At 37.5% G+C, this 68,277-nt stretch overlaps 1 protein-coding gene across 1 annotated transcript; it reads right to left on the bottom strand.

Annotated features, from left to right (window-relative positions):
• Positions 1-19,421: 19,421 nt before the first annotated feature.
• Positions 19,422-59,773, bottom strand: SPTLC1 (serine palmitoyltransferase long chain base subunit 1). The gene is made up of 20 exons (XM_029285370.1): positions 59,705-59,773; positions 57,304-57,411; positions 56,025-56,119; positions 51,646-51,739; positions 50,058-50,130; positions 44,659-44,791; positions 43,094-43,223; positions 42,012-42,105; positions 41,657-41,664; positions 38,445-38,540; positions 36,428-36,524; positions 34,129-34,183; positions 31,960-32,119; positions 31,212-31,307; positions 29,196-29,292; positions 26,909-26,963; positions 23,239-23,356; positions 22,341-22,414; positions 20,101-20,965; positions 19,422-19,672 (listed from the first exon to the last, which is right to left on the bottom strand). Exons 1-19 carry the CDS (start codon positions 59,771-59,773, stop codon positions 20,872-20,874), a joined length of 1,746 nt encoding a protein of 581 aa, XP_029141203.1. The 3' UTR covers positions 19,422-19,672; positions 20,101-20,871.
• Between the last annotated feature and the right edge of the window lie 8,504 nt (positions 59,774-68,277).

Genomic DNA, 68,277 nt, shown 5'->3' with positions numbered 1-68,277 from the left:
TATGAAATGAGGGACATGCAATTAAAAAGAAATCAGGAATATACATATATTTTATAATTGAATATTCCTTGCAAGTTTAAATAAACCAATTCATTTACTATGGCCATCGGGTTATCTGTTGCACTCTTAATGGGATTCACAGCCTCACCACTAAATAAAAATAATTAAAAAATGTTTAAATTGACAACATATTGTGAACTTGGATAGACTCAGGCAAGATTACGAAGACCTGTGTCAACTGATTTTTAAAAACACAAGAATAATGGCTATGATCTGCAGCCCCCTGATGCAGGATTCTCCTGGTTTTTTAATATAAAAGCTTATGTTAACCATAATGAAAATATAAGGTGAATTTAAAATAGTGGGCTGCCACTTTTAAAGGACCAAAAATGGGTAGAATAACCTACCATAAAGAGGACTGAGTTTCCATCTGTTGGACTACAATTTGAAATAGTTTGTCCAGGCCAAGCCTGGTTAAAGATAGAGATGCCTAAGAAAGCAGGGCCTCTGAAGCAGCCCATCAAGCACTGAGCTTCAGAAATCCAGATAATGAGCTGAAATACTGAAAGCAGCAAACTCTTATAGATATTGCTGTTATCATTACCATCCATTCTTTACACTATGAAGAACTGAAGATTATAGCTAGTTCAACTTTTGTCTAGTTTTTACATCTTGACACAGGATGAAGGTTTTTTTATGGCAAGATAGCTATCAGGCTTTCATTTTTCCAACTGAAAATAACAACTTTAGAGATTTCTTTGAAAAAAAAAATTGAGAGCCAGACTGTTATTTCCTTAAAGTGCAAACAGAAAAGAATTTCTCACATAGCAGGCAGCTGCTGCAAATACACTGTGATAATTGTAAATTGTCTAGATTGATAAGATATAAACATTGTCTGCACATCACAGTTAATTAACTAAAAGCAAAACAGACTTGCAGAGGATTCCTATAGAATTGCTTAAAAAGTACATGCAAATATATTTTACACTTTAGAGCAGGGGTGTCAAACTGGCAGTCCACAGGCCAGATGCGTCATGTGCAGGCCACGCCCACCCTGGCTCCACAAAGGCAAAAAAGTCACAATACGTCACAATACATCATGTGACGCGATCGAGTTTGACACCCATGCTTTAGAAGCTGGTAGGAAGGTGGATAGACAGGCAGGTAATGAGATAGATAGATGATAGATAGACAGACAGAGAGACAGGCAGGCAGGCAGACAGATAGGCAGGCAGGCAGATAGGCAGATAACCTGTTTCTCATATGGATGGTTTGATGGAATCACCTCATGATGTCACCACATAGTCCTCTCATAAATCTTTACATGCTCTTGGTCATCTAGATAGGTAACAGTGTGTTGTGATTTGGTGCATCAAATTGAAGTAGATGATGATGGTGGGGTTGACAGGTGTCTGTAGAGTAGGTTCAAGATATCAAGATGACAGCCAAAATGGTGTGATCTAAGCATTATCTCCTACTACCAAAGGTCTTTAAAAAGAAAACAAAAAGAAAAGAAACACCAGAATTTTATAATTTTCCTGTTTCTTCGTTATGCAGAGCAACTCGACAGAAGCCTGACTACCTTCACCCAGTTAAAAGTAAAAAAAGAAATACCATTACATCATTGAAACTGTTATAAGAAAGACAAAAATATCAATGTCCTGAAAACATGTTCAGTATTCAGCCAGCATTTCACTATACCACTAATGAATCTGTAAAACCAAAACCACAGGTCTGGCCTTTCATGGTGTTAGTCTGGTTCAAATGACCGTTGAAGGCAGAGAAGTAGGAAAAGGGGGAGTGTACCTTCCAGAGCACACTGGAATGGAGGCATTTGTACAAGACTGAATCCAATAATACAGGTAGATTAGAGTGCACTGTCCTACTCTTGTCAAAAGAAAAGGGAAAATGCTACTTTTGATGTATGGCAGAACATTCAGATGAAGAGGGTCTTGTCAGCATGCTATCAGTGGGCTGACAAGAACGTTCTCTCCTTCTGCCCTCCTAAAATAATAAGTAGTATAACCCATCCATGCACTGAGACAGGGGAAATGAATCCTAAGGTTGCTTCTGTCTTTAATAACAACTTTGTTTAGTCAACTAGAGGAACTTTATATGTCACCAACTAGAGACAGAACTCAAAAAGCCTTAATATTCTATTATGAAAGTGCCTATATTATTGAACCAATGGTATTACATAAATACCATTGTGTCAAAATAGCATATTGTACTGAGAAGATGGAGCAATAGATATTTTACTTGGCTAGATTTAATATCAAAAGACTAAGCTAGTTCCATATTAACATTTGATAGATACACTTTTAGTTTCTATAAATGTCATTCGCTTATTGATTATTCTATTTTTCCTGGTTTTATTAGCACTGCACTTATCGTATCTTCTGATTGTTATATTTACACAGAGAAAAAGAGAGAGAAAAAGAGTATAATAAAAAGAAATAAGAAACGCAAAAATCACTTTGCTGCAAAATTTTGTGCATAAGCAATAAGGGTATGCCATGATGAAATCATTGCCATAGGATAGTACTGATTAGTACATACATAGATCCATATGCACGCACCTATGCATACACATACACACCAAACTATAGAGATGTCTGTGAGATACTCTGCTGATTGCACCTAAGGATCATTTTACCATAATTGCAATCTATGATTATAATAAAACTTGGTCACAAGACCTCCCCATCACAAGACCACCTCACCTGACATGACCCACACCTGACCCATCACTAGACCAATCACAAGAACCTCACCTCACATGACCCTCCCATTGCAAGACCTTCTGATCACATGAAGCCCTTATAAGCAGAAGAACTTTGATATTTCCTAAATTCCGCTGAAGATGTTACCTAGCTTGGTAATGAAATGTTTGGAAACTAACCCACAAGCTCAGAGAATGAACCTTTATCCTCATCCTATAACCGAGCTACAGATATTCGCCAGGTGGCAGGATGACAGGGAAACCAGAAAACAAAGTAAAACCAGCAAAATGCATAAGGTAAAATCGAACAAAAGGTGAAGGCAGAATGAGGTTGAAAAACAGAAGCCTTTTCTGCAGGGGAAAAAAAAATATCTTTTGACAAATTGGAGTAAAGATTTCAACACAATAACACTCCTGCTGCACATGATAAAATCTGCCTAGAGAGAGCTGATGGTGCTTTGCATCAGTGCTGCGATATTGTTTGCTGCAGTATGTCAGGCAGACATGCCAACATATGTGTTTGCAGCAAGACTGCCAGTTGGGAAGGAAGATTTAAGCTGACCAAGTAATTGAGCTGAAGTTCCTGGAACCCTTGAGAAATCTCATTAATTTCAATGAGAATTACATAAATATATCCAGAAAAGAATATATTCCACCCACCCCCACTCCCCACTCCCCCAGCCCAATTATAGTGAAAAATCAAGAAGAAGTTTTAAAGGCAGAGATTTGAATCTATGTTAAGCAATGACTGTCCAAGGATTTTGATTTGATCCTCCGCTCTGTGGGGTTCCGTCGGTTATTTAAACCATGTGTTCTCGGCCTGGTATTTAGGTCCAGTCCTGTTGCTGTCAGCATTTATTTTAAAATCTGATGCAATATATTAACTTGATTTGAAGAATAACAAGTAGAATTTGTTGGTGTAGGAGGAGGGGAGATTTGAAACAAAGAGCTGAATAAGATGCAAAGCTTATGGAAATAATAAAATCTCCAATGCTAGAAAAAGAAATGGACTCTTCCCAGGAAAGCAAGTTTACAACCTTCTTGGCAAGTTGTAATCAGACGCATGTAACAAAAGTACATAACCAGCTTCTATATAAACAACAAGCTTACATACCTTCCATTTCCAACAAAAGGATTACATTTTAACGTTACCATATTTTTCACAATTACCATATATAGAAATACGAACCACAACTCTTTGGCCCTGAGTTTGAAGCAAGAATTATCCACAGTTGAAAGAGCGGTTTATAAGGCTTTTTCCTCAGGACATCATTTACCGAATTGTTATTTCATGCTGAAGAGGAATATCCTCATCATATTAACATTTATAAGGCAATTCTATCGCTTTCTCCACATAAGAAATCTCATGGAGACTTTTGTCTTTCTAAAGTCCTTAGAGAGACAAAGCCTACTGTATATTGTTGGTGGTAGAGTCTTAATACAAAGCTCCAGTGCCAATAAAAGTTTGTGACAAATACCTGTTTATAATTCTCTGACAGATATCTTGATAGCTCTGCTAGGATATCGAAGAAGAAAAAGAGGTACTTGCAGACAGAAGGTTTCTAACCCTACTGATCAGAGATATCATGCATCTTCACCCTGGGTTTCACTTAAATTTTAGTCCTGTGCGTCCTATAATGAACCTAAAGCTTATATACTTTGGATACATAATGAAAAGGCATAAGTTATTGCAGAAGTCAAAGGCAATAAAAAAAAGAGGCCAGCAGAAGACAAAATGGCTCAACACATGCCCGGATGAAATAAGCATGAGCTTACAGGAATTCAAAGAAGCAATTTCTGACAGACCATCATGGCAAAATAATGTCCATCAGGTCTCAAAGAGTTGGAAACAACCGAACAAGTGAACAGCATCAACAAAAGTAGCCACCTGGGTTTTTGCAGCCCAGATCTGGAAGGCGCAATGTATGTATACACATGTCTGCATCCCCCAACTCCAAAGTGGGTACCAGATGTGGCTTTTGGACCTAAATGTCTACTTTAAACAATTATTTCAACCAGACAAAACATAAACAACAAAAATCAGTAACCATTTAAGTCATGTTGGCACTCAACAATCCTTGGCCTTAGTTTAAGGCTTGCAATGCCAGCAAACAAACAATTGCATGAACTCAAGAACTGCCATAAATCACACAATTATGCCAACACTGGACTGCTTTTCATATACTTCTATTAACAGCTAATCTTATCATATATTGCCTATGTATGCTTTGTGCTTTGTCAAGCCATATTTTATTGCAATTTATTAAAATGTTTTCTTGGCAGCTTTTGTATAAATGTCTCCTTCGCTAAATTTTTTTTTAAAAAAGACTAATTTTATGCTCTATCATTTCTCATTATAGTGCTGGATTAAAGGTCAAGGGGCTGTTTGTTGGGCTAGGTTGTAAAGATTCATACTTTTTTGATCTTTATTTGTTCAAGTAAAAGCAGCCACTGACAAAATGGACTTGGTTACATACAGTACAGTATATTCCCTCAATTTCTGGGCATTTTCTAAACAAACCTCATTGTCACTCATTTGTCGTGCTGCTATTTTGTGAATTATGTCAGCTAGTAGATGAGCTGAGCAAGTGAGATACTTTTATGCAACTCTGAAACAAGTCCTTATATTTTGACCTTACTCCACTATAATGTTTCATTAAATTCAGGAAGGGGCACTGTGATTCCTTACAAATGGCTGTTCATTTTGCACAAAAGGTCCCAATGTTTCTGTTTGAATTTGACAAGATGTGGACCATTATTGATACATGTTTGCTCATGGTTGGTCTCCCAAACAATATCATGAGCAGTATTTTAACATACCAGTCAAAAGAACAAAACTCAATTCAACCAATTTTTATAACCTTTATACCATATTTTTTTTCTCAACCATAATGCCTGGTTGGTAAATTTCATACCATTCTGCTTCATTTAGAACAAGTTAGCTCTGAAGCCACACAGACTGGGTTGGGCCAGGTCCAGAATTCTGGATTAGATTTTTAAAATGGATTGTGTAATCTCACCATTGCCATGTCCAATACCTACAGACACCGATGATGAAGTTGCAGACAGAATGTGTATACAACTGTTAATTTCTAAACTCAGCTGAAAAGCTTCTCACACTGCTGTCCTAGATAACCCTCAGCTAGAAAAGAGTTTTCAGGTCATATACAGAGTTGATTGTAGAAAAGAGAACCTATGGTGTATGGCAGGGGTAGGCAACCTTGGCTCTTTTATGACTCGTGGACTTCAACTCCCAGAATTCCTGAGCCAGCCATGCTGGCTCAGGAATTCTGGGAGTTGAAGTCCACGAGTCATAAAAGAGCCAAGGTTGCCTACCCCTGGTGTATGGATATGGCACTACATGTCTTCACAATGACATTAAACCATTTACTTATTATTTACTGAATTTTACTTTTCCCTGGAATTTCTTTGTATTTCTCATATATTATAACCCACATAACATCTGTCTTGCCTGTCTCACCACTGACTAAAATAGGCAAACAAATAATACTTGGATATTCTTTATACATTCACCAAAACTATTATTATTTATCTTCATATTGGATTGGAAATAAACTAAGAGTCAAGGTGAGCCATTATCACACATTAAGACATTTCAGCACAGACCATGATTTCTTCTTGTTTTAAATTTATTGCAAGTCATTTGCATTAATATATTAATGTGATTTAATTAAAATTCTGATAATGATGATGCAAATTCATTCTTGGGTTTGAGCTAACTTTTACCCTCTACTTGTAATTTTCAGAAAGCTTTCCTGCCATGTTGTTTCTATTTTATTTTGGATGAATCACTTTCTGAGAAAGAAAAAAACAGTTTGACAAATAACAGCCCAAATCTGGACTTACTTGCTTTCTCAGAGTCTTCCAAGGAGAACTTTAATGAGGAAAGATATGAATTCTTCATTTGTCTCCCTGCTGAAGAGAAAAGAGGAAATGCTTCAAATTTGCAGAATTACTTATGTGCTCTATTTGTTTTAGGTGTGCATTTATGAGTATGCATGTTTTGCTTGTTCCAAGGGCATCACAGAAGTCAGGATGCTGGCCACAACTATGAGATCAAAGTCCTGTCCCTTTTTTATGATGTAATACATGCAAAAATGGGTGAAGCATTGATTGTATGGTTGTGGCCTCCATTCTGTCATTTCATGCCCCCTCCTTGTAGACAGTTCTCTTGTGGGACATTTGCCTTTCACTCAGTTATTGATTTCTCAGCCTTTCCCCCCTGCGAAGGCAAAGAACAGAGAAGAGCAACAAAGATGATTAGGGGACCGGGGGCTAAAACATAAAAAACAGTCCCTGGAAGTGGGTATGTCTAGTTTAATAAAGAGAAGGACAAGGGATGACATGATAGTAATGTTCCAATATCTCAGGGGTTGCCACGAAGAAGAGGGAGTCAAGCTATTCTCCAAAGCACCTGAAGGCAGGACAAGAAGCAATGGATGGAAACTAATCAAAGAGAGAGGCAACCTAGAACTAAGGAGAAATTTCCTGATAGAACAAGAAATGACTTGCCTCCAGAAGTTGTGGATACTCCAACACTGGAAGATTTTAAGAAGAGATTGGACAACCGTTTGTCTTAAATAGTTTAGGATTTCCTGCCTGAGGAGGGGTTTGAACTAAAAGACCTCCAAGGTCCCTTCCAACTCTGTTATTCTGTTAATCTGCTATCCACACTTCCCTGAGTCAGCAGAAAACTATACTGGCAGGAAATTTATTGTCCACCTTGCCATTCCTATCATGCCCTAATTGGCTTTGTTTCAAATCACTGAAGTTACCTAACATCCTTCCAAGTCTCACCAGTTTTGCACAGCTTTAGGATCCCTTTGGAATAAGGGAAGAAACAGCACTTTAAGGATAACTTAAGGTTGTCTCATCTATGGACTGGGGATAAAATAGACAAGACAAGTGTTATGTGGACATAGCATGGGAAAAAAGTGTTTCCAGAACATGTTTTTACTTTGCAGCAGCATCTTTATTCTGCGAATAAATTTTGAAGCAGAAAAGTGTTTATTCTCTATTTTGTCCCTTTGGATCTCTGAGCTTTTTAGAATTGTTTCCCCAGGAAGAGGTGTCTATGAGTAGCCATGTAATCCATAATAGTATCTTTGTATTTACAATAACAGCTATTTTCAATATGTGCCTATCATCCCCCAAAGGTTGAAATCCCCTTTTATCTCCTATTTTGGATACAAAATGTCAAAATGAAATTTACTCATGTGGAGGGAATCTCACTCCATGGTTATTTATCCTCCTGTTAAACCTCCACATGGATCTGAATTATCAGACATGATGGACTATGTGGATATTCTTTTTTTTAATTCATTAAGCGAATAGTACAGGTAATTCTTGGGTTATGACAGCGATTGTGACTAGGGTTGTCATCACTAAGCAATGCGGTTGTAAACTGTGAATGTCACAAGGTCGCATCGTTTAATGACAGCAATCCAGGCAGTCCAAGTTGCTCCAAGTAACCCCAAGACATATGAGAGGTTAAATGGAAAGGAACAGGGCTCAAAGGAATGGGGGAGGCCTTGAGAGGGCCAGCTCAGTTGGGGGAGGCAGTGCTGTGTGCAGTGGCAGGGCAGGGACGCTAAGAGAAAGAGGCACAGGTTTAGGTGAATACAGAGAGAACGAGGAAAGGAGGTTATGGCCCGGTGCACAGGAAGGTCACTGGGGGGGATACTTACCAAAGTGACTTGCAATCTTTCCTGCTCGCTCCCCCATTGACTTTGCTTGTGAGAAGCCTGCAAGGAAGGTGACAAATGATGATCGTGTGACCACAGAATGCTACAACCATCATAAGTGTGTTCTGGTTGCAAAGCATCTGAATCATGATCACTTGACTGAGGAGGTACTGCGATAGCCAGCACTTCAAGGATTGGTTGTAAATATCACCCACTAAGTGCTATTACAAATCTGAACAGCTGCTGAACAAGGGATCAGTAAGCAAGGGGTACCTGTAATGTGGGACACAAAAGGCACACAAAGTGCTGCCTTTTGTTATTGTGATTGGAACTGTGGCTTGATTCCATTCTACAATGAAATCTCTGATCATCTGATGGTATATAGGTTTTCAAAACCATACTCTGTCAACTTATGAGGAGGATCCAATCAGCTTAATTTGAATGCTGCTGCATTTAAGATGTTCCATGGGAACCCTTTTTCCAAGTACTAATTGAATATGCTTACCTCTGGGGCAAAACTCCCCCAGAGTCACTGAACGGGCTTTTGAATGCCTGGAGCAAAGCATCTGCAATCTTTTTCTGGAATAAAAATTTCGCTCTGCATTTTAAACCAGCTCATTTAGAAACAGCGTATGTAATTTCAGCTGAGGAAAAAAAATGATACAGTAACTATAACTAAAGCTCACTTGCTCCCCAAAAGTTTGCATTAATTCATGTTCAACAGGAATACATGCAAGCTCCATAGTATAACGACAATAATATGCCTTGTGGGTCATTCCGTGCCAAACCTTTTGTGTGAGCTTTCCTACTAGACATCAGGGAAGGAAAACCACTAATTTTATAGCTAAAAAAGGCACCTCCCATACACAAGAGTGGGGCATCACCAAGCTTGGAGGGAATCCCAAGATTTGCATAAGTGCCTCCCAAAAACTGGCCAATGTAAATTAAGCATTTCCAGTGGCTCTGCAGAGACAGCTGATGCTAGAACAGGAAATGAAAAACCATGGAAGTAGAGGAGTAGAATAGAGTGCTTCTCCAACATTAGGACATCCCAGGCTACAATATTATTTTAAAGTCAACTTTATTATAAAATAACCTTTCATTCCTAAACTTTAAAAGGACCCAGTGAAGTCTCCTGGACCTATTGTAATGCACTCAAAATATGCTTGCCCAAAATTCCTGAAAGACAAGTATAAAAAAGAGAGAAATGGAGAAGGAGAAAAGGAAGCACAAAGTAATGCTTGTCAATTGAATTGGGGTTTATATAGCTAATTACGTTTAGTTTTTATATCACAAGCAAAACTTTTTTAAACAAATTTTTAAGCAAGTTTTCAGATTTTAAATCTTATCTATCTTATATAAATATATGTAATATGATCAGCAAGAAGGATGAGATGTACTCATCTGAAACACTAGTTTGGGGTAAAAATAATGGCCTTTGGACAACTGTTTCTTATTTTCATTTTTGTTTTGTTTTCAACTGACTTAAGAACATACATTTAAGTACAGGGCTTTTGTGCTTTGTTCTCTCTGGGTAGAAATGTGTTCTGTATTAAAGTTCCTGGATAAACTTGAACAGTCCCAAATCTCAACCTTCAGCTTTATAAAACACAAGAGACTAGGGAAGATAGTGAATGTGGGTTTATGACCAACAGATGGTGTAATTGGTGTCAGAGATGTTTTTATGTTAAGGGGTCGTAGGTTCAGCTTCCATCTGGAACCTTCTTAGTTCTACTGTATATCTAAATGATTAAAGCTGCTCCAGGTACAAAAAGGTCAAAATATCATCACCTGCCTAGAGGAGGGAAGCATTATTTTAAATGTGACCATTAATTACTGTGCTCCTAACTTGTGAGAGTAGACCTTTTAGGGATTCTAGTACTAGATCTTGGTAGGAAAGAGAATCTTCTGTTCAAATTACTTAATCTCTTCTGTGTGGGGCATTTAGATTCATCAGAAATGTATACCTGAAGGATTTACATCTAGCAGTTCTAAGACCATATTATCTTCCCATGAAGTGGGAGTAAACAAAGGATTTGCCAGGCAAGGCTGGGAATAATTTGTTATAAAGAACTGGTCAAGCTCTATGTGATCCAAGAAATGGATACCAATGCCTCATCAGACATGACATATATAAACCCTTCTAGGATAAGTAGCATTCTACAAAACACAATAAAAAAAGTGAAAAACACTATGCAATATAAGGCAGGGCATTAGACAGAAGACAGGGAAATCTAAACAAGCCTACTTAACACAAACACTACTCACTATACTGTTTCATATCTTTGTGACCTTGCAACCTTGTGGTTGAGATGGGTGACAAATAAATGTAATAAATAAATAAATAAACTATCACTACTTCATCTTGTCTGTATACTCTGTATTGTCATTTGATATTACACTTCTTTTCTTTTAGCAGTTCTCGTCCACCCAACTACAATTTTCCTGGTCTTTCCCTTCCTTGTGACCCATTCATCTTCTTTCCTATTTACTTTGAGATTTGATTCTCATTGTCTCACTCTGCGTCAATAAACATCTAATTGTACTTTCTTCATAGTATTTAATTCAATTTGCACTCAATCCACATTCATTTCTATTCATTCATAACCCTAACTTGTTTTACTACATATACCTTTTTAGAAAATACCCCACAAAGGACAGGCTGCACAGGTTTATTTAATTGCTATAAGCTTTTTGCCATGCGTGTGTGCTTACTCCATTTTTCTATCAAATGCAATTACTTTGGTCTTGACACTAATTTTTAAATATATCATGATTTCATCATACAATGCAGTTCATACTCGCTGAAAATCATTGAGGCTTTCGAGCAGTAACACATCCTGCGTACAGAGATACAATTTCACATTCTCAATGAACATAGCACTCCCCATAAATAATAATATCAAACTATAGATATATATCCTTGTCTTATTCCCTGCTTTATGTTGAACCATGCACTAGCCTTCCATTTATTTTTATGCAAGCTGTACTTCCACCATTTAACTCTCATCACATTTAGCAACCAACTTTCAGCTTCATATTTGCACAAAACATCCTTAATTCAAACCACATTCTGTAAATCAATAATTAAACAACTCTTCAGATCATATAAAACAATTAAACACTTTCTCATATTCCTATATTTCTTGATGAATTGCTAAAGAGCAAAAACAAACCCTGGTCCACATAAGCTCTGCACATCATAAAATTACAGTGTTCTTCTTAAATTTTGCTAATTGCCATTTCTCATATCATTTCAATCAGAGGAAACAATCTTTAATGCGTTGAACAGCATCAGGTCTAGAAAGGAGCTATGTAGTACTCCATTTAACACTTTCCTCCAATTTGATAAAGAGGTATTGATGCACACTCAACTTTATCTTGTAGCTCAATCAAATGTTGCCTGTGCAACTGCCTCCTTCCATTTTTTTTCTTGTTGAAATGGTGTGCAAGTGCACATACAGTATCTTATTTCTGAGAAATTGCCATATAACCTGTTTCACATTTTCACTGAGTTTTTTTCCTATCGGTTAAGGACAGGTCAAAGGAACTGACTCCCTTATGTCTTCTTCAGTCCTCTGGAAAATGAAACAAACTACACCCCCAACTGACAGGGCAAGCTACAGTATATAAACACCATTCTCTTCTAGCACTGAAGATGTTACCTAGTAGGGTAATGAAACAGCTGCAAGCAAACAACAAAGCTCAAAGAGCACCAAGTCCTCCACAATAAAACAATTGGCAAGTCCACTGAGGAATTATGGGGCCCTTCAAATCTTGGCCAAGTTGATTCTAAACTGTATTGCATTTTCACTATGTGTCTCTTCTCTGAAAGTTCTGTAATTTGGTTCAGGAAGGTATTATTCAGTTTTTATTACTGCTTGGCTGTTTCTTTCATTCACACATTGTTTTGTCTCCTTTGCACTCTCACTCAAATGCTCTCAACTGCATTCTTAGGCTCAGATTCCTACAACTCCATATATTTATCTAGTTTCGTCCACGCAGCACTGTGCAGGTTTCTGGAACTCTAAAATGGCCGTGCATGTTGATTTTTAGTCTCTATTGAACCTTGGATTGTCCTTGCATAATATGTTCTGCTTCGAAGAGGAGAAGTACTGGAATAAGAAGTAAGAGAGAACAAAGGAGAGGAAATGCACTTTTTAAATTATAAAATTGTCTGAAGTTGTGTGTGAAAGCTCTTTCCTGACCATTATAAATCCCTTTCCACCTCCAATTTACCAAAGATTTGTTTCAGAGAATGTGGAGATACATAATTTTACATCCAAAAGGTGGCCCAGCTGCAAAAACACAGAATATGCAGAGCATAAGAAAAGGAGCTGCAAGCTAGCTCAATGTTGCCTGCTATATTTCCGTTCCAGATATTACCAATACTTGCAACTGAAGCTCATTTAAACAATGGCAAAGGGATATTTCCAGGTTCACACAGCAAGGGGGGGGGGGAAAACCCCCAAGAATTAGATACAAACTATTGCAAGATGCTAAGGGAAGAGGGGGTTTGGGTCTACCAGATTTGAAATTGTACTTTGACGCTTGCTGTCTGACTTAGCTGAAAGAGTGGGTGAACATTCAGAACAAGAGACTACTTGATTTGGAAGGTCATGAATTAAGGTTTGGATGGCACGGTTATCTATGGTATGATAAAGTTAAAGTCAATGTGGATTTTAACAATGCCATACTAAGAGTTTGGAATAAATATAAAACAATATTCTCTACAAAGTTGCCTCTTTGGGTGTCCTCACAGGAAGGGGTTTCTTTTAGAAAATAAATGGTTGAGAAGCGGGACTGGTGGACTGGTAAAATGATACTTTTCAACTGATTCGTATTTATGATGGTCATGAGATCACCTTTTGTGACCATGACTTCTGGCCATTTTCCCCACTTACGACCTTTGTAGCATCCCTATGGTCATGTGATCAAAATTCAAATGCTTGTCAAGTGGCTCATACTTATGACTGTTGCTGTGTCCCAAGGTCCTGTGATCACTTTTTCCAACCTTTTCACAAATAAAGTCAATGGGGAAGCTATGTTCGTTTAATAACCGTGTTACTAATTTATCAACCTCAGTGATTCACTTAACAATTGTGGCAAAAAAGTCGTAAAATGGGACAAAACTCACTTAACAAACGTCTCACTTAACAACAGAAATTTTGGGCTCAGTCATAAATCGAGGACTACCTGTACTTTGCTCCTTTGAGTTGTTTCAAGTCTGGGAAGTGAAGAAAGTTTTGCAGATGACAGGTGATGAATTCTGTTGCCGTACAACTGTATATACTAGATCTGTTCTTTTTAATTTACACAACTGTCGTTCTTTGTCCATGCTGGGAGGAGGGGTGTCTGTTGGGGGAGGGGCACTCAGGTAAGGCAAGATGACAGCCATGACTGCACACTCAAATCTCTACAACTTGTTAATATGCATCACATGTAAAAAAAAGGGGGGGTCAGAGTTTCAATCACGGTACAGCAGCTGCCATCTTGAGGTCTTTTTAAATTTTGTGTCTCCTCCTTCCTGGAGTATGCCTTTTGTTGGATTGTAGCAGTCCTGATCTTGGGGTTTATGAAAAAGAGCCTCAACTTGGCTGTTTCTCCACAGTCTCCAGACTCCTGCCTTAGAGTCATATGTTGCTTGTAGAGAGAAATGCTCTGTATATATATACATAGATGCCTGACATAGAAGAAAAAAGATTTTTGAGAAAGTTAGTGTTTAATTTCACTGTGACGAGGTGTAATTTAACATGTCAGCCTTTTGGCTGAAAGAGAGAGCCAGCAAGCTTATTCCAAGCTTCAGAAAAATATTTTAGGTCTTAGGCCAAGAGGAGAATGAAATTGTTAAGTTTGTTTCCTCACAAAACACACTGCAGGAGGGAGGGAATCTCTGACACAGCTCAACCGAAATATAAGCAGACTGGCTGCTAAAACAGCATGAAAATAGTTTTCCCTTGAACAATTTTCTGTAATCTATTTTGGGTTAGAAAATAGCACCTGTGCACTTCTGACCAAATGAACGTAGTTAACCTACCGCCAGTGATTTCAATTATATTTGGTAAAGCCGTAGGGCAGATTGTTTCTGTTTCCTGTGCTCCTGAATGTGCTAAATGTTATTTAAATACATTCCAGAATTGCACATTGCAAGAACAAACCCCCTGGAAAGGGCTGAAGTGAGGAGAAGACATGGCCAAGAGACAGATTATTCCATGGAGCTCTGGAACTAATGTTCCAGCAGGACAGAATATGTGCATGCGATCTCTTCCCAAAGAGAAGAGGACCTACTTCACCAGAGCTGAACTGATTTCAAGGAAGCGTGTCAGTAAATTCATGCCCCAACTGTGGGCATGTGATTCCTGACACATTTTATTAAGCCAGGCTTGCTTAGCCATAGCTTATTGAATAACCCACTGCTGGCTCAGTTCATAAGCATTAAAACATAAATCCTTGTTTACTATCCAAAGGATTGGATAAACGTAGCCTACTAAGCCAACACTGAACAAGCCATAGGAAGGCTTATCACAGTACTAGGTCCCATCAGGTATGTGTAGATGCGGATACACACATACATACACATTTCCACTCAACATTTGGTATAGGGGTACCAGATCAAGGTTGCAAAAATCTGAATGATCACACAATGGCATAACAAATTAGAATGTTCTGTCTTATCATGGTCATCTGCTTTTTGCAGTCCAGGTCAGAATCTTTGTACAAAAAAGCAAAAGCTGCTTTACAGCATACGCAAAGAATTGTGTGTAAACTGCCCATGATAGCTTCCTATACTGCAGTGGAGAAGCCGGCAGCAATTGTAGACTGTTCTGAGGTGAGAAGGGCAATGTCCAACATTGTGATAAAAATAATTCAATTGAACTAAGTTAAAACATTGTCAGCATAATTATGCCATGGGGAAAGAGGGGGGGGATGTCATGGGTAAGAGATGACACCAAATGTCACTGGGATGCAGCAAGGAGGAGCTTAAGAAACAAAGGATGAAAGGGTTGCACTTCTCCAGGATCACAAGAAAGAGTACAGAAAGAGGAAAGAAGAAAAGAGGGCAGAGGAAAGGGAAGACCAACTCAAGGTGGCAAATACTAATTATTCCCTGTGAAAGCAAAAGATATTTTAACTGAATATATTACCATTCCTCAGTTTCTGATAATCCAAATTCACTTGCTGAAATGTAAAGGATGTAAAAACTTGATTGGCAATAAGCTGATCTAAAATACTAATACTGTTACTCGCTCATACTGTAAATTCCAAAAGAAGGCTTTACAGCAATTATGACACTGGGATTTCCACACTATATATTGTTCACATGAAGACATACTTCCATCCTTTCAACTATGCCTTGCAGCTCTTTATCTTGGAAATACAGCTGAATTTTTAAATAATTCGGTGAGAAAAGTATCTAATTGTGTGCTCTGGATGGTTTCTGAACCTGATCACTTGGATTTAATCCGAAAATAAAATGTAAGGTCAGGAAAATTAAAGTCCACATAATCCTATCGTAGCCATATTTGAGTAAAAGAAATCTTTCAACAAAGAAAATATAGGGGGATAGCCTAGATCAGAGATGTCAAACTCACATGACGTCGCGCAGCGTATCGGGACGATTTTGCCATTGCTGGCAATGGGGTGGGCGCGGCTTCTGGATGACGTGTCCGGCCCGTGGGCCGGCAGTTTGACACCTCTGGCCTAGACTGTAGGGCAATATCCTTTCCATTAAAAAAAAACTTAATAATTAAATAATCTATTTGAAATACCTTCCAGATATTAACATCCATTTCAACCAATCTTGGAAAATAATGAGCCTCTCTAAATCAATTAGTAATGTTTTTTTTTGTCTCCAAATTCATGGAAGCCTAATCCTAATCCAAGTGGACTTCCATTACAATAGGAATTATTTTTCATGTATTTATCCAGTCAATGAAAACAAGGGGGGATTGAAACGAAAGAGCTTTCCTATTAATAATAAATGATTAATATCAATATTTACTATTCTTAATAGATGGTGAAAATCTCTAGCGAGTTTATGGGATCAGATTAATCTTAGATGAAAGATTTAATATCTATTAATATTAAGAATAGTAAATATTGATATTAATCATTTATTATTAATAGTAATGTATGGTAGTATAAAATACACAGTTTGATAGACTTACAGTACATTTTTACAATTGACAAATGGAGAGCTCTTCCCTGGAGTAATTATTCTAGGATATTTACAAAAAAATCGAACTTTCTCAGAACTGTGAGTGAGCAGTTGGTTTATGATATTCTTCATTCTCAGGTTGGACCAAGATAAAGGCAATGTCAGGGGGTATGGCAAAAATGCTATCATGATATTCTAGGGCCATGGGTAGGGGTAAGTGAGGAAAGGCCCATTAGTTCATATTTCTCCATGTTGTGCAAAAACAAAACATGTACCACATATGTGCATATACTCACCTGAATAGACATCTCCATTTTCTGTTGCAATGAAAGCATTACATTCATATGTGCTGAAGGCATACGCAGGATATTTCTTTTGCTGCTGTAGTACATTTTATAAATCTTCTAAAGATGCAACCTTGGTGTGCAGTAGCAGCCAGATATCAGCAAATGCCAACACTCCACAGGTCGTTTTGAAGTAATAAACTCCAGATGGAATGGAGGGGTGGGAGGGAAGAACAATAAAGACAGTCCACCATTCATCACAGTGAACAGGATCACATTTCAAAAGTGAAAAAAAGAGAAATATACTTAGTATACTTCAACTTCTCATGTATTTTTATGAGTTGAGAAAGATAGATTTCAACTCTAAGAATCACACATTGTTTTCCAAATGTTTCCATTAGTTTAGTTTTCAGTCTTCGAGATGGTAAAGATATGGAAGTAATTGCATACTATCTATTTGCATAAAGACTGTTTTAGCACCAGCTCGTCTCAGCAGAACAGCACTACTTCAAACATTTTCCCTGTAGTTTCCCTGTTGCAAGCACATAATTCAAGCACAAAATAGTGAATCTGTGGACATATTTACCTCCAGGTATCCTTTTTGAAGGCAGGTGGTCACACTTAAGACACTTTCAAACAAAGCCCTGTTATTTTCTCAGAACGCCATTGGAGCTAAAGAGCCTAAAGGCAATCTTTTGAAATAAAGATAATGCTAGAGGTTGGGAATGTCTTTTCAACCTACCAGCTGCACACTATTTACCTTTGAAATAAACTATTAAAATATTAATGTATATTATTATTTCAGTCCAGATAGGATAAGAACATCAGGAGAAGCTGTAGAGCAGGGGTAGTCAACCTTGGCTCTTTTATGACTCGTGGACTTCAACTCCCAGAATTCCTGAGCCAGCTCGTGGACTTCTGGGAATTGAAGTCCACGAGTCATAAAAGAGCCAAGGTTGACTACCCCTGCTGTAGAGGGTGACTGCGATACCACATTGTTTATCCCTACACTGGGCAAACTCATATAAACATAACACTATGTGGAAATATGGCAGTATCTATCTTGATTCCACTTGAACTGAGGCTTTGTAAAGGGTAGTAGCAATAATCCTGAGGAGCAACCAAGACAATGGTCAGACAAATTTGAGTCCAAGGCAGAAACATAATTTGAGAAACCTCACAAGACTTGACTCTCCCTAGGTCTCTTGAAGATACTGTAAAGGGAGGAGGGAGGTGCATTCAGATTTTCAGGATTGATTGCAACCTTTTTAGGTACACCAGACTGGGAAACCCATGTTATGAATCTTGATGCTACTTTTATTAAAAGATTACATACAGGATTTTACACATCCCACCCTTTATCTTCAACAGAACTAAGGAGAGGGTGCTCTTACTCCAGATATATTCTCTGTCATTTCTCAATATATGCTGAAAAATTCTATTTAGGAATGTTGCCTTTGTTTTTCCCACTTTCTCTTTAAAATTCTTTTGATATCTAGATATGTCTTCATTGCTATGAAAAGGGAATCTCCCATTACAATCTTCCCCGCATGCAAACCTGAACATTACACAGCTACTCTTATGGTTCAGGATTCGCAAATTCTGCATTTCAGGGTTTTGAGCAAGATGACTAAAAAACACCTTTTTTCTTAGCACTGGGGTGCTTTATTCTAAATAGCTTTGGAGTATTTCCTTTACAATTTTAAGTATTTCAACAATCCTTTCCCCTCAGGTGTGTATTCTATTTCATTCCATTCCATCACATAAAACATTACAGTTTCTGTTATTAAAACCCTTCATCACCCTGCCCAGAAGGCTGATAAATGCAATTCAGATTCATAAATATAAGTAATATTGACATAAAATGTTTGATTTCCCTGAACTGGATGGATACAGATGGTTTGTGTGTCACAATGAAGATTGTTAGAGCTGGTTACAATTGCAGCCTCAAAATATGCTCCCATAATTCTATAACATTCATCTCTAAACTATGGTTTACACCCCAAACATTTCAAGAGAACATATGCAGATGGTATACTAGTGGCTCAAAGATACTAGGAACACCAGTTCAGGTGCTGCACACTCAGGTGTGATTACATAAAAATTCTGCTCATTTTCTATATTGCCAAATAATGCCTGGAGATTGTGATGTGGTCCATGTTAGTGTATTCAATTTGCATATCATAAATTTGTCTTCATATTTGTCAAATTTGTCCAAATCTGAAGAACACTCTGTATTGTAATTATTTATCTTTATAACTTATTTATTAGCTTACTGAAGATAATAGGAATTAGGGGTCAAATACCACATATTTTGATATTTGGGGGGATAATTTGGAGAGGGTTTGACAGTATCATCTAATTATGTAACAAAATGTAAATCAACTATTAATTTAAAATAACTGTCAAAACGATACTTAAAATTTGTGGCAGAAAGTGCTCCAAATCAGATTCAGTTATTTTTAATTAGAAATTATTGTTGTAATTGATGCACACAATTAGGTACAACATAACAAAGAATTCAGAAATAACTCAAATACTGGATCAAATATATGTTTTTATTAAAAAAATACTTCCAAATATAGCACTGGAATCCATTTAGCAGCAACCAAAGAAGGCACAAGGGTAAAGAATCCAACCTGAACATATTAGAAGATCTTAAACATAGTCTTTGGAACCCTACTTGTGGCAATTCACATTACAATTATCTCAACATCTCAGCTACCTTGAAGGTTACAAGAATATTGGCATATTGTAACTTCTGAGGTATAACAGACTGTTGCTTTACGCAGGGGTAGTCAACCTTGGCTCTTTAATGACTCGTGGACTTCAATTCCCAGAATTCCTGAGCCAGCTAAGCTGGCTCAGGAATTCTGGGAGTTGAAGTCCACGAGTCATAAAAGAGCCAAGGTTGACTACCCCTGCTTTACTGTAATGTTCTGCAAATCTATGCCAAAGACTTTAATTCTGATCTCAAGCAATTACATTCTAGGTATAAAGTTTGGAAATACTTTAGTACAGATGATATGAACTCCATGCAATGACATGTAGAAATTTCTAATTAGTTAAATTTTTTAGCAGTAAGTATATATAACATAAGATACCTTTACTAAACCAATTTATCCACTGATTAAAGCACCTATCAAATTACTGTTGTATTGTCTTTGTGTCCAATTTTTATTCTTGCTGCCAGGTACTGGCATTCAAACTCTATTTCATGAAGACATCAACCTTGCATAATACTCTTTTAATATACAAACTGCATATTCCACATGAAGTGTAAATAGGTAACTTTATGTCCATATTATGGCTTTAAATGACTGTACATTATCAGTAGTTGGGGCACTGGTGTAAAAGTTCAGTACATAGTAAATAAAGGTAAATGGCAACTCATAATGGTACTGGAATGATATGAGATATGCAATTTAAATTCAACAAAGATTTTAAAAAAGCTAATGTTTTCAAGAAATTCAGAGGTGGAATGAGCTAAACAAAAATTCACATACAAGGGTAATAAAAGCTCCTTAAATACTTAATTCCATAGGATCCCATGTTAAGTATCTATTTTGACAACAGGGTTTCTTTTTTTGAAAAATGCTCAAAACTGTATTTTATTAAGAATGATTAAATTAAGAATATTCTGTAAACATTCATATTCTTTCATGTACTTTAACATATTTCAAAAAAAATGTTATGCATTTAGAAAACTAGGGAAAGACTTTTGAGAACAGAGACATCTTGCTCAAGTGAAATATTAGAGAAACAATGATTCCCAATTTAAACTATCTAAAAATAGAGCTAAACCTTTATACATATAGTGTATGTTCAGTGTTCCAGTATTTGTATATCTGTTTTTGTGTGTGAAATGACCCAATAAAGTCCACCTTTCAGTTCCATCAAATGATAATCCAAATAATTTAAATCTCTGAAGTGCAAGTCATTACACTGTGAAAACACCAGCACCCTAGTGTTGTGTGAGACAGAAATCCAAGCAATCCAGCCTCAGGTTAGTATAGATTCTGCAGCTTCTCTGATAAGGGAGGCGGCTTTTTCCAATTCCTGTTCTGTTTGTTCTACCGTCACCACAACCCGTATGCTGGAAGGGACAAAAACAGTCAATTGACATTTATTTGCTGTAGAGTAAAAAAAGAAAAGAAAAATGGCCTTACAATATCTAGAGATTAGTATAGGTAGACCTGTACATACTGAATGAAGTTAAAAACTGTACTTAGATTTATTATATCAATTGTGATGGCTACTTTCTTTCCTAATGCAATCAATAGTTTGGTTATTTTCCAAGCCCCACAAGTTATTTGAGAGATTATATTTGTCTGTACCCTCAAACCCATGCAAATCTGCATGTCTTTTTAAAATCCATCCTTAGCATATCTTAATTCTACCAAGACCTTCTTGGATTAGCAACAAATGACAGAGTCTAGCCTAAGAACGTAGATTGTTTTCCCATTGAGGTTCTATTTCCAGTTTAAGATCTCTCCCTTTTAATAGCTTGTGTTTTTGTACTGTTATAGATATTGATGTTTAAAGGTTGGACAACCCTTTGTCTGAGATGATATTCCTGCCTTGGGCAAGGGATTGGACTAGAAGGCCTTCCAACCCTATGATTCTATGACAGAATGGATGGGTTTCTTTTATTTGTACCATTTTGTCCCAAAGGTGCTTTTTTCACAAGGCAACCGGACTTTGTTTTTCTTTGATTCACACCCATTTGCACTACTCAGGTGACCCTGAGGACACAGATAAGCCTCCAGGGGCTTCAACAACTTGCTAAAAGAATGCAAATGACCAGCTGTCTGCAAGGAGTATAAATCCTGCCATTCCCCATCACCCAGTCAGAGCTGAAGCTTCTTGGATGAGAAGCAAATGTCTTCAAAGAAAAACAAGAAAGTCCAGTTGCCTCGTGAAAAAAGCACCTTTGAGACAACCATGACCTGGATGACTGAGAATCTCCATAGACATTTGTACCCTTTGTAGTTATTCTACTTATAATTATAATAATGCAAATTGTTGTCATTGTTACTATGTTCATGGACTATGCAAGTTGCTTTGCCTGCTTCTATTGGGAGAAAGGTAGATTTAAAAATGGATAAATAAAAATACACACAAACAGGACAGTCAATCTGCGAAGGAGGACTGTTACTCCAAACAGATAATACTGGGATTGATTGGCTGTTAGAGAGTATCAACCATAGCTTAACATGTTTCATGATTCCATCAAGTTTGAGGGAGCTTCATATAAAAATTCTTGTTTCTTATTTCTACATTCCATTGTTCAGCCACTGAATAAAAAAAAATTCTGTAATTGTCTTAATTTCTATTTAATGGCAATCCAGAAACATAGTAGAAATATTTAAATATTTAAAATTCGTAAGTTCCAGTTCAATCTGCCATAACTATACTATGTAACTGGGCCCAAAAAGTTTTATTGTTAATAGAATGAAGTAGTTACTAACCTGGGTGGAGGGAGATATTTTTCTTCTTTTTCCAAATAGCGAGCCTGAGTTAAAGCAATACCTCTGTTCATACACTGGGAAAAAGACATAGAACCAGTTATATAACTAATATATAATAACTGCCAGTTAATGTTTTTATTATGAAGTACTGCTAACATATAATAGGAATTTTCTTTGGTCCTAGTTTTTATCCACGTTTCTGCTGTTGCCATTTTCTCTTCCCTTAAACACATCCCTTCCCATAATGCACTTCTCTTCTATCAGTTCTCACTACTATTCCTTTCTTCTAATTCAGTGTTTCTCAACCTTGACAATTTTAAGGCATGTGGACTTCAACTCCCAGAATTCCACAGCCAGCATTGCTGGCTGTGGAATTCTGGGAGTTGAAGTCCACATGCCTTAAAATTGTCAAGGTTGAGAAACACTGTTCTAATTAGTAAAAACACTGTTGCCATCTGTGCATAGCTTGTTGTCTGCTTCTATCCATGATTATTTATTTATGGATTAACATAATGCATAAATCCAGCTACTCTGATTCATTTAAAAATTATGGATTCATGTTATATATAAACTCAGCCAAAATGTTAAGGTGCTGACTCCAACCTCACTTCTGTACTGCATCCTGAAGCATACAGAACCTTTTGCGGCTACTAACAACTCTGGTTTCATGCCATAGCTCAATTAATAATAAAGCACAGTTAATGTAAAATGAAGTTTATTGAAACAAGCCACTGTTGTGATAATCTAGGTCTGCTGTCCTCTCTTTGCAACTATACCAGCAGTAATAGAAGACAGATGCAATTTAGTTTAAGACTCATGACAAAGCACGGAACTATTGGGCCATGTTTCTTAACAAGTCCAGTTTTGAAGGATTCAACATTTGTAAAAGAAATCTTACATATTCTACAATTTCTTTCAGTAGTCTCATGTCACTTTCTCGAGATCCAGTACTTTCTTCTAACTGGAGATGTAATGCTGGGGAAAATGACTGTCCCACTAGTCGTAGACCAGGAATCCTACAAGAAGTAACCATGTTAAATCAAACACAAGGTGATAAATGTCACTGAAAAAAAACCTCAAGTGTGAAATTATTAACAATTTTACTGCAACACTGAAATGAATATAACACACTGCTTGGTTTTGTGCTAGGCTGCAAAGCAGGAATTACATAATCAAGTCCACACTTCACCTCAAGGCAGATGACCTAATCACTAAGATCACTACCCACAATCTTTCATAAGAGTAGAAACAAACAGCATGTGATAAAGGAGGTTGTTAGGGTTAGCTAACCATGAATAGTTCTTCTATCTAGCCTGCCTGATCTACTTTTCTGCTCCTGTTCAGGTCAGCTATATCAGTATTTTTCTATATGTACTTGTTAAGCATCAAAAGAAAAACATTCCCGGATTAGATGAATGGTAATATTCCTGGGATACCATCTAATTTTAGATATTCCAAGGGGCATAACCATGCTACTTTTGGACATGCTCCATGGAAGCAGTATGATTAGGCATTGTTCCTGCAATTATCTCTTTTCCCACTGCTACACAAGCTATTGCTCTATGACTGACAAGTTGAAAGTCATGACGGCACTGAGCCACTTAAGAGTTGTATATGCCAAAAATATACTTCTAAATCTAAGATGAACAGAAAAAAGGCATTTCCTAAAATGTATTTTTGCTGCTACCAATTATTCACAAAAGCATTGCCAACACAGAACTGCTAATCTAATTAACTGAATTAAATAAACAAAATCAAAATTGAGAGTAAAGGGACAATGTCCTAAATGGTTTATTTAAACTCAATGCAAAGATGTGCATGAAGACTCTTAAGCCCATTATTTTAGAAAGGGACTGGGGTTACTTGTAGAAAATCTTAATTCCAAAAGATAACAGAATAAAAATGCTACCAATGTATATTTACTGTGATTTTGCAATATAGCAGTCATTTGTTATGAAAGTTGTTTATTAACAGAAAGCCATTATCAAGAGACAATCAGCACCTACATTAAGATCACAATGTAAGATCACAATGTAAGCATGTAATATTATCTAAAACATAGGCAATTTTGAGCCTAAAATATATTTTATTATTCAGATTTTTATACAAGATAAATTTCTTGATTATTTACATGTTACAATAGTATACAAAAGTGCACTATTTAAAGAAGAATAATTCAATAGCAACATGGAATCCAAGAGGCTCGTGATAAATATGCAATCAATTGAGATCGGTTTGTAATCATGTGGGAACTTACAATCCCAATGGAGTGCTGTTGGTAATTATAGAAATTATTACAAACATTGCCAAATTGTCACTTGGTTCAATAAATATGATTTTTTAACATATATATATATAATGAGAAAGCAGCAGGTCCAGAATTAAAATAACATATACGTTTAATTACTAATAGACAAAATACTATTTTATTATGGGCCACTGTTACTGGTAAACAGCAAGATGAAAATTGTGAAATCAATATACAATATTCTCCAAAGCATGCTGATTGTTGAATTCAGTCAGACATTTCTAACCAAACAATCTGTTAAAATATTTCAGAAACTAAAATAATGGGTGTAAAAGGAATAGCTGGAGTAATGTGAGAAGACACCTTTGAACCTTCGCCAAATCAAAGCTTTGACGTTTTCAGGTTTTGGCCAAACAACACTCTGTAATAAACATAGTCTGAATTTCTAGAGGCTGCTATACAAACCTCAAGTTGATTTCTATGTTACTTTCGTCAGTTACTTAAAATAAACTGTCATCTGACTCAAGTACACATCTCGTCAGAAAAGAATAAGCAAAGCAAAGAGACAGACACCGGCCCTTTCAGACAAAAGGTCAATCAACTAGAGTGTGTGAGAGAACAGCAGTTAGCTTTTATAAGCAAGCTGATCATATTCTAATGCAGCAGTTCTCAAAGTGTGGTCTGGAAACCCCGGGGATCCCTGAGAGCCTTTCAGGGGGTCAAAAAGTCAGATACATATTTTATCATTTCTCAGTTTTAATTTCTAATATAGTATATATCGATAGATGTAATCCACATAAATCAAAACTCTTTGGGTCCTCAATCATTTTTAAGAATTTTAAGAAAGGGGTCCTGAGGCCAAAATGTTTGAGAGCCACTGTTCACCAGGAACACAGTGGAAATCCACACAACTTTTACCCAATGAAAACATACTGTACGTGAGAAAAAAAATGTATCAAAATATTGGGGTTAAAACAGAAATATGCCAAATGATTTATGCCCAAATTGTTCTGTGCAGGGTACAGCTAGTTTGGGGTGATTGATGCTCAAACATGCGTATTTAGTCTGGATGTGAAAACAAAGCAAGAACGTTTTGTTTTGGATATAAACTTCACCCCCCCCCCTAATTCCAGGAAAATGTGTCTGGAGGAAAGTAAAAGTGAGAAAAGCAAGAATATTTGGTAATTGAGAAGAGGCAGGATAGCACAAAAGAAAAAGCTAGGTTGGGAAGTTCAAGGTGCAGGAGGAATGATGAGTTATATCAGGCTGGAACATCAGTGCCTGATGAGAAACATGGAAGGGGAAAATGTACATAAGGGAAATATTTGGGAAGATGTAGGACATGGCCATTTAGTAAGATATGTTGGAACATATAACTGGGGGAAGAGAGAGCTCCACTACCCCATAAAAATCATGACAACATCCTTCCAGGTATGATTTCAAACAAAATTGGTAGCAAAAATAATTCTAGGTTTTGTTGTTCCTGCTGAACTATGGCTGATCCAGTATAGTTCTGCAGAACATCTGGAATATGACATTTTGGTTTTAGGTCTGAAACAAAATATTTTCCATTTTGTTTTAGAGCTTTAAAGGAGAAACCAAGTACAGATTGATGGATAAGAACTGCAAAAGCCCTAATCAAGACTCAGAGGACTGTAACCTGACATCTCTTGTTCAAAATATCCTGGGATACACAGGCATGATTTTCACACAAGAGAGGTTCAAATAACTGCACCTCAGATCTGGTCAATAGTCTCTGCATTAATACAGGAGCTAAGCCTCCTTAATTCAAATGGGATATTTTTCAATAAGATAGTAAGTTTCTTAGTAGTAAGAAACCTGTTTTTTACACTAACTATATCTTAATTGTGTCCCAACTTTCGTTTAAGATCTATTGCATTTCTGTTATTAATGTTGTATTTTCTGGTAATAATGCAACTTCCAAGGGAAAACTAGCTGTGGTTGCCTAAAAACTACTTTTTATATATGTTTATTATGCATTACAATTTATAATACATGTCTAGAGTATCACCAAAATACCTGCAATACTTATTTTTTGAAAATTTCTAAATTTCTATAGTAAGAAAGTATAGCCTACACTGTACTACAATAAACTGTTTTCAACTCAAAAATATTTTGAGTTGAGTTTTTTTAACTACACCATTCTAGGCTATAGCTACAGTAAAAAGCAGTTGTTCTTACTAAAGTAGCTTAAATGTAGAGCTTAAAACAGTAAATGTTTCCATTATTGTAGTCTCTTCAAAAGGCATTTTTCATGTTAAAGTCAAATATTAAATGAGATGACAATGAATTTACTTACCCTTGTAAAGCTTTGTATATTTGCTTACATTTTTGTCTTAAAACCAGAAAAATACCTAAACAAAAAATAAACAAAAAAATCCTTGAATATCAGTTTAATTGGTTAAACACGACATACCAATTTAAATAGCTATTTAAGACTAGATTGCAATTTGTTCATTCTTCCTGTCTTTTACCTTTCCAGTGTCATAAGAGAAAATATACAAATACATCTCTTCTCTGCCCTTGTGTCTGCCCTATGAAACATTCTTCCCTCTGAAACTAGATCAGCCCCATCCCTTTTGGATATTCTGAAAAGCCCTCTGTACTATGACTTGTTTAGGCGGCTCTGCTGTTGAGGAATATGATGAATCCCACAACTGGAATACAGGAAGTGAAGGATACTATTTGTTTGAAAGGAATAGAAGCAGTAGAACAGAGAAAAGGCTGAGCAGTATATTAATGATATCCATTCCTCAAATATCTAAATCAATGAATTTGCTAATGTTATAAGTTAAAATAAGTGCAGGAACGAGTTAAGCAATACTGTTGTTTGTGTCTATTATTCACCTTCCTAAAAAGGAGGAGCCATGAATGAAGTTTTATGAAAGCAAACTGTAGAACTTGCAAAGAGGTAATGAATTTGTAGTAATGATATTTTTAATTTCCCTGAGAGAGCACAATCCATCCAGGAAATTCCCGACTTGCCTTGCTGACAACATTCTCCCTCAAAAGTCTAAGAAGGTAGAAAATGATTAGCTATCCTTAACTGTATACCAATCAAGAGAGAAAGCTTAATGGAGAAAATGGAAGTGGCAGAAACATTGGAGGAAAATAACCATACAATCCTGATTTTAAAGGAAAATAAAAACTACTCAAAAATAAGATGAATGTTCAAAAAAGTGGATGTTGGTAAGTTCAGAGCAATGCTAAGTACTATCCTGTGACAGGAGAAAAACCCATCCAGTTAATTAGAAAAATAGCCTAGGGCGGTGTTTCTCAAGCTTGGCCACTTGATGATGTGTGGACTTCAACTCCCAGAATTCCTCAGCCAACCAGCCGTGTTAAAGGAGATACCAAAAATCAAAACTGCAAAGAAATCCAGAAAGGAGGAAAGCATAGGATAGATAGCAAAAGAAGCTACATAAAAAGCTTCAGAAAAAAAAAGATCTATATAAGAAATGAAAAGAGGGTTGGAAAGCCTTCAAAAAGGAAGACTACAAATAGGTTACCTATTGTAGATTTGGGGAGATGGCACTGGGAAAGTCAAATTCCATAATGAGTCAAAGATAGTGGAAGATATCAAAAAAAAATTAAAAGAAAGAATGTAGATATTTTCAAAATAAAAGGATAGAAAAGAATACAACTTGGCCAATAGAGGCAAAATGAAGAAAAGTAGATCCATTTAAAAAATGTGGTCAGGGAATATGTCTTTACTTTGAACTATGCCAAAATTTTGGTGTAATTCATCTGATTCTGGAGATTTAAACAAAATCTCCAGAATCAGATGAATTACACCAAAATGTTGGCATAATCAGGTGAAAGTCAGGGTAAACTCACGTATATTACTTATGGAGAATCCTGGAGAACTGATGAAGTGCCAGATGAATTAAGAAAAACAAATGCTATTCCTATCGCCAAAAAAGGAGAAAAAGTTCAATTTTGGGCTTCGTCAACTAAGTATAATTTCTAAATTATGGGAAGTCATCGTCCACTTTCCTTTGGTTGATCTCGCTTTGTCTATTGTGAACAGTTTTGAGTACCACCTTTTAATAAGGATTCAGAGAAAATGGTCCAAGTTTAAAGAAAGGGTGTTGCAGATGTTCATGGAACTAAAAATTAACCTCTATGAAGAAAGACAAAGGATTTAGGTATATTTTAGTCTTGGCAAATTACTGAGTGGAAGACATAATAGTATTTTTCAAATGTTCTCTCTTCTATGGTTGCAGTGCATGAAATGAAACTCTTTGAACATTTCTTACAGTCAGTTAAACTGCTAAGAAGATTTTTTTTATATAAACATGTATCATCTGCAAACTCTGTTATAACGTTATGCATTCCTCACTGCAATTAAGATTGACACAAGTGAATATAAGTACGTGTGTATGAAATATAGACATCATTCTGAAGACTTTCAGTTCAAGTCGAATATGAACTGCAATCCAACGTTACCTTACAGGCAACTGTGACTAACAGTCAAAACCACCCACTAAATCCATGCCAAGGTATGAATGTGTATCTCTCAAAGCTCAAGTACTTTTCAAAACATGGCTTGATTCTCTAAAATTACTAACTTCTAGAAAAATTACCTGGATTTTCTTGCATGATATTGAGAGCTTCAATGGCGGCGGCCGCTAGAAGAGGAGGCAGAGAGGCTGAAAAGCAATAGCCTTGGCCGGACAGCCTCTGAGAACAAAAGTCATAATATTAAAGGAGCAAAACTCCCAGTATTATTTATACGCAGAACCTACCGGTAAATATACAACTCTTTGTTTAATCGAAAGGAAGAAAAATCTGAATTTAAGAACATTTTATCCAAAAGGACAGCAATGAGTTAGTTATGTATTTTATCTAATTTGGCTCTTGCTAGCTTTAAGCAACATATACATTGCAATCATAAATAAGTATGCTTTTTTCCCCCTTCGTTCAATCATGTCTGATTCTCAGCGATTGCCAGGACAAGTCCCTATAGTTGCCTTGACAAGTTTTTTCACAAGTGTTTTGTCACTGCCTTCTTCCTAAAGCCGAAAGAGAGTGACTAGTCCAGGGGTAGGCAACCATGCTGGCTCAGGAATTCTGGGAGCTGAAGTCCACGAGTCATAAAAGAGCCAAGGTTGCCTACTCCTGGTCTACTCCAAGATCACCCAGCTGGATTTATGCCTAAAGGGAGACTAGAACTCACAGTCTCCCGGTTTCCAGCCTGAACCACTACACTAAACTGGCTCTTATATATCTGTATTAACACTTATTAAATCTATCTTAATTTTTCTATTTCAAAAGTATTTGAGAAATACAATAATATTTATCTCTGTAAATACAACAGTTAATATATATAGCTGCATCTACATTTTTATTGGAAACATCCATATTTAAAGGTCCTGGTTTGATTGATTCAAAACTGTATATTTGCCAACACTGCCAAAAGCTACATACATAGCATAGATCACTTTCAAACATGCCCCAAAAATCTCAATGTGCAATACTTAAAAATGTTAGGCAGTTACAACCATCTTCTACACAGACAACCTCCATGTCCCTGCAAAGGGAATATTACAGGCCTAATATCGATGATAATTGAGGTCATTAGATCAGAAAAGGAACAGAACAATTATCTGTTATTGTAATATCCTTCTAGTTATCTCTTCTCCCCACATGTCACATGTCAGCTACAACATGTCAAGGCAGTTCGTTCTTGGCAAGGACGGTGCATTAATTCTTCAGTACCAAATAAAAGCTACTTCTCAGCATCTGATATTAATACAGTTTTCCCCCAAAGTTCAGTGCCTGCCAACAATGGATATAATTCTGAATTGACAACATGCAGAGCAAGCAATTTGTAGCAAATAGGTACAAGACTGAGAGGATGTATATTCATGTTCACCCTAAAACTTCTAACAGAAATAAGCCTCCCCAAAAAAGATCCTGTTAGGAGAAAACAGTTAATAGTTTCTCATTTCTATGAAGTACAGGTGGTCCTTGACTTCGTTTAGTGACAGTCCCAAATTACAATGGCACTGAAAAAGGCTTATAACCGTTTTTCACACTTATGCAACATCCCCCTGGACATGTGATCAAAATTCAGCCACTTGGCAACTGGCCTGCATTTGTGATGGCTGCAAGGTCATAAATGGAAAAGTTGGGCTCAACTGTAGTCCTAAGTTGAGGACTACCTGCAAAGGAGTTCAAACTGAATGATGCTGCTTTTCAACGGAGCCCACTGGGGCAGCCTTTTAGTAGACAGGCCACCTTCCCGATTTAATTCATGAAAACGTTAAAAACTGCTATTTCATGGAGTGCTTAAAATGCAGAATCAGCCATAAGGCATATATGTGGCTCAACATGACCATATTGTGTTTCCTGCTCTCTGATGTCTGATTGTTCTTATGGGTTTTTAAATTGATTATATGTGTTTTTATTTAGACTTATTATAGCCCAGTTATTCTTTATACATCTTGTGAATCACCAAGGGTCTTATCTGATTGCAATGGGATATAATTGTAACAATCAATCGATACATAAGCATACAAATAAATACCTACATTGGCTACAGAGCTCCACAAAGAGATAACTCTGACACAGTTTGTCTTTCAAGGTCTTTCACATACCTGGTGGTCAATAACAAAGGATCGTCCACAGCAAAATCCTCCAATAGAAGCCAGGGAATTTTCCATATTTGCACTTATAAGATCAATGTCATCAATCTAACACAAAAATGTCAATTGCTTAATGTTAAAAAGTGAAAGCATGGTTTCAGTCATACAGTTGGTAAGAATGAGTTTAGTCATGTACAGCTAAATAATACTAAAAATACTTAATGAATGACAGTACGTTACAAGAAAGAAAAATACAGTTCACATTTCTATTACCGCATGTATCCATTTGAAGTTTCTTATTCTACCCATCAAGATCTAAAATAGCTCAATGTAGTTGAGACAGTTCTAAATTTATTTTCCTCTCTCCTTTAAAACAGAATATTATATATAGAAAAATCAGATGCTATGATACTTCTTTAGTACAAGAAAGGGAAAAAATTCACAAGTCTGGAGTTTTTATGCTGTCCCACAATTGTGCTACATGTGTTTTATGAACTGTTTAAATACAGCTTATATTGTAAACCATGGGTTCCACAATTTCAGTTAAAGAGCATGAAATAACAGGATTTTCTGGTAGAGTGTACAGTGCCATTCCTTGACTACTGCATAGAATAGAATAATTTAAAGTTATCTGTCGGTTCAGGGTGCAGTATACTGACAATGCCAGCTTTATAGCTGAACTCCACATTGCTCAGGTGAGGTTGTTGGTTGTTGACCCAATGTCTGGAGACTGTTCAGGTCTGAATGGGGTGGAACAGACTTTGACTAAAACCTGGCAAGACTGAGCAGCTGTGGCTGTTTGACTCCTTGGATTGGGGACATTTTCATCATCGTCTTGCGTGGCATAGCATTTCCCCATTTGAGGCTGGTTCTCAACTTTCAGATCCTTCTGAAATGTTGTCCCCTGAGGTTTTTCCTCTCTGTGCATGGAAGGGAAGCTGAAATCCTTCAGTGGGGAATGTTTGAGAGCAAAAGAGCTTCAGCTCCTTCACTCTGTACACACTTCCGGACCGCGGCCCCTCGCCGCAGGGAGACGGAACCGCCTAGATGGTTCCGTCCCAGGCGCCTGATGGACCCAGAGGGGTTTCTGACGGAGCTTGGGCCATATCCTGTGGAGCTAGGTCACGACTCGGCGGAACATCAGGCTGCGGCCTGGGATGTGGCCGCAGCCGCAGCACTGGACCGAGTCGTGCCGCTGCGNATCAACTAGAGTGTGTGAGAGAACAGCAGTTAGCTTTTATAAGCAAGCTGATCATATTCTAATGCAGCAGTTCTCAAAGTGTGGTCTGGAAACCCCGGGGATCCCTGAGAGCCTTTCAGGGGGTCAAAAAGTCAGATACATATTTTATCATTTCTCAGTTTTAATTTCTAATATAGTATATATCGATAGATGTAATCCATATAAATCAAAACTCTTTGGGTCCTCAATCATTTTTAAGAATTTTAAGAAAGGGGTCCTGAGGCCAAAATGTTTGAGAGCCACTGTTCACCAGGAACACAGTGGAAATCCACACAACTTTTACCCAATGAAAACATACTGTACGTGAGAAAAAAAATGTATCAAAATATTGGGGTTAAAACAGAAATATGCCAAATGATTTATGCCCAAATTGTTCTGTGCAGGGTACAGCTAGTTTGGGGTGATTGATGCTCGAACATGCGTATTTAGTCTGGATGTGAAAACAAAGCAAGAGCGTTTTGTTTTGGATATAAACTTCAACCCCCCCCCCCAATTCCAGGAAAATGTGTCTGGAGGAAAGTAAAAGTGAGAAAAGCAAGAATATTTGGTAATTGAGAAGAGGCAGGATAGCACAAAAGAAAAAGCTAGGTTGGGAAGTTCAAGGTGCAGGAGGAATGATGAGTTATATCAGGCTGGAACATCAGTGCCTGATGAGAAACATGGAAGGGGAAAATGTACATAAGGGAATATTTGGGAAGATGTAGGACATGGCCATTTAGTAAGATATGTTGGAACATATAACTGGGGGAAGAGAGAGCTCCACTACCCCATAAAAATCATGACAACATCCTTCCAGGTATGATTTCAAACAAAATTGGTAGCAAAAATAATTCTAGGTTTTGTTGTTCGTGCTGAACTATGGCTGATCCAGTACAGTTCTGCAGAACATCTGGAATATGATATTTTGGTTTTAGGTCTGAAACAAAATATTTTCCATTTTGTTTTAGAGCTTTAAAGGAGAAACCAAGTACAGATTGATGGATAAGAACTGCAAAAGCCCTAATCAAGACTCAGAGGACTGTAACCTGACATTTCTTGTTCAAAATATCCTGGGATACACAGGCATGATTTTCACACAAGAGAGGTTCAAATAACTGCACCTCAGATCTGGTCAATAGTCTCTGCATTAATACAGGAGCTAAGCCTCCTTAATTCAAATGGGATATTTTTCAATAAGATAGTAAGTTTCTTAGTAGTAAGAAACCTGTTTTTTAAACTAACTATATCTTAATTGTGTCCCAACATTCGTTTAAGATCTATTGCATTTCTGTTATTAATGTTGTATTTTCTGATAATAATGCAACTTCCATTGGAAAACTAGCTGTGGTTGCCTAAAAACTACTTTTTATATATGTTTATTATGCATTACAATTTATAATACATGTCTAGAGTATCATCAAAATACCTGCAATACTTATTTTTTGAAAATTTCTAAATCTCTAAATATAGTAAGAAAGTATAGCCTACACTGTACTACAATAAACTGTTTTCAACTCAAAAATATTTTGAGTTGAGTTTTTTTAATTACACCACTCTAGGCTATAGCTATAGTAAAAAGCAGTTGTTCTTACTAAAGTAGCTTAAATGTAGAGCTTAAAACAGTAAATGTTTCCATTATTGTACTCTCTTCAAAAGCCATTTTTCTCGTTAAAGTCAAGTATTAAATGAGATGACAATGAATTTACTTACCCTTGTAAAGCTTTGTATATTTGCTTACATTTTTGTCTTAAAACCTGAAAAATACCTAAACAAAAAATAAACAAAAAAATCCTTGAATATCAGTTTAATTGGTTAAACACGACATACCAATTTAAATAGCTATTTAAGACTAGATTGCAATTTGTTCATTCTTCCTGTCTTTTACCTTTCCAGTGTCATAAGAGAAAATATACAAATACATCTCTTCTCTGCCCTTGTGTCTGCCCTATGAAACATTCTTCCCTCTTCCCTCTGAAACTAGATCAGCCCCATCCCTTTTGGATATTCTGAAAAGCCCTCTGTACTATGACTTGTTTAGGCGGCTCCGCTGTTGAGGAATATGATGAATCCCACAACTGGAATACAGGAAGTGAAGGATACTATTTGTTTGAAAGGAATAGAAGCAATAGAACAGAGAAAAGGCTGAGCAGTATATTAATGATATCCATTCCTCAAATATCTAAATCAATGAATTTGCTAATGTTATAAGTTAAAATAAGTGCAGGAACGAGTTAAGCAATACTGTTGTTTGTGTCTATTATTCACCTTCCTAAAAAGGAGGAGCCATGAATGAAGTTTTATGAAAGCAAACTGTAGAACTTGCAAAGAGGTAATGAATTTGTAGTAATGATATTTTTAATTTCCCTGAGAGAGCACAATCCATCCAGGAAATTCCTGACTTGCCTTGCTGACAACATTCTCCCTCAAAAGTCTAAGAAGGTAGAAAATGATTAGCTATCCTTAACTGTATACCAATCAAGAGAGAAAGCTTAATGGAGAAAATGGAAGTGGCAGAAACATTGGAGGAAAATACCTATACAATCCTGATTTTAAAGGAAAATAAAACTACTCAAAAATAAGATGAATGTTCAAAAAAGTGGATTTTGGTAAGTTCAGAGCAATGCTAAGTACTATCCTGTGACAGGAGAAAAACCCATCCAGCTAATTAGAAAAATAGCCTAGGGCAGTGTTTCTCAAGCTTGGCCACTTGATGATGTGTGGACTTCCACTCCCAGAATTCCTCAGCCAACCAGCTGTGTTAAAGGAGATACCAAAAACCAAAACTGCAAAGAAATCCAGAAAGGAGGAAAACATAGGATAGATAGCAAAAGAAGCTACATAAAAAGCTTCAGAAAAGAAAAAAAAAGATCTATATAAGAAATGAAAAGAGGGTTGGAAAGCCTTCAAAAAGGAAGACTACAAATAGGTTACCTATTGTAGATCTGTGGAGATGGCACTGGGAAAGTCAAATTCCATAATGAGTCAAAGATAGTGGAAGATATCAAAAAAAAAATTAAAAGAAAGAATGTAGATATTTTCAAAATAAAAAGATAGAAAAGAATACAACTTGGCCAATAGAGGCAAAATGAAGAAAAGTAGATCTATTTAAAAAATGTGGTCAGGGAATATGTCTTTACTTTGAATTATGCCAAAATTTTGGTATAATTCATCTGATTCTAGAGATTTAAACAAAATCTCCAGAATCAGATGAATTACACCAAAATGTTGGCATAATCAGGTGAAAGTCAGGGTAAACGCAAGTATATTACTTATGGAGAATCCTGAAGAACTGATGAAGTGCCAGATGAATTAAGAAAAACAAATGCTATTCCTAGCGCCAAAAAAGGAGAAAAAGTTCAATTTTGGGCTTCGTCAACTAAGTATAATTTCTAAATTATGGGAAGTCATCGTCCACTTTCCTTTGGTTGATCTCGCTTTGTCTATTGTGAACAGTTTTGAGTACCACCTTTTAACAAGGATTCAGAGAAAATGGTCCAAGTTCAAAGAAAGGGTGTTGCAGATGTTCATGGAACTAAAAATTAACCTCTATGAAGAAAGACAAAGGATTTAGGTATATTTTAGTCTTGGCAAATTACTGAGTGGAGGACATAATAGTATTTTTCAAATGTTCTCTCTTCTATGGTTGCAGTGCATGAAATGAAACTCTTTGAACATTTCTTACAGTCAGTTAAACTGCTAAGATGATTTTTTTTATATAAACATGTATTATCTGCAAACTCTGTTACAACGTTATGCATTCCTCACTGCAATTAAGACTGACACAAGTGAATTTAAGTGTGTGTGTATGAAATATAGACATCATTCTGAAGACTTTCAGTTCAAGTCGAATATGAACTGCAATCCAACGTTACCTTACAGGCAACTGTGATTGACAGTCAAAACCACCCAGTAAATCCATGCCAAGGTATGAATGTGTATCTCTCAAAGCTCAAGTACTTTTCAAAACATGGCTTGATTCTCTAAAATTATTAACTTCTAGAAAAATTACCTGGATTTTCTTGCATGATATTGAGAGCTTCAATGGCAGCGGCCGCTAGAAGAGGAGGCAGAGAGGCTGAAAAGCAATAGCCTTGGCCGGACAGCCTCTGAGAACAAAAGCAATAATATTAAAGGAGTAAAACATCCAGTATTATTTATATGCAGAACCTACCGGTAAATATACAACTCTTTGTTTAATTGAAAGGAAGAAAAATCTGAATTTAAGAACATTTTATCCAAAAGGACAGCAATGAGTTAGTTATGTATTTTATCTAATTTGGCTCTTGCTAGCTTAAGCAACATATACATTGCAATCATAAATAAGTATGCTTTTTTCCCCCCTTCCGTTCAATCATGTCTGATTCTCAGCGATTGCCAGGACAAGTCCCTATAGTTGCCTTGGCAAGTTTTTTCACAAGTGTTTTGTCACTGCCTTCTTCCTAAAGCCGAAAGAGAGTGACTAGTCCAGGGGTAGGCAACCATGCTGGCTCAGGAATTCTGGGAGCTGAAGTCCACGAGTCATAAAAGAGCCAAGGTTGCCTACTCCTGATCTACTCCAAGATCACCCAGCTGGATTTATGCCTAAAGGGAGACTAGAACTCACAGTCTCCCGGTTTCCAGCCTGAACCACTACACTAAACTGGCTCTTATATATCTGTATTAACACTTATTAAATCTATCTTAATTTTTCTATTTCAAAAGTATTTGAGAAATACAATAATATTTATCTCTGTAAATACAACAGTTAATATATATAGCTGCATCTACATTTTTATTGGCAACATCTATATTTAAAGGTCTTGGTTTGATTGATTCAAAACTGTATATTTGCCAACACTGCCAAAAGCTACATACATAGCATAGATCACTTTCAAACATGTCCCAAAAATCTCAATGTGCAATACTTAAAAATGTTAGGCAGTTACAACCATCTTCTACACAGACAACCTCCATGTCCCTGCAAAGGGAATATAACAAGCCTAATATCAATGATAATTGAGGTCATTAGATCAGAAAAGGAACAGAACAATTATCTGTTATTGTAATATCCTTCTAGTTATCTCTTCTCCCCACATGTCACATGTCAGCTACAACATGTCAAGGCAGTTCGTTCTTGGCAAGGACGGTGCATTAATTCTTCAGTACCAAATAAAAGCTACTTCTCAGCATCTGATATTAATATAATTTTTCCCCAAAGTTCAGTGCCTGCCAACAATGGATATAATTCTGAATTGACAACATGCAGAGCAAGCAATTTGTAGCAAATAGGTACAAGACTGAGAGGATGTATATTCATGTTCACCCTAAAACTTCTAACAGAAATAAGCCTCCCCAAAAAAGATCCTGTTAGGAGAAAACAGTTAATAGTTTCTCATTTCTATGAAGTACAGGTGGTCCTTGACTTCGTTTAGTGACAGTCCCAAATTACAATGGCACTGAAAAAGACTTATAACCGTTTTTCACACTTATGCAACATCCCCCTGGACATGTGATCAAAATTCAGCCACTTGGCAACTGGCCTGCATTTATGATGGCTGCAAGGTCATAAATGGAAAATTTGGGCTCAACTGTAGTCATAAGTTGAGGACTACCTGCAAAGGAGTTCAAACTAAATGATGCTGCTTTTCAACGGAGCCCACTGGGGCAGCCTTTTAGTAGATGGGCCACCTTCCCGATTTAATTCATGAAAATGGTAAAAACTGCTATTTCATGGAGTGCTTAAAATGCAGAATCAGCCATAAGGCATATATGTGGCTCAACATGACCATATTGTGTTTCCTGCTCTCTGATGTCTGATTGTTCTTATGGGTTTTTAAATTGATTATATGTGTTTTTATTTAGACTTATTATAGCCCAGTTATTCTTTATACATCTTGTGAATCACCAAGGGTCTTATCTGATTGCAATGGGATATAATTGTAACAATCAATCGATACATAAGCATACAAATAAATACCTACATTGGCTACAGAGCTCCACAAAGAGATAACTCTGACACAGTTTGTCTTTCAAGGTTTTTCACATACCTGGTGGTCAATAACAAAGGATCGTCCACAGCAAAATCCTCCAATAGAAGCCAGGGAATTTTCCATATTTGCACTTATAAGATCAATGTCATCAATCTAACACAAAAATGTCAATTGCTTAATGTTAAAAAGTGAAAGCATGGTTTCAGTCATACAGTTGGTAAGAATGAGTTTAGTCATGTACAGCTAAATAATACTAAAAATACTTAATGAATGACAGTACGTTACAAGAAATATCCATTTGAAGTTTCTTATTCTACCCATCAAGATCTAAAATAGCTAAATGTAGTTGAGACAGTTCTAAATTTATTTTCCTCTCTCCTTTAAAACAGAATATTATATATAGAAAAATCAGATACTATGATACTTCTTTAGTACAAGATAGGGAAAAAATTCACAAGTTTGGAGTTTTTATGCTGTCCCACAATTGTGCTACATGTGTTTTATGAACTGTTTAAATACAGCTTATATTGTAAACCATGGGTTCCACAATTTCAGTTAAAGAGCATGAAATAACAGGATTTTCCGGCAGAGTGTACAGTGCCATTTCTTGACTACTGCATAGAATAGAGTAATTTAAAGTTATCTGTCGGTTCGGGGTGCAGTATACTGACAATGCCAGCTTTATAGCTGAACTCCACATTGCTCAAGTGAGGTTGTTGGTTGTTGACCCAATGTCTGGAGACTGTTCAGGTCTGAATGGGGTGGAACAGACTTTGACTAAAACCTGGCAAGATTGAGCAGCTGTGGCTGTTTGACTCCTTGGATTGGGGACATTTTCATCATTGTCTTGGATGGCATAGCATTTCCCCATTTGAGGCTGGTTCTCAACTTTCGGATCCTTCTGAAATGGTGTCCCCTGAAGTTTTTCCTCTCTGTGCATGGAGGGGAAGCTGAAATCCTTCAGTGGGGAATGTTTGAGAGCAAAAGAGCTTCAGCAAGCAGCTCCTTCACTCTGTACGCATAAAAATTGGGAAGATTGCCTAACAACTGCAGTCAGGAGTGCAGGGATGGAGGTCATCAAGCAACAAACAAGACTATCGTCTACATCAGTGTTTCTCAACCTTGACAATTTTAAGGCATGTGGACTTCAACTCCCAGAATTCCACAGCCAGCAAAGCTAGCTGTGGAATTCTGGGAGTTGAAGTCCACATGCCTTAAAATTGTCAAGGTTGAGAAACACTGGTCTACATGTTATACAATTATTTATTTTCTTTTAAGATACTACTGTAAAAAAGATATTAAATCAAACTTTTACTTTCTGGTCCCTAACATTAACTTCTACTATCATGATCTATACAGTATCTGAATGTGAATAAGGTTTTACAAGACATTGAGGAGCAGGTACAAGAGGGTTATGAGGTTTCCTCTTTGAAAGAAGGTTTTTGTTAGAGTGAAACATAAACATAAAATTGAGATGGACGTCTAATACGTAATTGTTTACTGTGTTTCGTTACGTACTAATTATTTACAAGTCCTCCCGTGTTAGAATCAAAATAGCAATAGCAATAGCGTTTTGGCTTATATGCTGCCCGATAGCACTTTACAGCACTTATGGCCGGTTTACAATGTGGAAGTATTATTTGCATATTGCCCCCAATACTCTGGGTTCTCAATTTACCAAGCTCGGAAGGATGGAAGGCTGAGTCAGCCTTGAGTCCCGTCAGAATCGAACTCCAAGCGGTGGGCAGAGTTAGCCTGTAATACTGCATTTTAACTATTGTGCCACTACGGCTTCTCAAAATATTCTATTATTGACTGTCTTCAGCTCAACACTTAACCTTCATGTCTCAAAGGTGCTTTTTTCAAAAGGCAACTGGATTTTCTTGGCTTTTCCCCTTCGAAAATGTTCCGCTTCTTATCCAGTTAGAACCATAGAAGCTTCAAAGGGGAAAAAAAAACCCAAGAAAGTCCAGTCACCTTTTGAAAAAAGAACCTTTAGGACAACCATGATCTAGACACTCAACATTCATGCATTTTAGTTACTAGATGTAGATTTCTACTAATTATGTGCCAATGAACAGATTCTTTCTTCTAGAATAGACATGTCAAACACGAGGCCCGGGGGCCGGATGCGGCCCGCGAAGTGGTTTCATGTGGCCCGTGAAGCCATCCTGGAAACAGTGAGGGAACGGCCCCAGCTGGCCATGGCCCAGGCCAGCTGGGAGCCAATGTACAATTTTGTGGTGGCCATCTATGCTGAAACGCATTCAGTCTTAGCTCCATAAGACACACACACCCCGCATGGCCTGAGAGGAACAGTGAGGCTCCTCCAGTGGACCATGCCTTGGCACTTGCTCCGGTCCCTCCCCCTCCTGCCAGAAACCCTCAGATCTATCCCACTCCTGCCCAGGCCCCCACAGGCACCCTTGACGTGAACGATGTAGAGCTGGCCACACCCACCCAGTAGGTCACACCCACTCCATCCACACCCACCCAGTAGGCTGCACCCACCCTGGCCACACCCACCCAGCCCCCTGAGGGCAACCTCGATGCTGATGCGGCCCTCAATGAAATTGAATTTGACACCTCTGTTCTAGAACCATTTTTTTTCTTTTAAATTGACTTTTTGTGGTCCAAGTAAAATAACATCAAAGCTACTTGCTTAGTAAGACAAATCGCCTTTTGTGATGTTTATATTTTTAATTGTTCTCTTTTGCCAGTTCCCTTGAGGTTTGAGAGGAGGACATCCTTCAAAGTGCAGAGACACATTATAATACATTTTCTCATAACATGTTGTGTTATGGAAAAAAATAGAATCTTGAGTAGCTAATCAGAGGAAATGTTTTTAAAAGCACCATTTATAGCCAACATCCTCAGTATAAAATGACTCCAGGAATGCAGACCTTTCAATATTTATGTTCTATGAAGAAGTATTCCTTTGCCAAGAAACTGAATTTATTTATGTTACATAAACTTGACAGTCGTGAAAGTGTTTTCTTAATTAGTGGAATCTGCTGCTGCTTCAAGTTAGTGGAAATTGTACTAGGCTACAGAGGCCACTGACACATTCTCTCATTGCTGTATAGCTCTTAGTGAACTCATCCTTTCGGATGTTGCAGTAGCTAAGATTTTAAACCTGCTTTTTCAAAATCATAAGTAGGTACTCAATTTTAAGAAATTGAGATTTTCTAATGCTGGATGATTTGATGCTGAATTCTTTGACTTTTCTTTGGGGGAACACTTAGCATACGGTTGTAAAATATTCTTACTACTTTGCCTAAAGAGTAGAAAATCCAGGGACTGACCCTCATAATCCAAGTCTTTAAATTATGGCAAACATCTGAACATTAAATAACTTTTTTCAACAGGAGAAGAGAATGAAATGCAGCAGAATCAGGACAAGAAATATTATCTTCTGACTTGCTGTTACCCAGTTTCTGCTTCTGCCCTCTGTATCAGCCCTCATCTTATTGGCACCAGCATCAAAGCTGGCATAGGGAAGGCCACCACTTAATATCTATTTATAGAAGATTGATTCCACTTTTAGTAAGCAATTTACTACTTTCTTCATTTTTTAGATTTGCAGTCTGTAAAAGTTAACTAGATATTAAAAGAAGAAATTACTTACCAATTCTGGCAGAGGACAAATATCCCCAGTATTAATAAACAACCCCTCTACCACAATAAATTTTCGTGTTACACGGGCTTTTCGAGGGTTCTGCAGAAAAACAAACAATTTAGTATGAATATATATACGTATAATTTGTTTATGAAAAACAACTTTTTAGCTTACTTTTTAAAAGTTATTAAAAGCAGATAGAATGTTGAAAATCAACTTATATTTACTTTATCAGAAGTGCAATAAGCCCATTTGTAACTGAGAAAATGTCCATACACAGTAAAACGCTCTTAACACGTATATCATTAAAATGGTTACTTCGGGGGTTTTTTTGGCCTTATAAAACAAATGTTAATGTAGCTTTACTTCAATAAGCATTTTACCCAGAGGAGGAGTATGGTACGAAGAATTTCTATCTACTATTTTTCTCAGGAACAAAATAATTTTCTGAGCATTTTTGCACTGCCTTATCAGTGACACTGTGGCTGAGCACATGCACTTATGTACAAAATAAAAGGAAAACTGTATCCAATTCTACTGGCAGCTTTTTCTCATGTTTGTTATGTCACTGCCTTTTCCAAGCAATGCAGTCATCAAATTAAATACAGCACCTAAATTTATTTCAAATGTTACATATCAGCTTTCAGGATAGTTTAGAACAGTGGTTCTCAACCTTTTTAATGCCGCGACCCCCAACCGGTTGTAAGTCGAGGACTAAACCAATCGTAAGTCGAGGACTACCCAACCGGTTGTAAGTCGAGGACTTTCCCTGCCTGGGAGCGCCGCGCATGCGTGGTTCCGCCCCCTGCACCGGCCGAGGCGTAGCTGGCAAGCGGCAGAGACGGAGCAGGCCAACCACCAGCTGGCCCAGCCCAAGGGAGGTAAGGCAGCCACCGGAAAAGGGAAAAAAAATGGCGGACAGCCTTGCTTGGCGACCCCCGTGAAATGGTCGATCGATCCCAAATGGGGTCGCGACCCATAGGTTGAGAACCGCTGGTTTAGAAGATAAATAAAAATGAAGTTATTCAAATAGGCTATGTACGTAAAATGTTGCTCGTTATACATTAATTTCTTCTGAAACCGATACCTTTTGATCTTCAATCTCTTGCTCTTGTAGTAGATGCTCAAGATCAGCCATATCGTTATGCTTAAAAAACTTAATGTTACTTCTGGACGCTTGGAGCCCTTTCTGAACAGCAAAGCAGGCTGCTTCATCACTGTAAATACACCATTTTTTTTAGTTCGCTGACAGTTTAGGCTAACTCTTAAAAGATTGACGTTTTCCCACAATGAATGCTAAGATATTGGTGGGTGTTGTCTAACTATTTTCTACACTTGCATTCCTACTTTTAATTGAACTATGTTCAGGCGTTAAAAAGTTATGAAGAATTGTTATATTTCTGCAAGCCATGTAGGCAAAGTTCTTAAAGGAAAACGTTTGCCCATGTTGGCATCTTAGAGAGACAAATCAGGTCTAGTTGGTTAAAAAAAGAGAAACCTAGAATGTATGGTTTCAACAATAGTTAAGGCACGGGTCTTCAAACTTGGCCCTTTTATGACGTGCGGACTTCAACTCCCAGAATTCGTCAGCCACGCACGCTTTATGATATATGATGTGATATATAATATCATACGTCATCTAATAAGAAGGCATGCTATGGGTTAAGTCATTTAGGGAACTACATTTGGCAGGCATTATGCAGCCGGTTTTTTGATCTGTGGAACATTCTTCTCCCTGAGATGAGGGTGGCACCTCAGAAACAGTATTATTTCACTGTGCCTTTGGGCCTAATTTTTTTTTTTTTTTGCAATTTAATTCTAATTTTAATCAATTTTACTGCTAATTTTAATTGATTCATTGATATCATAATGGGTTTTAGTTATAGATATTATGTTTTACTGTAAGCCTCCTGTGTCTATGCATTGGGAAAAAATGAAGATTTGACTGGCTTCAGTACTTTTGGAATGAGGTTCCTTCAACATTCAAAGTGCTGCCCTTGGGCCCAGCAAAGTTTGTGCATTCTTAGGTTTCACAGATCAGGAAAAAAAAATACTCAAGCTCTATTCCTACACACCTTCTTGAGAACAAATTTGATTGAATTCAGTTGTATTTACTTTTGAGAATATGTGTAAGATTATAGTTACAGGCTCAGGACAAACATAAGCAATTTAACAAAATTTTCCAAGATGAAATTCTTGTCTGATATTAATTTATTTTAATCACTCTTGTCAACTGCACTTTTTCCTCGGCTGTATCCAATGGGAATACTGACAAAGCATTTGAACAGCTGCTAGTAATTTTTAAGAGAGTTTATTTTGAAACAGCAATCTATTGTAAGAAGTAGTCATTTTAAAAGTATTTCATAAATGATTAAAATTGCAGTTTAACAAGCATCTGAAAGTATCAAGGCACTGCTTTGAAACTGACAAGATCAAATGAGAGTTCTTAAATAATTTAAATGAGTTTTGAAAAATTATCCATAATTTCACTAAAACCTTATGCTAAACAAGCTTATTAAATAACCATATGCTAATTAATACATTCAGTAATCTTACTTGATCATAAAATTAATGTTTAAACATTTAATCTTTAACAACTAGAATTCTCTGCAGACTCTTTTTGTCTTTTTAATATCAGGAATGTGTACATACACAAACAAAATGTCGCCCCGTTTTGAATAGGCAGGAATAGCACTGGCAATTGTAGCAAATCCATAGGAATACAGGATAGCTTCCTCGGTCTTCATAAATCTGGCAAGTCGCTCTTCCAGTTCCAAATGCACATCTATTTAGGAAGTGTAGTTCACACATTTATGAGCAGAATTCTGCCTTTAAAAATCTCACAAATACTGTAATTAAAGGTTATTAACACCATGAAAAAACCATTCAAGTTTCAAAATTCTTTAGTATTGGAAATGTGACACTATTATTATCCCAAATATGCTTTTCAAAACTGAAGAAGCTTCTGGGATGAGAAGTGAAATGACTTCAAGAAAAAAACAAAGAAAATGCAGTTGCCATTTGAAAAGCACATTTGGGACAACCATGACCTGGATGATTGAGAATCTCCATAGACACTATTATTTATTTCCTACAGACAGTAGAGCAGTGTTTCTCAACCTTGACAATTTTAAGGCATGTGGACTTCAACTCCCAGAATTCCACAGCCAGCCTTGCTGGCTGTGGAATTCTGGGAGTTGAAGTCCACATGCCTTAAAATTGTCAAGGTTGAGAAACACTGCAGTAGAGGAACATATAGTCACTGATCCAATTCTTCACCTTTGCATCAAAGTCCTGATCACTTTTTACAATAACTGGAGCATTCACCATGTGAACATTCTGCTAAGTGCTGACTCCACTACACAAATGTTTTCTGCAAACATTTCTATATTTAGAGAAAGCCTATATGGATATTATTACTAATGCAAGGTCCAGGCTTTGTTGAAGTCACCTATATATACAGCTACATTTATGAAGGCCTTCTTCAAATATTCCCCATGCAACAATAGTAGAATTATCTGGACCATTCACATACTATGAGTTATACTGTAGATAACAAAATGCTTAACAAGGCTAAAGTCATTCACTGTTCTGTTTTTGTCCCTTAAACTCCATCACTAATAAAGTAAACATAAACTCTAGAACTGCAAATAAATATATAAGAACAACCAAGTTCCATGTGTCAACCAGAACAATACCCAGTATTCTAGATGCATAAGTATCATTGATTTCTGTAAAGAAGCAATTTTATTTTCACTTCCTTTTCTAATGATTCCTAATAGGAAGAGGGTTTTTTTCCCCGCATAGTCATTAACCTATTCACAATAAAGCTAAGACCTTTTTTGGTTGAAGGCAGTCCAGACCCCAGAGCATGTGAGAAGTTCAATGAGACTTTTGTTTGTATGTACTGCAAGGAATGTGGGACATGAAAATGCCAACCAACCCTTTCTTCGAATGTGTGGAGGGGGCTTGAACTTTCAGATTCTTCCACGCCTGGCAACTGCATCAGGGTAAGTAGGTCAGAACAAGGCACATAATTTATATCTGGAAGAGGTATCCTGTACTGATAGACCCAAGTAATGCATTTCAGAAATATAGATTAAAGATCATATAAAACCAGACCTTTAGAAATCTATAACTATCATTGTTGTTCCTGCACATTTCTCTATGACGTCAGATGCTCAAAATAAACACACAATCATATTAGATTAGATTAGATTAGAATAGAATATGGAAGGGATCTTGGAGGTCTTCTAGTCCAGCCCCCTGCTCAAGCAGGAGAACCTATACCATCTCAGACAAGTCACTGTCTAGCTTCTTTTAAAAAATCTCCAGTGATAGAGCACCGACGATTTCTGGGGGCAAGCTATTCCACTGGTTAATTGTCCTCACTGTCAGGAAGTTTCTCCTTAATTCCAGGTTGCTTTTCTCTTTGATCAGTTTCCAACCATTGTTTCTTATCCAATTTGGATTGTGAACACTTCTAAAAATATCTATTACATACCAAGGAAAAAACTGTACACTTCATATTCCATTATGGAACTAACCTATGGAATAAGGACCCATCAGAAGTTGAGATGACAATTTACATTTAAGAGATTAGCTAATTCCTCACCTCAGAAGGCATGTAAGTCATCCCATACTGAAACTATATAGTTTTAAAGTTATCTATACATACAGAGATGCAATCATGTTGAACATAGTTAAAAATAAAGTTTCATCCCTAATTTTAACTTCAACAAGGGAATTCAAATGAGTTTTACTACCACCCACTGATTTGACAAAATTAACTTAATGACTTCATGAACACATCCAAATAATTTTCTTGGCAAAAATATGGAAGTGGTTGCTCCTGCCACTTTGTAGGAATTTTTTTCCCAACCTCATGACTAGCCCTGATATTTCTTAAAGTTCTATCTAAGAATTAATCAGATCTGAACCTGGCTAGCTTTCAGAGTTCAGCTAAGGTCAATTAGGCATGAACACTTATAATGGCATTCAATTCATACAGTGAGGGGGAAAAGTATTTGATCCCATGCTGATTTTGTACGTTTGCCCACTGACAAAGAAATGATCAGTCTATAATTTTAATGGTAGGTTTATTTTAACAGTGAGAGGTAGAATAACAATAAAAAAATCCAGAAAAACACATTTCAAAAAAATTATAAATTGATTTGCATTTTAATGAGTGAAATAAGTATTTGATCCCCTATCAATCAGTAAGACTTCTGGCTCCCAGGTGTCTTTTATACAGTGCTCCTAATCTCAGCTCTTTACCTGTATAAAAGACACCTGTCCACAGAAGCAATCAATCAATCAGATTCCAAACTCGACACCATGGCCAAGACCAAAGAGGTGTCCAAGGATGTCAGGGACAAGATTGTAGACTTACACAAGCCTGGAATGGGCTACAAGACTATCGCCAAGCAGCTTGGTGAGAAGGTAACAACAGTTGGTGCAATTATTCGCAAATGGAAGAAGCACAAAATAACTGTCAATCTCCCTTGGTCTGAAGCTCCATGCAAGATCTCATCTTGTGGAGTTTCAATGATCATGAGAATGGTGAGTAATCAGCCCAGAACTACATGGGAAAATCTTGTCAATGATCTCAAGGCAGCTGGGGCCATAGTCACTAAGAAAACAATTGGTTACACACTACGCCATGAAGGACTGAAATCCCTAACCCTAACCCCCTGCTCAAGAAAGCACATGTACAGGCCTGTCTGAAGTTTGCCAATGAACATCTGAATGATTCAGAGGAAAACTGGGTGAAATTGTTGTGATCAGATGAGACCAAAATCGAGCTCTTTGGCATCAACTCAACTCACCGTGTTTGGAGGAAGAGGAATGCTGCCTATGACCCCAAGAACACCATCCCCACCAACAAACATGGAAGTGGAATCATTATGCTTTGGGTTTATTTTCTGCTAAGGGGACAGGACAACTTCACTGCATCAAAGGGACGATGGACAGGGCCATGTACCGTCAAATCTTGGGCGAGAACCTCCTTCCCTCAGCCAGGGCATTGAAAATGGGTCATGGATGGGTATTCCAGCATGGCAATGACCAAAACACACGGCCAAGGCAACAAAGGAGTGGCTCAAGAAGAAGCAGTCTCCAGACCTTAATTCCATAGAAAATCTGTGGAGGGAGCTGAAGGTTCAAGCTGCCAAATGTCAGCTTCGAAACCTTAATGACTTGGAGAGGATCTACAAAGAGGAGTGGGACAAATCCCTCCTGAGATGTATGCAGACCTGGTGGCCAACTACAAGAAACATCTGACTTCTGTGATTGCCAACAAGGGTTTTGCCACTAAGTACTAAGTCATGTTTTGTGAAGGGGTCAAATACTTATTTCACATTAAAATTCAAATCAATTTATAACTTTTTTGAAATGCATTTCTCTGGATTTTTTTGTTGTTATTCTATCTCTCACTGTTAAAATAAACCTACCATTAAAATTATAGACTGATCATTTCTTTGTCAGTGGGCAAACGTACAAAGTCAGCAGGGGATCAAATACTTTTTCTCTCACTATATATAGTGCTAAAATACTACAATAAGGTGAATAACTCCAATATAAGACCTGAACGAAAGATTGAAGGCAAAAGGAGAAGTGGAAAGCAGAGGATGAAATGGTTAGATAGTGTCACTGACACAACGAACGAGAATTTGGGCAAACTCCAAAAGACAGTGGAGGACAGAGGAGCCTGTCGTGTTACGATCATGGGATCATAAAGAGTAGGACACAACTTAGTGACTGAACGACAACAAGATCTGAATGTTTTGTATGACATCATGGAAACCATTGTAATCATGTATAAAAAGCATTCACAAGACAATCCAGATAATCAGTCCATAAAAATAAAAGTGAATGCTTAGGTCCATAATACTCTCATTATCTTTAAAGAGATGTACGGGGAATTTTATTTTTAAGCATAGATTGAGATTTTCATACTAGGATTTGAATTACAAAAATCTTATGTTTCAGGCCTAAATTAAAATACCATGATCATCACAAATATATATTAAAGTATTTGCATTACTGTGTAAAAAAGCTAATTTAAAGCCAGTCAGTAGACTGCCCTCTTGTGGTCTCCCTGAACATAACACTGCAATATTAAACATTGCAATCTTCAACACACTTAAATCTCCCTATATAACACTTTCACGGCTATGAAAATTAAACAAAAAGCAAATAAATCTTCATCAAGATCATAAGAAGGAATAATTAAACCTCAGCAGGCCGCCCAGAATTTTTTGGCTAAACAGCAGTATGCAGAAAGTTACATGTCAACTGATGGTGGAATATGTATGAATCATTGAGCTTTTTAAAAGCCTTGATAAAGTCTCTCTCTCTCTCTCTCCACCCATCAACTGCTCTTGAATAAACTTAGAACACATAGGAAAAGAGTGCATGCCCTTTTATGGATTGATAACTGGCTAAAGAAAACAACAATTAAAGACAACCAGTTTAGTGGACTGGTTAAATCTTGGCCTTGACACCAGGAGACTGTGAAGCCAGCTGGGTGACTTTAGGCAAATTACTGTCTCTCAGCCCAACACACCTCACAAGTTACACAGTTGTTGTTAAAGACAAAATAGGAGGCAGGACTATTAGGCATATTTGCCTCCTTGAATTGATCAAAATATATAAAAATCAGAATAAAATCATCATCATCTTCATCATCCCAGGTCCTTGGGAAGGACTCAATAAATGGAGAGGGGGTAAGAAATGGAGACTAATAATAATTTATTAAGCTTCTATGCTGCATGACTTAAGAATATGTATCAGGACCAATGCTTATTAACTTGCTCATAAATGATCCTGACTTTGGGAAAAGCAGCAAACTGCCCAAATTTACAAATACACTAAATTATTCAGATTGGTTAAAAAACCAAGATTATTGTAAAGAACGTCAGAAGCATCTCTTTAAAATGTATGAACAGTTTAACACCAGGCCTTCCCAGCTTCAATTCTTTCTTGTGAAGTTAAAATCAAGGTAGTTATTATTACATTCAATCCTATATTGAAAAAGATGCAATACTTACCGAAAGTGCCATAAAATCCTCTAGGGCCACATGTGCCAACACCATATTTTGCCAGAGATGCCTGGGCAGCATTCTTCAAAGAGGTATAAGAAGAAAATCATATTACATGTAATACTATTGTAAAATAAAATCATTACTACACTGATATACGTTACATTGTTTTTTTTCGTATCACAATCCCCAAAGAGTACAGTAATCTCCTGGGGCTCATACAAATAGTATGTGGGATTAGAGAGACTTTTTTTTTTCATTCTGACATCCCATCACCTCACATAACATATGTGGATGGAATTTTGACAACCTTAAGAAAAAGAAGATGGTGAAGAGGTAACATTCTTTGCTGTGATTCTGAGGGAAATAAAAATTGTTCCGGAAATTTGGGGGGGGGGGGAAGCTGACAAAGAGAAAAGTGAATAGCACTACAAATTAAAGAAATGAAATAGTTTGGCATGAAATTGAAGTAAAATTTTAAAAATGTGTGAAGGGCATTCTAATATTGAAGAGTAGAATTAAAATGCTGATGAAAAGGAAATCATAAATGTTTGAGAACACTAAAATGATAAGGTGTAGAAGATGTAACATTACATATAACATACAACTTATAACTTATGTGTGTAAAGATTAAATCTTTTGCTTGATCCCTTAAAGAGTATCATTTTGGTTCCTTTATTTTTTCCAGTCTTTCTCATAGTTTCTACAAATGTAGACCACTAAATAAACATTTGGAAAATGCATGGATCACCAATAAAGCAAACACTTCCTTTTAATATTTTTAAAGCATCGAATTTTTTTTTGCAAAAAAAGGTAATGTATTTGTGAATGCCTTCCATTTTAAAGATTTTTCAACTACCAACTTGCTAGTCAAGAATATTGTTCAATACAAACTTCTGAATATTAAAGGATGAAGACTAAATCTCCAGCACAACGAAATCCCATTTTTAGATATTCACCACTGTATTTTCTATTTGCATTTTTTAAAAAAAAATGATATTTGCATTGATTATTATATGTATGAATCAATATACAGACACAGCAGAAGCAAGCAGGTTTGAAAAGACAAAACATACAAAGAGATAGTGAATAATGTTGGTATAACTTAGATTTAGTTACATTTTTTTTTCTATCGTCTATATTTAAGTTTTTTGGTTTATATCTAACTCCTTTTCTCCACTTTATATAATACTGCTTGCCCAACAGGGACTAATATGATGATTATATACGTATGCAGGCATGCATGCTATGGACACTCTCACTACCACAGGGTTGCTGGACTATTTTGAAAATGAGACTTGATTGACCATAATCTAAATGGTGATATGTACTCTAACTTATCTTTAGCCCAGCACAATACTTCCCATTACTACAAATTATCCTTGCTTGTTTTTGTCTGGGCAGAACCTATGAGCCCCATGTGCGGTCTACAGGCCCTCTTGTAAATGAATGAAATACTAACAGAAATCAACCCAGATTTTATACAAGGAGAAATACTAGTCACAATTACACTCTAAAAGATTATAAGCATCCATGGGTCATTCAAATAGTTCTTTTAACACAAAGGCTACATAGTGAGATCTATGGAGGTACTTACTTTAAGTCTTTCATTATCCAAAAGCCCAAGAAAATTAAATGATGCAAAGTTTATGCATTCCTTGTCATTCACAATAATGTTGTGAGTTGGAGGCCTTAAAGTATGAAAAAAAATGCAAAGTGAATAAATTTGGAGAACCAGCACAGATTTAGAAACTCAAAGCATTCTTGAATACAAAAAACTGTGATATTCTCCAATCTGGTACTGTATCTAAATGTGGAGATACTGTTTGATGTAGAGATTTATATCTTAGTTAATAATACTTGTTCTTTATGTTATTAATACAAACAACTTTGTTCTAATGAATCTCTCATCTGTTGTTGAATTCTAAAGGAACCACTTCATTGCTTTATACTTTTCTTGGAATATTTTTCAGAATTTTGGGAACATATTTCATCTTCTTAATATTTTAAAAAAGAAGTATTTTAGTTGAGTAACAATAATGCTATCAGAAAATATAATAAACATGCCCTAATATGAAAATTACATCCTAAGGAAAGGTTATCCTGTCACTTAAGAAAATGCAGTGTATTTAAAAATTTGTTTCATTGCTTAATTCATAACATTAAGGGATGAGTTAATTTTAATTAAATCTCTGAAGAATCAATTCAAGCTAAGACGTTAAATAGAGTCTAATAAACTAGAAAGAAAACTCATCCTAAAGCAATCATCTAGCAAGACGATTATTACAATAATTTATTAAAATGTTATTCAATAAATATTGCCATGCATTATGGCTTGGATCCCAAGGAAAATATTTCATCCCTGCCAGTCAGTTTCGACAGTCAGAAGAACCACTGAAATTGAGCAGCCTTATGTTCAGAAGGAAGTTGATAAGGCAATGCTTTTGGCTGACATTGCAACACCTCTTTTCATTATTCACATAGAAGAAGCTTGCCGAACCCATCCAGTGTGCGCATGCCTGCAACATACTTTAATGTGATACTTTTTCCAACTGGGTTTTAGGGAATTTTCAGAGTTCCACAAGAACTTGAATGGCTTCCATTAGACTAGAGATGCACACACATTTTAAGTTGAGAGCCACATATTACCTTGAATATTCTAAAAAAGTAAGGCCAGAAGGGAAGAAATGAATGATCAAGAGAAAAATAAAATGTGATGTATCTTACATTTGCTCTACCTTAACTAATGCAAAGTAAAAGTTATCCATGGGCATTTAATATTTGTCCCCTTAAATCACATTAAAAAGCATATGGCAACTGTTTGGAGGTTCTGGCTATACATGGAGTTTTATGTTACCCATCTCCATGTTTAGCTGATAAACATTAGTATATCAAAGAATTATGCAACATAAATCATAATCCAAGTTCCTTAATATTAAAAACTTATAACAGTACTGCAACTTGTCTCAGAACATAAACGACAATTTTACTAGCCCAGTACTCATTCTGATTTTTTTCCTTTAAATATAAATCATTTTGGTGCAATAGCTCCAAATAACAGCACACCAAAAAGTTCTTCCAAATCAAATGAAGGTCAGTTACACAATAGCCAAATTTCAAGCCACCTATCAACTGCTATTAATAGGCTTACTTTCTCTAAACCAGCATGTTTCATTATTTATAATGGTTGACTGTTTTTCATTTACATAATTTTTCCAGATTATATTAAGGATGAGATTCTTAATATTCCCAAGTAGCATTTTAGAAGTTCTAGAAGCTGCATTTCCAACACGTTAAAGATTTTATTATTTTTATTATTTTACATTAAGTTTAAAGATAATTCCATTTCATTTCACTTAATGTTTTAGTGTTTTTTGGTGTTTTGTCAGTAACTTTTATTTTGAAATACAATAGAAATATAATAAGTCTTAAGTTTGGTCTATTTCACTATTTGGCATGCATGAAAGTTTAGATACACCAAGTTTATTAAAGATGTTTGGAAGATAGCACTTCTTGAATTCCTGTGTCATAGAATATGTCCATGAATTCTATTCTCTATTTGTAACCGAAAAAGATTATAGTATGTCTGAAAATTAGCACTAATTCAGCAAAGCAATTTATTAAGGTACCCCATATAAGCACTGAATTCTTCAAAATAACACAATTTTGTCATGCTGCCATTTACTGAGATCATTTATAAACTGCTTTAAAGAATGTAGTATTTTTCTTTAAGTCATAATGCAATCCTACATAAAAAGGCATTTATTCTGCTACAGTAAGTCAAGCCACATACTGTACTCACAAAGAAAATATCTCATGATTAATATGTATTATTGTATTCATCATGCTGATATATTCCATGCATGTCATTTACTATATAAAATGGCATTCTCAAAAACACTTTGGCATTTATTTTAAGCAATGACCAAATGTTCATGAATTGCTTAGAAATTTTCCTGACTTACACAGTATAAGAGTAACATAAGGAAATACAAATATAATATGGCATCCTTATATAAAGAACACAAAGAAATGTTACTTAGAACAGAAATATTGCTTAGAAGTATACTGAAATTCCTGTGACTTTTTAAACTTATGACACAGTGAAAAAGCATCCTCAAAATTTAATATTTAAAGGTCTAATCCTTCATATGCTTAGTTATGATGAAGCTCCATTAATCTCAACTGGATTAAATTCTGAGCTATTATAGGTAGGATCTAAGCATTTTTTCAGAAATTACTTTAGATTTAAGTGGGCACATATAAAATTGAAAGAAAAAAAGGGGACAAAGTAAATATTTGATACCTATGGTAGAGAACGAATTAGTTTAAGAAAAGAGCAGCAGTTAAAATCCCCCCTTATTATAGAAACTGCCCTTTTTAACATTACTGTAAATAGATTTTACCTTTTCCATGTTTATTAGGAAAAAACAGGAAGCTACCAAAGTTATACTGTTAATTCATCTAGGCCAGGGGTGTCAAACTCAATTTCACTGAGGGCCGCATCAGCATTGCGGTTGCCCTTAGGGGGCCGGGTGGGTGTGGCCAGGGTGGGTGCGGCCTACTGGGTAGGTGGGGATGGAGTAGGTGTGGCCTACTGGGTGGGCATGGCCAGCTCTATATCGTTCGCATCAAGGGTGCCTGTGAGGAGCCTGGGCAAGAGTGGGACAGATCTGAGGGTCTCTGGCAGAAGGGGGTGGGACCGGGGCAAGCGCCAAGGCATGGTCCATTTCTTCATTCCCCACAAAGGGTGACACCTCCCCAGCATGCACCAAGGGGGCAGGGCCATCACAGCAGGGACTGGTTCCTTGCTGTTTCTGGACGGCCTTGTGGAGCTAAGACTGAATTCATTTCAGCATAGATGGCCATCACAAAATTGTACATTGGCTCCCGGCCGGCCTGGGCCAGGGCCAAGGCAGCAGGGGCCGTTCCCTCACTGTTTCCATGAAACCACTTTGCGGGCCGCATCTGGCCCCTGGGCCTTGTGTTTGACATGTCTGATCTAGCCCAACACAGTCTACATTGACCGGCAGCATCTTGCCAGGACTGTAGGTAGTATTTGTAGCGCTCTGGGCAAATTTTGAATCTGAGATGTCCTGTGGGCAAAGCACAGGTTCTACCACTCAATTAACAGGGAAGTAGAAAATACCCATTCATGAGTAGCTAAAATTACCTGTCTTACGTTTCTTATCCTGAGATTGAATGCCCTTTAAATAGATAATGCCTGTTATTACTAAACAATTTAATAAATTAAGTAAATCTAGAATTACTAATGCTAATAATGTCTGAGTAAATTAAAAACAGGAACATGTACATTGTTATATGGAGTGTCCAGAACAGGTGAGTCCAGGTGACCAAAACAAAAAACGGGTCCAAAATATACGAATTCTAGGCAGAAGGTGTTTCGAGGATTGATATCCAACCAGCCCACTTGATCTCCCTTAAAGGGACATACCAGAAAGGAAGATTGAGAGGCGAGCAGGCAGCTAGGCATGTTTGAAGCAAGGCATAACCAATTGGTGGAGTATACCAGGGTGGCCTTGCTTGCCCTGTGAGATCCCTCCAAACTACTTTTTAGCCATCATTTGGAACAACTAAAAAATGTTCGGTTTTAGTTCAAACCACAGCCTACCTATAACAATCTGTTCAACTTCAAAGAAAACACATTTTTCATTTCACCAGGACTTCTAAGGACCATCAGGCATGCGTATTTTATCCGTTAAGCAGAATGATAAAAATGAAGTAACTTACTATGCCTACTTGATATCTTTCACAACTCAATTCTACATTAGAATTTAAATTTGTGCTGAACCCAGTTCTCTTAACTTGCAAGATAGCAAGCCATAATTATTATACAAAGTGATCAAGCTCACAATCCTAAACACATCTGCTAGAAGTATATACTTTCAAACGCAGTCATATTTCATGTAAACATGTAAAAAAACCTGGGCTGAAATTATGATGATCCAAATTTACCCTTTAACAATATTGTAATTCAGTGCTGGGTGATCTTTTGGTACTGGAGGAACAAGAGGTTCTGGCTGCCATTCTTCAATCAACTCTTCCTTTTCCTGTTACAAACAGAAACAGAAGTACTGAATGATGTTCAATAGATAGATACCCTGCCTTTCCTCCTAGAGCTCCAGATGGCATATTTAGCAGTCTCTCCTTCAATTTTCCTTTATAACAACAATCCTATGAAGGAAGTTGGCCCGAGAGAGAATGACTACTTGTCAGGTGACAAGAATCAGGATCACATATTAAGTTCCAGTTAAGTTGATTTATTGCTCATTCCTACATACAAGAATCTAGTCAACTAACACTCAGCACCAAACTGGCACTAGATAAGAATTAATGGAATTCAAGGGGGGAACTGCACTTTGATTGCTTGTGCGAATGTAACAACTCCAGGCTGATTCCTCTCCTGACACTACTGCACTATTGTAGTTCAAGGTCACTCCCCGAGCATCTATAGCTGAGAGTGGACTTGAACCTGAGATTCTCTTGTCCTAGTCCAACAATTTAACCCTAATTTAATAAGAAAAGAATGAAAAATTGGATGTAAGCAGTTGAGATATACACATACACATTTGTACGAAAAGAGATTGAAATCATGTTCATTTTAAATCTACTAAAGGTAGTTTTATGCCATTTCCTTAAATCAAATTCTCCTTTATACAATTCATAGTTTTCCTAAGAATATTAGGAATACTTAATTGATTGCTGCATCAATTACAAAACTTCTTTTTGCACAATTTTTTGAACTGACCAAAATTTCTTCTACAACAGTCTTTGATGAACATACGAAACAGCACAGAAACTGTAATCTTAAAATCCAACTATGCCTAGAAACTGTAACATAAATAATTATACTATAAAAAGGAGATAATACTTTTTAGATTCTGAGATGCTTTGCACTGACTGGTCAATGATAGACATGCATCTCTGTTTCTTATATCCCCAGGGCTTCTTGCAGAAATTACAATAAATGTCCCTTATATACTTATATTTCAGTTTGTTTTTTAATTGAACTGTATAGTTTATATATATTATATTAAAGGTGGAAAGAATTGTGAAGTGGCTTATCTTGGTTTGGGTTTTTTTACATTTTAAAAGCTTGGCATTTTAACAGGGGTGTGTAGACTTTCTATAACTACTATATATGAGATTATGTGTCTGTGTGGGTGGGTGAGTAGGTGAAGGGAGAAGGGAAAAGGGGGAATGGAGAGGGAGAGAGAAATTTAGAAATCCAGACCTTAGGTGTAAGATCAGATCGCTCCTGAAGTTTGTATGTTTTAGAGAAAAGCAGTCTGATTATCCATAGGATCAAAATACCTTCTAAAATAAGGTGGTACGCTGGAGCCTAGAAATAAAAAAAAAAATAGGAGAAATTATTAATGAACCTATGTTATTTCAAAAAGTCCACATAACAAACAGGCATTTTTTCCAATGGTTAAGCTCTATTTGAAATACAACTTATATAACTCTGCAAGAATTACTTTTGAGATCTAATATGACTGGGAAAAAATTCATTAGGGATACTAAAAAAGGACTGCATCTATTTTTATGCATGCCTCACTGTGTTGCAAAAATTTCTATGACTTTGAAGCTGCAAACTTAACTGCCTACAGTTGGAACTCTAATTTGAGGCTGATAAAACGAATATGATTTTAAATTTTGAATCATAGAATTAGAATTCTATGATCCTGATGGATTTTATTTCAGGCTTCTGTACCCAATGCCTGGTTAGAAAACAATTTTATGTTTGTGAATGAATGCCCACTGTGAGTGCACACAGTGTTTTCTCTGTCCTCTCATGTAATGCTCTCCAAAATCACAAGGGAGAAATGTATACATTTCAAAATGTTATTCAAGTAATTCATGAAGGACTGTGCTGATCAGCATTAAAGGAATTCATACCATACTTACTTTGTAGGACTAAACAGATTAAATGTTATCTCCATTCCTAAAGCATAGATCAAAAAGTTTCTCAGTCAACAATCTATGTACAAGTGAACCATTAAGTTTATAGCTACAAACCATATGGTCATGTTTTTGGAATAGTTTTACACTGACAATAAACTTAACAACCAACCTGCTTTAATCTCCTATTTCTTTCTTTTTTCTATTGTTTATGATTTATGTTTTTGTATATATGCATGTGTGTGTGTATTTGTGTGAATGCATTAATTTATTTTCTATCTTTCCTACAAGAATTAAAGGAAGGATACATAGCAGTTTCCCTTTACTTTTTCTCCAAAATAACATTCTCATGAAGTAAATGAGAGCAAGCGTGAATGACTTGGTCCAATGTCACCAGAGCTTCTCTGGTTAAGGATGACATAAATGCAGGTTTCTTTGGTTCTAATTGACTATTATATTATTATCTATCCTGTAGAATTATACTATTAGCAATTTAAGCTAAGTTTGTGTGCTTGCCATCTGCAATATGTTATGACTGTTTGTTTCTTCTGGTATAAGCAACTAAATCTTACTTTTAAATGAACTTTCAACTTAGGACACGAGTCAGTCACACAGCTAATATAGTCCACCAACAATATTCAGAGAATTACATCAGTCTGAGGGTGAAATTTTCCAGGAAGCATCCTTATCATTACAACATTAATTATTTTTTTGCATTTTTATTCTAAGAGATACTTAATAACACATCCATTAAAAATAAGATATTTCAATTCTGTGCAAAACTGGAATTTTCAAAACAATGTGAATACTTCTTATAGCTATTGTGGCATTTCAAGAACGGATGTAAAGATGCTCCGAATTCATTTATTCTACATAACCACCTAGCTAATAATCCTTGAGGGACGCTTACAAAAAGACAGAAAAAAAAAACATCTTGCCTGGCGTAGATTGATTATGTTTTAGTGGGGGTTTTGTATGGGGTACTTTTAGAGCAGGCCTGTTATTTAATTTGATTTTATAACAGAAACTTGTGTATATTTATCGTGGTTTTTATTATCGCCTGTTCACCGCCCTGAGTCCTGTAAGGGAGATAGGGCGGTATATAAATTCAATAAATAATAATAATCATCATCATCATCATCATCATCATCTAAAGCCAAGATATCAAGATGCAGTTGGAATAGGCTGATATCGGTAATGTAGCCTTTACACTTGGGCAAACGATGGGCAAGAATCTCTTCCTTCAAAGTCAAAATAAAAGCCATAAAAGAAATGGGGGAGGGAGAGGGATGGTGGAAGAAGAAGATAAAACTTCTAAACGTTGATCAAAAATCTAATCCCAGAAACCAACAATACCGAACATCAACTGCAATAAGTGGATAAATGAATCCTTCCGGCTCGCTTCATTTGTTGTGGGTATTCACTACAAATATACGTGACCTCAATACATCCCCAGCGCCATACACAAACCAGCACCACGATGCCTTCGCCTGCCCGCCCAAGTCCCTCTTTCTACTCCATGGGGTCCTTAACAGGGACTCGACCATCTTCCCCTTCCCGTAAGTCCCGAGCCTTTTTCAGCCACGGCCCTTATTGGGGGGGGGGGGGGGAGGGAAGGTGACATGCAATTCCGACCTCTCCCCCACGATACGGAGGGGGGGGGCGCTGGAGGCGACGTTCCCAAACCCCTCAGCGGAGCCCCCATCCAAGCCCAGCCATTCTTGGCCTCTCACCTCATAGAAGGCCTGGACCATCTCCACCAGCACCCACTGTTGCCCCATAGGCTCCGCCGCCGCCGCCATCGCCCTCAGCCGCTTCCGGGTAGGAGGCGGAGGGACGTCGCCAAGCGTCAAGAGCAGGGGGGCGGAGCCGTGACGTAGAGAGCGCGAGAATCCGGCAGCGTGGGTTTGGAGCAGGTCTTGCCGGGTTTTTTTTATTTTATTGTTATTATTATTATTATTTTAAATCAGCGAGAACGGAACGAGGCGGCGGGTTCTTGTAGCGCGCTTGACGGTTTTCTCAGTCTTCCACGGAACATACGATGGATGTCGATGTGCAATAATGTCCTTGGATTAAGCGTGTCTAGGTCGCGGTTGTGAGAATATGAAATGTTCTTTTTTTTTTTTTTTTTTGCTGACCAAAGGGGATGCGGGTTTTCCTTTCGTTGTACTGAAAAAAAAACCAACCCGGAGCAATGAGGCTTGTTTCCCACTGGTAGCTCTGATGATTTTATACTCTGCTCTAATTTTCCCAGCTTCTCCTCCCCAGACAACACTTATTAAGTCAGCCGCCCAGAGTTGATTCATTTAACTTAATTAAATACCTTTGTGTGTAGCCTAGCAATGTTCAGGCTGATGTCTCCGAAGTATTAAACCATTTGAAAAGTATCTCAGCCTCAGATAAAAATAATGAGGTCTTGCAGAGAAGTTGGGATGTTTCCCAGGTTTTCTCCAAACGACTTAGCCTGACTAGGTGAATTTTTTTTTTTTAACTTTTTAGTAAATAGGAAAGCGGTGTTTTAAAGTGGTGATTCTGCCTGTAATCCTGTACGTCCTTAGTAAGCATCTTAAGACTTGGGAGTAGGCATCCTTAGGCTTGCATTATTTTCATTAATATAATTGAGACTAACTTAGACACCATAGTTTAAGATGACATCCTCACTTTCAGCATTGACTTTGATTAATAATTTTGCTAATACAAGCTGCAATGGTTTATGTAAATGGCAATCATTAGGTTTTCTTTTTTTACCATGAAAATGGAATGTGGCTTCCTCATGGGTGTTTTGAAAGAATGACTTTGTTGCTTGGTTCACCTGTGCACCATTTCCTGAAAGGATATTCAGATCAGATCAGATCTAAAATTTGGAAGCTTCAGCTGGTTCAAAGTGCAGAGAGGAGTGCAGTCTTTGGGGCCCCTTGAATGGCCCATATTACATCTCCGCTCCATGAGTTGCGCTAGCTACCAGTCTCTTCTACGTGCAATTTAAGGTGTTGGTTAAGACCTTTAAAGCCCTTAAAGGCTACGTGATGAAGGACTGGTCCCACTAGGACAGTGGTTCTCAACCTGTGGGTCGGGACCCCATTTGGGGTCGATCGACCATTTCATGGGGGTCGCCAAGCAAGGCTGTCCGCCATTTTTTTTGTCTGCCATTTTCCCCCCCTTTTCCGGCGGGTGCCTTACCTCCCTTGGGCTGGGGCCAGCTGGTGGTCGGCCTGCTCCGTCTCTGCTGCTTGCCAACTACGCCTCGGCCGGCGCAGGGGGCGGAACCACGCATGCGCGGCGCTCCCGGGCAGGGAGAGTCCTCGACTTACGACCAGTTGGGTAGTCCTCGACTTATGACTGGTTTAGTCCTCGACTTACGACCGGTTTAGTCCTCGACTTACGACCGGTTGGGGGTCACGGCATTAAAAAGGTTGAGAACCACTGCACTAGGACATGCCTGCCTCACTCGTGCCAGCAGAGAGGGCCCACTGTGGATCTCATTGGTCAAAAAATCTATGATTATGGGGAATCAGAAGAAGAGCCTTCTCTACTGTCGCACCTGCCCTTTGGAACATCTTACCCTCCAAGGTGAGATCTGCCTCCATCCTCCTATTCTTCCATAAGAGCCTGAAGACCTGACTCTGCTGGTTGGCCTGGGGACCCAATGGAGGTGGCTACTAGATGGATTGCAAACCTTACCTTCCCCCTCGCTCCCTGCTTCGCCACCCGCCCATCTTTTATTCTCATACTGTTGTATCATCATTTTCTTTTTCATTGTTTATTCTATGATACCATTACTCTGCTACTGTTATGTTTACACTTCATTTCCCCGTTTTTATTGTTGTAAGCCGCCTAGAGTAACCCCATGATGAGAGAGGTGGAAAATAAATTTAACAAATAATAACAATACATACTGTACATGGTAAATTTAAAATACAAGTGTAAAGCTCATGCATAAAATATTCAGCAATTTGTGAGATACTCTCATTTCAGCCACTCATAATAACACCAGATGTGTGGGGGAGAAGGAGCTGAAATAATGATGCATTTTAGTTGGTAGCCAAGGGCAAAACAAGTAGTGAAACAGGACTGCAGTTTTGTGGCTTCAGCACAGCCACACCCTTCCTTGCCTGGTTTTATAAGCAACAGTTTAGATAAATCTGGTTAATATTAAAAAGAAGAATACCTTCAGAATGTCCACATTCATCTGTTTAAAAGGAAGAGTGCCAGGCAGAAGAAAACTGATGCTGCTTTAGTCTACTTTGTGGAAACAAAATCAATTGTGCCTGAATTGCATAGCGTAAGGTTTGAATGTCCCTGCAGCAAAACTGATTTCTACCCAAAAAGCAAGAGTGACAGTGGAGAGAGTGGCATAAAATGGATGGCATAAATAACATGAGTTACTTATAATTTCTCCCAATAAGGAGATCCTATTCTCATTCCTCGATGCAGCAGCTCACTTATACGGACACTGTGTATAGTATTGCTATTCTCAAGTTGCAGTTTATCTGGGAAGATATATCACGTATAATTTTCCCTCCAGCAATTGTACTTATTATCTGTGATGAGTGTTCGGGATTGCACAGTGTTAGGAGTGCTTATTGGGCTATATTTATGATATCACTCTTTGTTATTCAGCCTGCCCTCCCAAACACTTCAGCTTAAACAAGTATAAACAGAAAAGGCATTGTGTCAAGAGTTGTTGTTCTGTCTGGTGGGACTACATTCTGCCCTAAATATTCCTGCTTTTTCATGGCTGGATTCCCAGTATGTACACTTCCAGCTTCCTTTTTTTTGTGGTTGCTTTTATTCTTACAGACTATTTATGTTTCTATTTAATTACTTTTTAGAGTTTGTATTTTCACTTTGCAAAACTGAATCACAAAGCCAAAAGGGGGAGAAAAATCTATTGAAAGAAAAATATCTAAGCTAGTAATTACCTAATGGATGGTATTCTTTCCCAAAACATGTATAGTGTGCTCAAACAATTCATGGATGATGAATTGGTATATGACAGAAGATGACTCAACTGTGTTTGTTGTCATGCTGATTCCTGCACAGGTGTCCTCATTTAGCGATCACAATTGGGATGTGCAACTCAGTTGTTAAGCAAGGCGATTGCTAAGTGAAACTGGCTGTGCTTATGATCTTGCTTCAGCTTTCCTTTGCTTTAAAGATGTGTGAAAGTTATAAATGCAAGGATTAGTTGCAAAGTTACTTTTCATTGTAAGTGAATGGTTGTTAAATAGGGACAATCTTTAGATACAGTTTAAGATCTGCCAAGAGGAAATGTTTGTAAATATTTCCGTTTTCAAACACAAATGGTAGGGTTAGTTGCCTCCCACCCTCATGTACACTAAGAGATTTATATTCTATTTTGCTCATTTTGTGAGACATAGTGTAAAGGTATTCTGATAATTAGTTGTTGAATTTAGACCATCACATATTTAGAATCTGAGCATCCCCTCTGATGATCATATAGACTGCTTCAGAAACAATTAAGGGCGCATCCACATTATTTCCACTATTGAGTCCCTTCAAACTGTTTTAAAGCTGGTCGTGTGATCATCACCACCACTGCAGGCATCAGAATGCAGAGCATACTATGACTCAACCAGAGCAAATCCTCCAGAAAGCTAATAAGAGAGTACAAAAAAACCCCCTGTAATTTAATCAGTGCCCGACAATGCAAATCCTGGAGCAACCAAAATCCCCAACTTTTGCTTCCTGGAAAAAAATTGTTTATTTCATTTAGAAACCACCCATCACCTTCCCAGAATAATACGTAAGATATAGAAACATAAGAGCTGTATATAAATATTATAATAAGAGACAGTTAAAAAGAAGAATAAAATATTTAAAAAGACGGGGAGAGCTTTCAAGGTTCTAACCAGTCCTATAGCTAGGTAGCCCTCTGTGGGCCCTAAGTGAATTGGCAGGGCCGGCCTCATCTCTGGGGAGTGAATGTTCCAAAGGGTGGAGGCAACAGCAGGGAAGACTCTCTTCCTGGACTCTGCCAGTCAAAATTCTTGAACTGATGGGGTCTGCAGCATATCCTCCCTGCTTGACCAGGTGAGACAGCTTGATGTAATGTAAGGTGATGATCTGGCTTTGCAGGTTACCTGGCCTGTGCCATGTAGAGCTTCAAAGGTCATAATCAACACCTTGAATTGGACCCAGAAGCAAACTAGCACCCGATGCAGCATTGTGTGCCAGCTGCAGTTTCCGGATATTTTCAAGGGTAGCCCCATGTAGAATGCATTACAATAGTCCAAAGGAGAGATGATTAGGGCATGAGTGACCAAGCAAAGATTTTCCCTATCCAGGAAAGGGTGTAAGTGGTCAATGATATTGAAAGCCACCAAGAGGTCAAGAAGAGCAAAAGTGGATGTACCACCTCCATTCTGCTCCCACCAGTGATCATCTAAAAGCATGACCAATGCTCTTTGTGTTTCATATCTGGGCCTGAACCCTGACAGAAAAGGTCCAAATAATCCAGGATCCTCTGGAATTACAATGCCATATCCTCTCAATCACCTTCTCTAAAAAAAGGAAGATGAGAAACTGGATGTAAATTATACAGAATGGTGCTGTCTAGTGATGGCTTCTTGAGGAGGGGGCACACTAGTACCTTTATAAAAGGTGGACAGAACACATCACATAAGGATGAATTCACTATTGCATGGACCCATCCACATGACTCTTCTTGATGGCCTTGACCAAACATAACAGATATAGTTCTAACTCATTTTGGAGGATCCTATCCACTTCTTCAGGACCAACAGAATTAAACTGTTTTCAGATAACTGGGTAAGTATGTTACTGAGACAACTCCATAGGTCTTATATCATGCTTCGCATCCAGTTGGAAACAGATCCAGATGATTTTACCCTCCACAGAAAATCCTCTGATCGGCCCTGCAGATAGGCCTTTGGGATTTCCATGACTCCTGAGAAAATCAAAACAAACAGCAGCTCAATCTCATATAGGTTTTAAACAGGTATCTGCCCTATATTTGTCTGAAGTTATGCACCTCTCCCCCTGGCAGTTATTTTAAGGGAGAGCTGTGAAATTGCCAAGTTATGTTTTCCTTTTAAGGTGCCGTGAACAGGATGCTGTCTACTTGAGGCCTGGGAGGTAGGGTGAACCAAATGTTCACCCTTAATTGCAGTTAATTCTGTAAATCATACAGAAAGACAGGGTTTTTCAGATATGTGCAATTGAGCTGTAAAGTATAAATTAATGTATTTAGCTGCTGAATATGGACAGTGAAATATTGCTGACATCCTTATGAAAGTACCAGTTGAAAAGCAAATTCATTGAAAAATGGGCTAATTTAGGAGTTCTTTTTTAATGCAGTTAAGCATTGGACTTAGCCTGGAAGAAGAACTGAGGGAATGTCTTAGTTCATGTTATCTCTTCTCTGTGTTTTGTGGGTGGAAAGTTGACTGCAGATCAACTTAAAATTGGTCAGTGAAGGATTAGAGAGTGGAAATACTGTGGGAGTGCACAGTAGGAAAAAATTAGTTATAACAAGACAGAAAAAATAAATGATCTTGGTAAAAAAGGGATTCTTTTCATTGCACTGAAATCTTGGAATTTTCCTTTGATTGCTATAAGCATTTCTCATTTCCACCTTGGAAGGAACGTTCTACTGAAACCAGAAGCCAACCACAATTATATTTCTATATCAGTTGTTGGGTTTGCAGACTGCAGGGTGTATTAAGGCCCAGTTTCCCTTAGTACAGTTAAACAGTTTGTATTTAATTTCCTGTTTAATTCACAAAGAGTCATAGTCAAGACAAATTGGTATGAACAGCTCAAGCAGCTGATGCTGTACAACAATCAAACAGCAGCCTTACAGAATTGTATCTCTTCTTTTACTTTTGTTGTTGGTGTCTTTTTTTAGGACAATGGGTGAAGGGAGATTAAGATTGTATTTGTGCTGGGGGGCTCACATCCGGGCTTTCCAAATATTGCCCATAAAAGCTTTGTATTCAAAAAGGTCCCAAATGGGTTTCAGGAGCCAGGGTTTATAACTGAAGATTTACTGAGGGGTCCTTGGTTCTCTTTGAGCTAGGTTGTTTTCTTGTAGACATTTCATTACCCAAACTAGGTAGCATAATCAGTACTAGTGGTCGTGCATGGTCCTACTAGGTCCCTACTCGTCACCTGGAATAGAGAGATGACTGGGACTTTGGGACAGGATTGTACCCATGTGACTTCTGTCCCATGGAACTCATTGCCACCTGTGATATACTGAGGAATTGAGAGGAATGAAATGGTTTAAGAAATGTTTAGAGAGCTGTTGGCAGAAGATGAAGAATGAACTCAACCTAACATATGGGTAAGAGCTACTATTAAAGCCTACCTTTAATAGTGGCAAAGCATAAATATTTCTTCACACTAATTGCATCTGCAGAGAAACACCTAGCAATTTTATCATGACATCTTTCCTTCTGGGGAAGGAGGGTATAGAGGTCTACCTGCAGGGGCATGCTGAGGCATTTGCTGATTTTATGGAATGCAATCACTCAAATTCGTTCCCAGTTAACTGATCCAGTGGAGATATCAGGGGCAGGTTCTTGTCTGTTTATCTGGAAATGATTTGATCCTGTTGCTCTCGAGGAAGTGGTCAGGATTCTAGGAAGTTTGAGCAAAACTAGCTGTATTTTAGATCTTTGTCCTACTTAGCTTGTGAAAGCCTTCCTGGAGGTAACAGGTGGGTGGGTTCTGGTGGTTAATGCTTCTCTAGGGAAGGGGATGTGTTACAAACTTTTAAGGAGACTGTGGTCCCTCTTCTTCTTAAAAGGCTATTGCTAGATTCCAGCGTATTGGATACATTTCATCCTTTTTGAGGAAGATTGTGGTTGCGCTGCAGCTCCAGAAATTCCGGAATGAAACAGATTATTTGGATGCTTTTCAGTTGGGATTAAGGTCTGAATGTGGGATGGAAACAGTGTGGGTAATACTTTTTTGTGATCTCTGGCAAGAGCGGGATGGTGATAGTGAATCCATCCTTGTCCTACTTCACATCTCTGCAGCGTTCATCAAGCATGGTATCCTTTTGTAGCAGCTTTGGGAGCTGTTAGTAGAAGAAGCACTGTATTGTTTGGTTCAGTTCCCTCCTTGGAAGTCAGTCCTATTCCAAGTCAGGCAGCAATGTTTGGGCCTTTCTCCGAGAGCTTGGCGTGGCAGCAGGAGTGGCAACAGCAGGATGTGTGAAAATGGCACATGGCCAGCACCACTGCCTCCCCACCACCTACCCTTCCTACTGCTGCCACCACCATCCCCTGCCTCTTTGGCCAGAGCTTGGCGACAGTAGCAGGTGGTGTGTGAAAATGGGAAGCCCCGGCCATTGCCGCCATTCTGCGCTCTTCCCACCCACTTGCTTGCCCAGTCTCTCTCTTCGGCTGCCCACAGTGAGTTGTCCCATGGTGAATTGGCCACGTTGAGTTGTCCTGCGGCAACTTGGTGGCAGTGAGTTGGCAGTGGCGAGCTGGTGGCAGTGACCTGGCTACACCGAGTTGGCTGTGCCGAGTTATCCCATTTGGGGGGTATCATCAATATGCTGATGTACTTAGCTGTTTAACTCAGGTCATGGAGAGTTAAATGATACTGTGACTTCCCTCTCACGGTGCCTAGACGTTATTAAGGGCTGGATGGTCAGCAATGAGCTGAAACCGAACCCTGGCAAGATAGAATGGCTTTGGGCATGAAGTTCTTTGGTTCAGGGAGAATTGCCATCTTCGTTTTGGGTAGGTTTGCATTGCCCAAATGGACCCCATGCATAATTTGGAGGTTCTCCTGGACTCATTACTCCTGTTTGATGAACAGGTAGCAATTGTACCAGAAGGATCTTTGCGCAACAAAGGGGTTATACCCAGTGGTGGGATTCAAATATGTGAACAACCAGTTCTCTGTGTGGATGCTGCTTCTGGAAGTCCATTCTGGGCCTGGGCAACAAAAAATTAGCTACCTGTTGTGCTGAAGTGATGGCTGAATCCCACTACTGGTTACACCCTTTCCTGAACCAACAAGCCCTGCTCATAGTCACTCAGGCCTTAGTCACATCTTCTTAGTCACATCTTCTCATGACTACTGTAATGCGCTCTGCATGGGCTGCCCTTGAAATGTATCTGAAAACGTCAGCTGGTTCAAAATGCAGTGATCTGCACAGTTTTGCACAAGCCTCGATCTGTGAATGTGTTACCTCTTTTGCAGAAGCTGCATTGGTTGCCAATTTGCTTTCAACTTAAATTAAAAATTCTAGTTATTACCTTTATTTATTTATTTATTTATTTATTTATTTATTTATTTATTT

Source organism: Protobothrops mucrosquamatus, unplaced genomic scaffold (genome assembly GCF_001527695.2).
Source record: "Protobothrops mucrosquamatus isolate PMUCROS unplaced genomic scaffold, P.Mucros_1.0 scaffold1573, whole genome shotgun sequence".
Lineage (NCBI taxonomy): Eukaryota > Metazoa > Chordata > Lepidosauria > Squamata > Viperidae > Protobothrops > Protobothrops mucrosquamatus.
Note: the sequence above shows the minus strand (reverse complement) of the source record. Positions and strands in the feature narration are given on the sequence as shown.

Excerpts from the sequence above, each read along its gene's own strand:
- SPTLC1 (XM_029285370.1), bottom strand. The coding sequence starts at position 59,773 with ATGGCGGCGGCGGCGGAGCCTATGGGGCAACAGTGGGTGCTGGTGGAG. Across the intron at positions 29,293-31,211 it reads CCTTTGTTATTGACCACCAG|AGGCTGTCCGGCCAAGGCTA; the intron begins GTATGTGAAAGA and ends TTTTGTTCTCAG. Across the intron at positions 23,357-26,908 it reads ATATACAAAGCTTTACAAGG|GATTCCTGGTCTACGACTAG; the intron begins GTAAGTAAATTC and ends TACTTCTTGTAG.